The sequence below is a fragment of the Leuciscus leuciscus genome (genome assembly GCF_965113295.1).
Source record: "Leuciscus leuciscus genome assembly, chromosome: 24".
NCBI lineage: Eukaryota > Metazoa > Chordata > Actinopteri > Cypriniformes > Leuciscidae > Leuciscus > Leuciscus leuciscus.
This window is the reverse complement of record NC_138723.1, coordinates 27,044,321-27,116,409: the sequence shown is the minus strand read 5'-3', so window position 1 is coordinate 27,116,409 and position 72,089 is coordinate 27,044,321. Positions and strand designations below refer to the sequence as shown.

Below are 72,089 nucleotides of genomic sequence, written 5' to 3'. Positions count from 1 at the left end.
TGTCACTTTTGATCAATTTAATGCGTCCTCGCTGAATAAAGTATATATATATATATATATATAACTATTTTTTATTTTTTTAAATCTTACTGACCCCAAACTTTTGAAAGGTTGTGTACATGATACATTTCAATATATCTACTTGACAGTGCATCTCCATCTGATCCTAGATTGACTGCCCACATGGCTGTGTTTTAAGGGAAAATGTTTGTCTATATTCCCACTCAGATAAATCATTACTTTATTTGTAGTTGAGTCACCAAGTATGCTGATCGGAAATATTTCAACTTCTTCCTCCTTAATTGTTGTCCATGTCACAGTTGCAATCCAGATGATGCTTCATATCTCAGTGAATAACATATTCCATATACATGGTGTGTGTGTTGCTTTCTATGTAGAGGGTCAAGCCTAAAATAAGGATGAATTTGGAGGGCCTGACATGTTGCATTTGTGAGATTAAATGTGAGTGTAACACTATTATCTTTCAAATCTTACTGACCCCAAACTTTCAAAAGGTAGTGTACAGTAGAAAGATCTTAAAAGTGCATCTCCATCAAGTCCTAGATTGACTGGCCACGTATCAATTTGGTACGAATGTTTTAATGGGTAAATGTATTCCCACTTAGACCAAGCATTACTTCATTTGTAGTTTAGTCAACAAGCATGCAAAAAAAAAAAGAAAAAAGTTTTGTCTTTTAGTTGATTAATACTTTGAAATAGTCCTCATACTGTAAATACTTTATACATCCTTAATGATACTACTATTAATGTGGATTTGTTTCGCTTTGCAGTGCTTGTTTGTATTTGGTGGCCCACTGTCTTCTATAATAGGGACATCAAATGTGTGTTTCAACTCCAGTGAAGCAGAGAGCCGCCCACTTATACTTAATCTCTCTCTCTCTCTTCCATGCCCGGCCTCGTACCCATCCACTAATGTGTCTGGCTGTTTCTAAACCTGCTCAAGGTCAGATCCAATGTTGATTGTAAAACGCTGCATCTGATGATTACAGGGGGATTAAACGCAGGAGAAAATAGGCAGATGACGAGCGTTGCGATTGAGACGGGGGTAAAGCGGAGCGGGTGGGCAGCGCACAAGTTATATGCCTTTGGAGCTGGCACATGCTCAGCTGTTGGAGACTGAACTGGTTTTGCAGCCAACTTGTGAGTCATTCGGTAGAGATGCACCAGAAATAAACAGCCGCCCTGTTCTTCCTGGTTACAGGCCGGTCCCGCTCCCTCAAGTGGTTTCTCTTCGGGGTGCTGGTGGTCTGAAGGGGGAAGTCTTGATGCGAAAAACAGGAGCACTGCGACATTTTGGGGTTTGAAAGATGTCATATTTAGGCAGGGCAGCTGACCCATTTTAATATCATGCGTTTGGCCTGGTGAATTGAAAGTGTTTGCCGCCATTTTGAGGCCAAGAAATGAGTATTAAAGCCAGAAATAGTGCACACCAGAGTATGCTAAAAGTCAACATGAAACTGAAATTGACCTTGTTTACTGTCTTAATACACACTCCTGGTCTTGTTGTAAATGATTATGCATGTTTTTTCCAAAGAAAAAAGTTTATCTTCATAATCTTTCACTTGCTCCCCCTCTAAAAACAGCTTTCCTTGTTGGCTGACTCCATTTTGGTACGCCCGCCCACTTTTCTCTGTGAAATTTATGGTAAAAAAAGGCAGATGTTGTTGCCAGAACTTTATCATACTGTAGAAAATATGGTAGCAATGTTTAAGTTTTACAGATTTACCTTAAATTTACTGTAAAATGCTATATTAACTGAAATAATGTTAATATACCAAATTACTCAAATATATTACACACGGACAACCACTTTAAAAACACGGGGGGTAAAGAGAAAACCCAATTTTTCCACAAGCTGAAGTAAATACTAAAATAAAAAGGTGGAAGATGTCATACAAACACAAAACCATCAACACAATGAATATTTTTAGACATAAGATTCGTCGACAAAGAATGGCCTCTGATTAGCATGCTATTTGATTATATGCTAAGCTAACTAGCATAAGATAGCAAACAGGCACAGTTAACTCTGGAGAGGTAGCCTATATACTATATATATATATATATATATATATATATATATATATATATATATATATATATTATCTGATCCGATTTTTTACATTTACGTTTTGTTTTTGTTTTTTTGTTGTTGTTTTTTTTGCATAAATATGGAGTTATTAGCATAAAAAGATTGTAAAACCTGGATATAGTTTTATAAATTTTCTTGCCATGAAAATGTCCACAGAAGACCCAGGCATGGTGTAAAAAAACATAAAAAGAATAAAAAAAATCAATATGGCGGACAGGCACATTGATGGAAAATTACAAATGAGATATCGTCGAAATCGGCATAAAACAAGAAACATAGTGACAGAGAAAACAACTTTTGAACAGTTTTGCACATTTTTTTGCAAAAAACCTTATATATCTGGAACACTATGTGGCGATGTGTTCAAACCTCTCATGTTCCTTCAGCACATGCTGTCAATGAACCCTACCAAATTTTGGGATGATATGTCAAATCGTTTAAAAGATATTGCAATTTATGCCAATTTATTTCAAAATGGTGGTAGAATGACTGGCGGTTGGTCCAATCCTGGCAAAATCGGTATCCACGGATTCGGTTTAACCTAAGGAAGCCATAGACACCAAGATCATAATTCTGACAAACTGTTCAAAAGTTATAAGTAATTTATTTTTTACTTAATATCATTTTTAAGCCATTTTTCAGATCTCAAAAAAAGTTGGTCACTATTCATTACATCACTACAAGTGTGCCAATTTTCAGCATTTTTCTATATTCCGTTCATAGGGCTGCCATAGACTCCCACTGGGAGGAAGAATAATAAGAAAACTAACAATTACAATAGGGTGCAATTTTTATTTCTAATTATAAGATGACTTCCAAAATTTGTACATTTAACAATATTTTACTGTAAAATTACATGAAATGTCCCATTTGACCTATTACGGTTTTTCACCGTATAGAGTATGAGATCTGACCATTAACCGATTAACAGGTTTTTACCATAGGATCTTTAGTCTTTTATCATTATTTTTAGAAATACGTCAAATAATGTGCTCTGAACGTTTCATGTTGACTTTAAGAGACTGACCAGTCACGTACAAAAGATTCTCAACTTCTTCCTTCCCGTCACTTTTGAGGAACCAATAGTCCACCTTGAAATGTCACTTTGAGAAAGAAGAAATGATTTTGTAATAGATTATTGCTCAGGTTCACCATCCAGACACCCGTGGGCGCTGTTCTCGAGCGGCACAAGCGTGGAAGCTGTCCACGGGATTGTGGCGCCACTGCGTGACTGTGGTTAGACAGCCTGACCGCTCTGATTTCTCTGAGCCAGGATAACAATATTTCATATATATACTTACCATCGCGGTGGCACCCTTTAAAAAGCCGTATTGTCTTGAGAACAATCACCGCCCATTATAGACTGCTGTCTTGCTGTGAGGAACCAAAGGAGCGGGCACCGTTTCACAAACTTTTCAGCTACAGAAACTGCTCCCATCGGCTGAATAACAACTCTCCCACTGGGGCTTTTAGAGTGCATTAACTCATACCAACCCTGCCATGCTATTGTCTGCCAATTTAAAATGGCCAACATGGAATCTGTTCCATGATATCTAAGTTTTTTTTATGATGGAAATTTGGCTACTCCCAAATGGATCAGAACTATTTTGTTTTGCACTATAAGACTAGATGACCTGGTGAATTGAATGTGCACTCAATGACCCCTAAAGTGTTTAGACAAGTACATTATTGTTCAAGTTTGGAGTTGGTAAGATTTTAAAGATGGATTTGATTTGAGATTTCTAATGCAATGACATTTATATATTTTGTGGCTTAAGTGTCCAGATACTTCATGGGGTCACTGTGTATCACTCCAGTTGTGACCTTTGACCTTACATAGTTGGGTGATGTCAGTCATGTTTCTCTTTCAGTAGAGGTCAGACTTTATTCAGATCGTCCCTTTGCTCACGATCATGTGACCTGCAGAACAAGGCTTCCGCGATGTGAAGCTTTTTCACGTATGTGCCAGGGTTGTGGTTTGCGGCTACGTAAAGATTTACAGATAAGACTAGGAATGCAAAGATCAACTCACTGATGCAACACTGGGAAAAAAAATCACCATTGCCCGAGGCTGTACATAAATTTTACATTTGCTACACTGTTCTCACAACACTAGTCGCATTCAGTTATAAACAAAGGAGTAACTAACTTGCCCCATAAAATGGGTCATAATTCTCTTCACACTCATATAGCTGAACTGGTCATCTGGGGAGCAACGAAGTCTTAAGTGCTCTCTGTTTTGAGCTACATGAACTTTAAAAGGTCACAGACAGATTAAAAAGAGGCATACAGACCCATTAGTTACTTAGTTGGTGTATAATCTCAATTTTATGGATTCAATTGAAGAATCACATTTGTTTAGAGTGATTACAAACAGCACTTGTGAATGTTGTAATGTTGTTAAGGTATATTGGATGATAGCATGATATTTATATTAAATGTTAAACATTTAATAATTTGTGTGCATATATATAATACATAGATGTTATGCAGTTTTTTTTTCTCTAAATTTAAAAAAATAATAATTTTAATATAGAATTTTATGACATTTTATTGATGTGTACTTTTGAATTTATATATAAAGATATGTGTGTGTGTGTATATGTGTTTGTGTGTATATATATGTGTGTATATATGTGTGTGTATATGTGTATATATGTATATATATATGTATATGTTTCTGTGTGTGTGTGTGTGTGTGTGTGTGTGTATATATATATATATATATATATATATATAATATATGTATATGTGTGTGTGTCTATATATATATAAAAAAAATTTGGTTGTAATTGTAATATATTGTTATGTGTATATATATGTATGTGTACGTGTATATATATGTGTACGTGTATATGTGTACGTGTGTATATGTGTGTGTGTGTATATGTATGTATGTATGTATGTATGTATGTATGTGTGTGTGTGTGTGTGTGTGTGTGTGTGTATATATATATACTGTATATATATATATATGTATGTGTGTTTGTGTATGTATGTATGTATGTATGCGTATGTATGTATGTGTGTGTGTGTGTGTCTATATATATATAGACACACAGGGGTGGTAGTGGCGCAGTGGATAAGACACATGCCTTTGGTGTGAGAGACCCGGGTTCGAATCCACTGTGAGACACCAATGTGTCCCTGAGCAAGACACTTAACCCCTAGTTGCTCCAGAGGCGTGCGACCTCTGACATATATAGCAATTGTAAGTCGCCTTGGATAAAAGCGTCAGCTAAATGAATAAATGTAAAAATGTAAATGTAAATATATAAATTTGGTTGTAATTGTAATATATTGTACATTAACAACAGGTTAAATAAAGAAAATATAACCTTACACATATTGACATGTATGTATCAATACAATCTTTTATTTGATTACCAAAATTACAGCCATCATTCCTCCTTCATCTATATCAAGTGTTTGCAATTTGAAATCTTGAAAGACAAATACATTAATAAATATAAAATATATAAATAAATGTAATTTCTCTCAGTTGGATGATATCCCTCATTAAATTGTGCTCTCGGAGGGAACAAGACCTCTTCCCAAATTAACCAGCGCAGTCTGGAGCTGATGGGAAAACCCATTATGCGACACAAACGGCATATAAAATGGCAAGTTTCAATGTTCTTTGTAGCTCGGTAAAAAACATTACATTCCAAGAAATAATTATGTGAAATGGCTCAATTTAGAGGGTAATTACTTCTTCTTTGACTTCCAATTTTAGAGCGGAACATTCAAAACAAAAGAAAATACTGTATATCAGGCAAAATGAAAATGTTCCATCTCGGATGAAAGCCTTACTATGTCTTTCTCCCTTCATTTACGTATACTGTACAAATGCATTTGAATTATTCAAATCTTGCCCTTACCGTGACAGAGATTGAAATAGGTAACAGTTAAATAGAAAACAAATATTGCATGCTGATGACAAAAAACTAATTCAGGGCCAAGCTGACGATGATACAAGCTGATTATGAAATGGTCAGGCCTGGAACTCAAACCAAACAAAGCTGTTCCTATAGCGTATTCAAATAGTCTCATATGTCGAAAAATGTCCCTGCGATTGTACCGAATCTCTGTCGAGCTTATCTGTATGAAGCAGTCTATTTGTTAACAATCTCAAGATGTGTCCAGGCTTTCTATCAGAACACTATGAGCGTCTGATGGCTGTCACTGAAGGCAGGCTTTCCCCCAAACCTTATCTATCATAAACACTCAATACAGATAAGCTCCATTGTAAGCTGTCTGCTTCAAATCTGTGCGCTAACTTTCTCACACTGTCAGATCCGTGAAGGATTTCCCACAGGTTTGTTAGCTTTTGCTACAATTGAGATGATATGCCTCAGATAACAACACTGTAAAACAAAAAAAAAGCTGACCTAACTTTAAAAAAAGGAAACATTTTACAGTCACTCTGGCAAAGTCAAGGCAAATAATGATTGTTTAACCTTTCAGGTAAATATATTAAACCTTAGACTTGCGATTAGATACACCAATCTCTAAATTCAGTAAAAATATGAACAGCAGCATCATAAATGAAGACACTAAGATGTAAAGCAATGATCATTTTTAAATAATAGTTACCACATAAACATTTCAAGCTGCAATGCATGCTGGGAACTTGCAAACTTGAGGTTTAACTATTGAAACAGTCCCATGGTGCTTATTCAACTTTGATGTGCAACTCATCCTGTATGTTTGTGCTATATGGACATGAATGGTTTGTACACTTTAAAAAATGATTTCTCTGAAGTTGTAAATGTAAAATTAGCCATTTCTGAGTGAAAAGTGATCCAAAGTAAATCCTACACCAAACATTTTTTCAGTGTACAAGAGATTGGATTTATGTTTTCTTATTTAGATTATTGCAGACTTTCTGATTGCTTCGTTTAAATCTACAAGTTCTTCGGAATAAAGAAAAAACGGTTTATATTGTGGGTTGAGATATCAAATGTGAACCGAGGAGTAAGTAGGCCGTTGTGCAACATTAATGGCCTAATTGTATGTTTACAGGTTTCTGGATGCGTGTTTACAGAGCGCCGGCCCGTGCTTGTGTTGTCCTGGAGGCAGGGTCACTTTAATGCCCTTGCTGAGGCCTGTCAGCCATTAGTTCAGCTATGTGACCATATGTGAACACTTGGCCCTTTGACATGCCAATGACTGTCGTCTGCTCCCCAAAGATGTCCGGAGCGGTTTCCACTCTCAAGCTCCAGATTTTAAAGGCGCCAAACCATATCTGTGGAAATATCAGGTGCAATTGTTTGGGAACAGTGGTTTGCTAATACTTACGTCACTATAGTTATTGCTAATACACTGTAACAAATTTCTAACCCTCCCAAATCAAAAATTTCAAGTGACCGATAACATCTAAATTTTTCAATTGGCCCAAGTGAAATTCTTGTTGCAATAGTCTGTTAACATTGGCTCAATGAGAAATAATACGTCAGACTAATTGAAAAATTTAGATGTTATCGGTCACTTGAAATTTTTGACTTGGGGATGTAATTTTTTTTTACAGTGTACTTAGGGATTTTTCAAAACCTTTGACCCCACATATTTTATGTCACATTATAAACCAGGCCAACAACATAGTGGTGGTATATATATATATATATATAAATTCATTACTTTAAATAAAATAAACGTTAACTAATATAAAAAAAAAAAAAGTAAAAATACGTAATTTATATTAGTTGCAACATTTATTTAGTTTAATAAAATCATAAACCTGGGTACCCGGGTTCAGAATTGCATAATAATGATCGTCCTTTAATATTTAAAAGTCCTTATGGAACATTAACAGTCAAACTTGGTATTTAGATATGAGATAAAACTAGTTCACCTAATCATTTACTCACTGTCATGTCGTTCCAAACCTGTACGACTGACTTTCGTCTGTGGACAGATATTTTGAAGATCGTTGAGGTCCAAACACACATTGACTTTCATTGTGTTAAAAAAACAAAACAAAAAAAAACCAAACAGATATTTTAAAAATATTAATATTGAAAACTAAAATAAAAATTAATTAAAAATATGCAGAAAAAAAAAATGTAACACTTTTAAGTAAGGTTTCATTTGATAACATTAGTTAGCTACCCTGCCCCCAAAAAAGTGATTAAAGTGATTAATGTTTCAAGCATGTTATATGTTTGGCAGAAGTTCTTCTAACCCTCACTGATGGGGAGTGTGTAGCTTTTCATTTCTTAAACAACCATTTATGAGACACATCATGGCCATATTCCAGGATGACAATGTCAAGATTCATCAGACTCAGATTGTGAAAGAATGGTTGTGAGGATCATGAAGAATCATTTACACACATGAATCATCTCCTCTGAGTCCAGGGCTTAAATTCATTGAAAGTCTTTGGGATGTGCTGGAGGAGACTTTACACAGTGCTGGACTCTTGCATTGTCAATACAAGATCTTGACCAAAAATGGACGAATCTCTTGATGGAAATAAATGTTGTGATGTTATTAACATTAAAAGGTTCATCAATTTATCCCAATCCAATCATAGACTCTTAAGCATTTGCCTATTGAAATCCAAACAGCGACTTTATTTTTTGGCCGGGCAGTGTACATTAGTTAACATGAACTAACTAGTTAAAGGGGTGGTTCGGGATTTTTGACATCGGACCTCATTTTTAAGTCAGCCTGGTTGTTATTCATCAGTGGAGACATTTTTTTATTTTTATTATCCAGTCCTTATATTTGGATAGTTAGCCGATGCTAGGCTAGCGCGAGTCAATGGTATATGTTAGCCAGCCATTAAAAACCGTTTTACCCACTCCACAGTGCACCAAACGCAAATCAATTATAACACTAGACTATCGATGTATATGTCCGTTGAGAGAATAATGTTAGAAATCAAACTTACCTTTCATCACATTGCATTAGTTATAATTTGTTCCCTGTAATCATAAGCCTTGTGTACAGCAGCAGCGGAGTGATATTGATTACCTAGGCAACCGAGTGAGCCGGTACACACATGACACAAGTGTATTTACCTGCCGCTGGTACACTGATTACAGTGCGCTTCTGTTCTGTGTTTACTTTTTGCCGCATTACTAACCGGAGCAAAGTAAAATTCCGCAGCTGCTGAGAAACTAGTTCCTTTGGGATCATTGAGATGAAAGGTAAGTTTGATTTCTAACATTATTCTCTCAACGGACATTTGCATCGATAGTCTAGTGTTATAATTGATTTGCGTTTGGTGCACTGTGGAGTGGGTAAAACGTTTTTTAATGGCTGGCTAACATATACCATTGACTCGCGCTAGCCTAGCATCGGCTAACTATCCAAATATAAGGACTGGATAATTTTGAAAAAAAAATGTCTCCACTGATGAATAACAACCAGGCTGACTTAAAAATGAGGTCCGATGTCAAAAATCCCGAACCACCCCTTTAATGTCAATTCCTACATTTTCTAATTTTTTATGTTGTATCTGTTAGCATTAATGCACTGTGAACAAACAATGAATAATTGTTTACATTAACAAAGATTAATATATTGCTCATAGCTGGTTCATGTTAACTAAAGCATTAACTGAAAATATCCATCCAAAATATCCAGCAGATTAACATGCTTATGTTCTTTTTTTTTACTTCAGAAAATGTAAAAATCTGGTTTTAACTTTTCAACTTTGATTAACAGGTCAAAAGCTATCGATCACATCGATCCAGTCCTTGAGCGGAAACATTTCTTGCGGCCACCAGCACGTATTGGTTCACTCATGACCGGACCACCTGTTTCTGAGGTTTGTTACTGCGGTACCTGTTGTTTATGTTGACCCAGGCTGACACTTCAAAGTCCCGCTACACATTGCTGACATGCTAGCCTGTTCTTCCAAGCATTCTTACTTGAATGCATTGCAGACAGCTGAGGCCAGTATAAACTTCATAATGGATTGAGGTTGACATTAGCAAGTCTTACTGTGAATGAAGTTTGACAAATGCTAGCTGACAAAATACAATGGCAAATGTCTGTCATATGTTATCCTTTATTACATGGCACTCTGGAATACTTGATCGTGATTGGTCAATCGCGGGATTGTGTATTCAGAAAATGTTGTATAATAACAGCTAAACTCTAATATCAATCTCCACCCTTTTTCTTCTCACATAATAAATTTCAATTCAGATTTATATTTTATATCTATACTTGTGGTAGTTTCTTTTAAATAACACAAAATATTAAAAGTATTTTTCTCTTATGCTCAACAAAAGCTGCATTTATGTAATCAATAATACAATAAAAAACAGTAATATTGAGAAATATTGTCTATTTTCATATATTTTCAAAGCTAAATTTTCAGCATCATTACTCCAGTCTTCAGTGTCCTTCAGAAATCATTCAAAATTGATGATTTGATGCTCAAGAAACATTTCTTATTTATATCAACGTTGAAAACAGTTGTGCTGCCTAATATTTTTGTGGAAATTGTGATATTTTGTAATATTATAATCTTATTATCATCACTTTGAATCAATTTAATGCATCTTTGCTCAATACATTTATTAATTTCTTTTCAAAGAAAAAGTCTTACTGACCCCAAACTTTTTAATGTTCCTGCATTTGAATCTGATAAACATAACTAGTACAATATGTATATTCTATCCCACCACTATCGCATTAATATGTATTTTTAACGGTATTGATCATGCTAGTTTTCCCATTATTTCTTCTGTAGGACGAATCTAGTCTAGATCTCACGAAACGTCTGTGCTGAGAACTAAAGTGGAAACTGGCGAGCACAGAGCCGTTGAGGAAGCCATCTGTTCTCTGTAAGAGGAAATCAAGCCGTCTGATGATAAACAGTTGGAGCGTGTCGGGAGGCTTGTTCATCTGTACTATCAGAGAACGAGATGGGACAAAAAACCAGCACCTGTCACTCACTCTGATAGCGTCTATCTCACTGGAGAAGTGTCTGGAGCCCTGTGTGGTCTTCCTAATGGACCACATTGTCCTGTGTGACACTGACCAGTCTTTTCTGTGTCTCCGTCTCTTTGCCAACAGTTGGTCTGAACTGGAAGCAGAGGTTTGGTGGAAGCACCAAATGACAACTTCTTCTTGGACGATCTGAAAAAGCACAACTCTCTGGGGCTTGTAGATGTGTGATGTTGGTTATTGTGTGCTCAGTAGAGTTATTGATTCTAAAATATGAATGAAAGAAAGTAGGGATGCACAACATATCGGTACCATATCGGTTGTCAGATTTTGTAATTCATATCAGTAACCTATTGTTCGATATTAGATACTTGATTGTAAATTTATTTCTGGCATTTTTTATATTTATATTAACTTTAAGTGTGTGTTATATGGTACCCAAGGTAATCTTTAAAAACACTAATAATTTAATACACTGTTACATTTATTCTTTAGCAAATCTTAAAATGACTATTCATCCATATAATTCTGTAAATTTACTTGTAGCATTTAAACAATTGTTTTTTTTTGTGTTTAATTTTTAAATGTAAAAAACTAAAAAAAAAACATAAATTTTAATATTGACTATTTATCAACTATGAAAATAATTATCGGCTTATTCAGTGGCATAGTAATCCATTATATTATATATATATATATATATATATATATATATATATATATATATATATATATATATATATATATATATAATTTATTTATTTATATATATATTTATTTATATATATAAAATATTATATTAAATATAATGGATTACTATGCCATTGAAATAAAAATTCTTTATATATATGTATATATATATATGTATGTATGTATGTGTATATGTATATATATATGTATATATATATATTTATGTATATGTAATGTCAACAACAATCATTTTAATTATTGCAAATAATTGTTTTCAAACATGTTTCCAGGAACACTCTCCATGTTTATTGGTAAGTCTTTTAATTTAATGTGTTAATATTTAATATTAATAATATTATTATTATTTTTTTTATTTTTTTTTTAAATTAAAGTGTGCTAAAACAGATAGTTGAAAATGAAATTTCTGTTGTCATTTACTCATTTCTCATTATTGTTTTTGTCCATAGAGTGAAAGTCAGTGTGTGTTTGGACCTCAACAGTCTTCAAAATATCATCTTTTATGTTTCACAGAGGAAAAAAGTCACAGGTTTGGAACGACATGAGGCGAGTAAATGACTGGGTGAACTATCCCTTTAATATACCCTATTATTTTCGATTACTGAAAGTTTGCTGTCGAGATAGCACTAGCGCTCAGTATACTGTGGATGGTAGAATAGGAAATGTTCTGCACAGGCTTTGTCACCATTAGATTGCATCAGTCACACAGTTGGAAAATCCTGTCACCGTTCCCTGAGAAGTGTGAGTCGTTTTCATGTGCTCGACTGTCACATGACAGTCATGATGGAGATAAATAAGGCAAACTGTAATCTTAGAGTCTGTGGGAAAACCACTGTGCATTTGTTATAGATGTCTGGATTGCGACCTGTCCAGAGCCCAGGCGTTTCAATGTGAAAGTAGGGCAGATTGTGATTCAGTTCGGAGTGGTCTGCGGTGGGAGCCCTTCATTAGAGAGATTCAGCTGCTGCAAATATCCACGTCCATGACTTTGGCTGTGTGGTTTCTGAGTTTCGGATGATTCCAGTCTCAGGTGACACAGATCAGGCACTATTAAAGGATTCTTCCGACCACAGTTTTCTTTGGCGGAGGCCCTGACGTGAAGCATGAGGCTGGACATGCGTCTTTTCCACACCGTGGCACGGCTCCATTCGTTTGTGTGCTGTTTCTTTGGATTGTGGTGGAAAAAATCCTTCCTCTTTTGAAACTGAGACTCATACATATGAGGAGACGAGCCAGAGTTACCTTATGTGATGTGCTCCAGTATATAATGCCAGTGAAATGTGGGTTTCTTTGTTCTCTGAAGCAAATTTACACTTTACAATAAAGTTCCATTTGTTAACATTGTATTAGCTAACATGAGCTAACAATGAACAATACTTCTACTGCATTTATTAATATTAGTCAATGTTAATTTCTACATTTACTTATACATTTTGAAAATCAAAAGTTAACACATGATCAAACAATGAACAATTATATTTCTACACGACCACGATGTACTAAAAACGGAAACGTTTTTCCTTTTCGTTTTTCGCGCACAGACGACAACTTTGTCAAATCGATCCCAGTTTGCACGGATCTGAGAAAACTATTAAAAACGCCATATTCTGCCAGGCCAGTAGTTGGCGATGTTTGTAAAGAAACACTGGTCATCTATAGAGTGAACATGTAATACCCATAGACAGTATATAAACTGGACACAGCGACCCCATTGGATTCAACGGAGAAAAGTGAAGTCAATTAGAAGCTCTCACTTCCTGATGGCTGAGCGTACTGCGCAGACTCAAACTGAGCTTGACGACGTAGATGTGACGTGAGCAACCTGTCTGTCTTCTAGTAGCTGTGCCAAGAGAAATCTGAATCATTCCCTTGCGAAACTTGCAGAGACGGAGAGTGTGAGTAGGAGGTGTCTATGAGCTAGCAGCAGGAGCAACTTTTGCTAAGTATTCTGATTAATTATTTTGTCATTTTGCCTCCACGTCCCCCCGATTGCCAGCGAGCTTCTCCTCCTGTCTATACGGTAATCTCTCTACTGTGTGACAGAGAGTCGCGTGGTTATGACGCAATCGTTAGCCTATTTTTACAAAAACTGCTTCTACGGGTACATAACGTAAGATACAAGGTAATGGAGCCTTTTATACATTTTCGTGTTTCTTTAGAAATAAATAATGGACAAATGGACTCTTTAAACGCCTCAGATGTAAAGTTATTCGCTGTCAAAGAGAAGCCAAAATGAATGGGAGTCAATGGAATGCTAACAGCAGGTGATGGTCCGCTAATCAATGGCGGCGCCCGGGGAAGCTTCAATATTTTTTGAAGCACTGCCCCCCTGGTAATACGCATACGCATGACGTCACAGTTTTCACAAATTCGTTTTTTTTATAGTTTACACGGAGACAGTAACAGTGTCGTTTTCTGAGCATTCAGAAAACGGCATGATATGACGCGTCGTAATGATATGACGCAGCGCCTGAAAATACTCGACCCTATTAGTCTACCGAGCTGGGGACTATTTTCAGGCGCTGCGTCATATCATTACACCTGCTGGAGCCATGGCACGGCAGCAAAGTTTCTTGCTTATTACGCGGGAATGAGAGTATAGTTCCTAGCCATATCAACTTTTCATTTTCCATCGGTCTTAGTACACGATGTAACTACAGAAGAGTCAAGTTTTAAATAGGAAAAATATCGAAACTCTTTGGTCATTTTTTTGAGAGAGATGCTAATGGTCCTGTCCGATTCAATGATCTATGCAAAGCTATGCTAAAAGTGGTACCGCCAGACCCGGAGTTCGGCTGAATGGATTCGAAAACGGTAAAACTCAACTGTTTAACTCTGGGGGAGGTGTAAAATGAGCCTATTTCCAAAAAAAGTGGAGTATCCCTTTAAATCATCTTCCTGCACTCGCATTAAATTTACTAAAAGCTTACTGAGATGATACTAAGAGACCAGACATAATAAAATTCATACTTTTCTTCTGGCACGATCATTTTATTAGCTAAATATCTCACCAGTCACCACTCACTGGTGTGTCCAGGTCACCCTCAATAGCCATTTTAAGGTCAAAAGTGCAATAGCCCTCATGTTTTGCCAAAGGACAGCAATTTAGAGCTAAATTTTTTGTCTTTTTTCAAGAAATGTAATATTAAGATTGTACAAAGTAACAGCATTTTCAATTTACCCACTTGGGAGAGTCTTCAAATGACAAAATCGGCAACTCAGTGGGGACAAAAGACCAAAATGTAGAGGAAAAAGATGCGTTAGTTGCACTTTAGTTTACAGTACGTGCACTTACGTGTACTTACTGGTTAATATAAGGTAACTACATGGGTTAAGGTTAGGTTTAGGGGTAGGTACAGGATTAGTACCTAGTCATTACCCAGTTGCTGTAATTACTATAATAAGAACATGTGGAACCGGACTGTAAAATTAAGTGCTACCGATGCGTTTTCAAATGTATCTGGATTAGTGTACGTATGTAGACATTAACACATATTAACAAATGCTTTGAAAAATGAATTGCTCATTGTTAGTTCATGTTAGCTAATGCATTAACTTATGAGACCTTATTGTAAAGTGTTACCAAATCAACAGATGTTGTGGAGACATTTCAATTTACATTTCCAGCTTAAACATTCAGATCATTTGGACAGGATTTGTGGCGTTTTTTGGATGTGTATTTCATCGCATATCTACGATATGTAGAAAACTTTGTTGGATAGAGGCCGAATGTTGTCTGGGAAAAGCTGGCGAGCTGTGGTAAAGTCTCCAGGGCATCTTAGCGCAGCAGGTGAAGCCCCCTCACACCAGATAAGGAATCTCAGAAACATGCGACGGACTCCAGGCATGCGCGGCAGCTCCACAGCAGGAGATTACTTTACACTCCATCATGCCTTTCACAGTAACTCAATCCACTGAGCAGAACAGACAAGCTCCTAAGTGCACAGATATTAGTGCCTGCCAGTTCCCATCATGCACCATTATCACCGATTCTGTGCAGAGCTGCATGTTGGGAATTAGCACTCGTTGTAATTGTTGACCGAAATCAGCTTTTGACAATCAAATAAAAGATTATAAAAGATAAAACTAGTTTTTAACTTAAAAAAGCTGCTTGATCCGGGCTGGAGATCATGTTGAATACTTTATCTCAGTAATCCTCCACTGTCCTGATACTTTTGGTTGGCGAATAAATTGATATTTAAATTGATAATAAATTCTCATATGACTGTAAAAGTGATGGTATACTGTATAAACCTGTTAATTGGTTAATGGTCAGTTCTCTTTATATGGTGAAAAACTGCAATTGATTTTATGGGACATTTAATTTAAATGGAAGTGCTAAAGAACAAGGCATCTTATAATTTACAGTGAGAAACCGTAAATTGACATTCCCAGAATTCCCTGTCTGATAGCTCACATCTGATGTTTTTTTCCATTTGATTTCATTGAAATGATGTACATTAAGGTTTGTGTTACATCTTATGTTGTTAAATTAATGTTTATTGCATTATTTTAGTGTCATGTGTGTTACCATGATGGTGATGAACTTAGATTAATCATGTGGTTTTCTCTTTACCACCTGTGTTATTAAGGTAGTTGTCATTATATTATCATAAAGTCAAAAACTTTTCAGTATACTAATAATTTCAATGAATATGAAATATATGATGTTTTTTTGTAAGCATATTTTTTTCCAGTAAAGTCCCGACGACCACAGCGTTTTGGTTTTTTACCATAAATTTCAAAGATTTTTATTTTTTAAATAGTTTTGGATATTTCTACAACGCGTTTTGTTGCTGCATTCATGTGAAACATCAACTAAAAATGACGTTCACATCTAAACAGGTGGGAAAGCACAAGTACGGGACCCCTAAAGGGACATGGTGGTGGAAACAAAATCAAAACCTTTGCGTTCCCCCGAGAAACTTTGTGTTCGTTCGCAAAACCTTTTGAGCTCTTTGTGAGCGAACTCAAATTCTCGGGGGTATGCAAAAGCATTGACAATTTTTCCCTTTAAAAATGTCCCTTTAGGGGCTCCGTACACAAGTAAAAGTCCTTATTTTATGATTAATCTTCACGTTGTTAATAAACTGAATTTGCATTAGTTTATTAATTTGTTTGGTCAATCTGATTTATTTGTTAATATATGACTATTTATGTTCAATAACTCTATTTTCCTAATTTTTATGATTAAATCTCTTCTTTGAATCAGATTTTTGAAGGTTTGCAAGTGTAAAAACTATTTTATTTGTGTTTTAAAGGTAAATGTAATATAAGATTTGCTTTATGCTAAAATACAATCTCTTAACCCAGTTTATTTTTAACTTATTTTTCACATTTTTTACAGTCACTGATATTCTCAGTGCACACACATGTTTGGGCAAATTTCCTGCAGTCGCTTTTCATGCTAAAACTCAAGAATCTCCATGGTGGTCATGTTGGTTGATGGTATAGGTCAGGGAAACTTCTCATTTCAAGAGCGAGTTGTTTTCATTTATGTCTGATTGTCCACCATTACTTAAAGGAATGCTTTTTACTGAAAATTTTATTACTTTCTTTTTTTATTGGAACAGTGAATGGTGAAATTCTGAAGAAAATCCTGGCTGCTCATCTCTGTAAGTATGGACCACGTTTAGGATACTTTTATGGTTCTTTATGCCATTTTAGGGTGTGTTCACACTTGGCATGGTTTGTTCGATTAAAACGAACACTGGTGAGATTGCTCTGTTAGTGTGGTTTATATGTGAACGCTGCCATCCGAACCCTGGTGCGCACCAAACAAATGGTCTGACACCGCTGAAAAGATGGGTCTCGATCCGCTTCCAAACGAACTCTGGTGGGGTTTGACTGAATTATGAACGCAGCACGGACCAAGACATGAAAACGAACCAAAAACAGGACATGATGTCACAAGATGAGACCCTAAAACGGACTGAATGCTCAAGCATACCTGTTTTTTCTCGTCATAGTTGCGATGTTGCCCATCACAGTTCAGTACAGGATCAGAACCGCGTCTCGTCACAGATCTTCGTTTGTGTGTGACAGGGATTCCTGCCGCTGTTTTAACTCCTTTACACATTTATAAGCTCTTCACGAATTCTCAGCTGGTCAAAATACCATCATATGTTGGCTATGCACATACAACGAGCGCATTTAGCCCAGAACACAGCATTGTTTTGGATGTTCGACAAGTTCAGTCGCGAAAATATACGTCATAAAAGACGTTTTTCTTGTTTTGTATCTTTAGGTTCGGTGTAATGACAGTGTGAACACTAAGCGAACCAGGACTATGTATCATTTTCTTTTTTGGTTCAGACCAAAAGAACCAAGCAAACCGAACTTTTCATTTACTGTAATTTCCATGAAAATAAAGAAGTCATCATAAATTTGAAAATTCCCTTTTTTGTTGTTGTTGTTCTACGGTAGAAAGAATGTCATACCGGTTTGAAAGTGATGACAGAATTTTTATTTACCATGGCACTGTTCCTTTTACGCTTTTAGTCAGCGGTTCATTTCTTCCCGTCAGATAATTGAACCGTTAATTGTGGGCTGGAGATAAGGACTCTAATCAGAACCACATTAGCTAGTACTTCCTGCTGTCATGTGTCCTCATGGATGGAGTCCTGCCCATCATCCAAGGGTCATCAGGGGCCACGACCCCTAGCTGTGATCCCTCAGGCCCTAAATAATGGCTCCACTGCAGGATCTCCAGACATCATGTATGTCCCACACCCCCCGATTTCTCAGTGCAACGTCAATCCACACTGATTTCCCAAAACTTAAGACCAATAGAAAATTATTTTCCCTGTATTATATCTTAAAAACAATAAACAAATTTTTAAATTTGATTGAAAGTCAATTTTTTTTCCTTCGTTTCAATGTTTTCCACACTGGCCTCCATGAGGCGGAAAAGATAAGGCTCTGTTTGTTAAAGAAAATGGCGTATTTGCTTTGATTAACTGGTGGGCTCTGTCGGTGGACTTACTTGAGGCCAGTTAACTCCGCGTGGAAGAAAGAATTGTGTGTGTTTCATATGATGTACACTGTCCAGATGTTTAAGATCCTGTCAAAACCACTTGGTGGAAAAGTGACGGGAAAGAGCGCGTGTTTACTTTGCACTTTCTGGAGGATGCCATTAGAAAAATTTAATTCGAATCAAATTACGATCTGGCACGTATATTCTTTCAGCACGGTTGTATTTAGCATATTAGTAGAGAGCCGCTTTTATAAATGACACAGTAAATGTACCGTGAAAAACCCATGAAATCCAGGACATGTGATGCAATCGGAATACTCACAAAGTACCTCAGGAACGCACACATCCTGTTAGTGGCGGTTCCATAATTTCAGGCTGTGCAAACACATAGAAAGGAAAGAAAAGCACAAGTTGTCTGGGCTCTGAAAATGATGGTCCGAACTGACAGTGCATCATTTTATACCATGAATATGAGTATTCAGCTGATGTCTCCAAATGAACTGTGAACAAAAAGCTATTGAGAACCAGGAATGAGGCTCTTCTAGGTAAATGTAGACTCTCTCAGTGCTTGTGCCCTGGACTCCCTTTTATTTGTTGGAGTTTATTTGTTCACCACATTGGTTGCATCTTGCATGTCAGCAACAAGAAATGGATCATTGTATGAATCGGCCGTCTTGTCCAGTTTAGGGATTTGAAGCATTCTGTAATGTGCTGAATTGTAAAAATTTTAAAGCGAAATTATTACATTAATACGTGAAAGAGTTGATAGCTTTCCAGTTTGACGTGATAAAAACTATAAAAAGAGGAGACTTAACTTGAAAAGTTAACTTTTTGAAAAATTTATATATTATAGATTTTTTCCCCCATGTAATTGAAATAGGTTTGACACATTACCTGACAGAACTGAAATATTCTTTATTTTAATTTATATATTATTATTATTATTTTTTTATATATTTTTTTATAATAATTATATATGATATAATATGTATATATGAATATATATATATATATATATATGTATATATGTATGTATATATATATATACTGTATATATATGTATATATATATGTTATAATATGTATGTATGTATATATATATATATATATATTTATATGTATGTATGTATGTATGTATGTATAAAACTATGTATATATATCTCACATCTAACATAAGTTTGTAAATATATTTGTGTGTATATATACTGTACACACACACACTCTGTAAAAAGTGATCAGCTGACTTAAAAACTGTGAGAAAACATGTTGCCTTAAAATTAAGTAAATAAACTACATGCATAATTGTTGTCCAAAGTTATGTGGAATTTTCAAGTTCACATAACTTAATTTCCAATTACGCATGAAATTGATTTACTTAAAGGGATGGTTAATTATGATTTCACTTTTGTAACTTTAGTTAGTGTGTAATGTTAGTGACATCATGAACCCTAAAATTTACATAAACCCCACCCACGGGGACGCGCTTTATAGATTATCAAGACAGAATATGCTAATCTTTTTAAGATTTTAAGGCAACGGGTTTCCTGTCAACAGTCAATTGATCACTTTTTACACTGTAAATGTGTATACACCACTACCCAAGACAGGAGACCTCACTCTAATGAACAACTACAGAGGGATCAGCTTGATGCCGGTCGCCGCCAAAGTATACAACAAGGTCCTTCTTTACCGAATAAGAGACCCGATCGACAAGATTCTACGCGCCAATCAAGCTGGCTTTAGAAGAGGGAGAGGATGTACAGAACAAGTCCACATCCTGCGTAGAATAATCGAAGGCTTCCAAGACAAGAAACTAAATTATTACATCACCTTTGTAGATTTCAAGAAAGCATTCGATTCCATCAAGAGATCAACCACGTTCGACATACTAAGACATTATGGGATCCCAGACAGTAAGAGCGATCCGTACAATTAACAACAAGTCAAAGAGTCACGTACTAGTAAAAAGGAAGCTGTCAGACCACTTCGACATTACAACAGGCGTCCTACAAGGCGATACCCTAGCTCCCTTCCTATTCATAATCGTCATAGACTATGTATTAACTCGAGCTGAAGAAGAGCAAAGAACACATATTATCGCGCGGAATCGTAACACATTTAAAAGAATCCAGCAGAAATCCAGAAGCATCACTATTTGACCTGGATTTCGCCGACGACATCACCCTATTTGAAAACACCCTGGACAGAGCACAGGAACAACTCACAACAACAGCAAAGTGGGCCAGGAGAGTCAACATAGCTAAAACAGAAGCACTGAGTAAACAAGTATATACCGGTCTGGACATGGCAATAGACAATCATCAGCACACAGAGCTAGATGGACAGACCATTGAATGGACCAAGAACTTAAAATATCTGGGCTCCCACATCGCCTCTAGCGAATCCGACGTCAAAATACGAAAAGGCCAAGCATGGGGGGCCTTCTGGAAGATGAAGAACATATTTCAGTCAAGAAGTCTTCCAATTAGACTCAAGATCAACATATCGTCACCTTCCTAAAATAATTGGCTAAGTCATTTTTTGACAAAAAAAAAATCTCCTCATGATGCTGGTAAAATCACCCACATCCTCAGTTGAACAGTTCATGCAATTCTACCCCTGTAGTATAATGGCCTGTGTCAAGAGTGTGAGTTTGGCCATTTTATTTTGCTCAAGTCAAAAGACAATGAGACTTAGGCAATTTTACAAGCTTTTCAAGATGGAAGCTGCATCACAAAAAACGAAAATCTACTCAACCTCTGAAGTTATTTTTCAGTTTTTTGTGTTTTCTGAGAAACCTGAAAAAATGACTTGGGCAATTATTCTAGGAAGGTGACGATATTCGAAGCTGCGTGTGTCTAAATCCAGCTCTATGGTTGCGAGAGCTGGATTCTTAGCAGCAAACTCAGAGACCAACTCAACAGTTTTGCCACCAACTGCTACAGAATCATGCTTGGCATAAAGCGTCTGGACAAGAAAAGCAGTAAAGAGATTTATGGAAGAGTCGGCCGCAACCAACTCGTTCTTCAAGTACAACAGAGGCAGCTAAGATTTGTAGGACACTGCCTAAGAAGACATGAGAGCGACTTCATCAAGTATGTCTTGTACGCGCCACAAAGTCGAGGCAGAGCGCGAAAGCTATACTATTAATATATCGGCGAACTCATCAATAAGGACGTACCAGCAACAGCGAGCGAACTACGAGAAGTTGCCAGCAATCGCGAGGGATGGAGGAAATTAGTGGCCGACTGTCAACCTACCCTGTTCGCAGCCGATTGATGATATGCATGTGTAATATATATATCTATCTATCTATATATATATATATAGGCAGTAAATAAAATAGTAATATATATGTATATATAGCAACGTTTCAAAAAAAATCTATTTCAAATAAATGTTGCGTTAGAATGATTTTTTCAGCTTTAACATCACAGGAATAAATAACATTTTAAAATATTTTCGAACAGAAAACAGTTATTTTAAATTGTAATAATATTTTACAATATTAGTTTTTACTGTTTTTTATTTATTTATTTTTTATCAAATAAATGCAGCCTTGGTGAGCATAAGAGACTTCTTTAAATATCTTGCATTTTGTACATTTAATATTTTTTTATTGCCACCTGTTTTATAGAATGACTCAAATGTCAAAACCACTTTATTGACTCCAAACAGTAGAGGAAGCAGGTGAGCTCTTGAGACTAATATTTATATTGAATGAAGTTTCTGCATTTATGTCTCATTGATCTGCCCTCAGATATCATCACTTCATCCTCTAGAGGAAGGAGCTGAGAGGTCAGTCCTCAGAACACTTCCCAAGAGCCTGACTTGACTAAGTGTCGGGAACATTAGCATTTTCAGCCGGGCCGCTGGGATATGCTTGGAAGGGCACCGTAGGAGAGGTGCAGGGCGAAGAAAAATAAGCTATGGCACTACCAATAAGTCGCCCTTGAAAAGAACCAGATGTGTGCGCAAAGATCTTCTCAAAATATTATCTTTGGAGGAAGAACTTCTCAGAACGCTGTTTCTTCTCCCAACCCCCTGCAAACCGACACTTGTTCGCCGCACACTTTTCCTGCTCTATTCTTTTTGTTTCTTACCGTGTCTCATGGATTTTTTTTTATAGTTAACACTATATCTTCAATTGCATTTATATAATTTTTGAAGGCCACGGTGCTCATTGTTTCTGCTTTGCTTCACAGCATCTGGTCTTAAAACACACAGTGAGACCTTGTGTGGCGGCTCAGGGCCTGACAGGCTGAAGTCAGCTCACGCCACAGTGTGTTGGGGAAACGGCACGGTTGTTCTCCTACACAGAGGCACCTCTATGGAAAGCCAAAAACCTTGTAGCCACAAACCTCAGGGCTTTTTGAATAAAACTAGGCAGAGTCTCTTATACAACCTTTTTTTTCTGTGGCGACTAGAGCAGAAACACACATGCAAATCTGTCAGCCAACTCGTTAGGATAATAGCTCGAACATGTGGATTTTTTTTCCCCACATGCCGTAACAAAACAAAAAGCCTTTGAGCGATAAGTCGGCGGTGCATCAGACACACAGGGGTGAAATATCGACGGCCGACACCGCCGTTGAAGCTCGATTGCGCCGCCAACAACAAAAACAACAAAAGTTTTGTGTTGGGAACGGCTTCCCTATAAATGTGTCACAATGTTGGAGCCCCTCCTGGGTGTGCCGGACATGGTGTTCCCACAAGATCTCTCTGGCGCGGGTGCTCTGTCATTAGGCCTTGCCACCGGTGCCACACGCCACTCCTAGTGCTGAGCGGAGCACAAGGCCAACGAGACACAGGTTTTGTTGCCAGAGCGCATGCCCAACCCCCACACTGCAAAAAATGATTTTCTTACTCAGTATTTTCGTCTTGTTTATATCTAAACGTTCTTTTTTAGATAGAAGATTTTAGAAGGAGCTTTTTTACATTTTCAACTTTCTTTAGTGCGTGATGTTGCTGTTTGAGCATTTAAAAGGTCTGCAAAGTTACAAAGTCACTTCAAAAGGAGTTATTCTCTATATCATTGTCACTGTTTCTGAACTCCCTGAAACGCCTCCATCGTAGTCTTGAGTTTTCTTCAGGGAACAAATACATCACAATTTTCCTCATTTAAATAACTCCCGCCCAAGGCGTAGCCTACGCAAAACAATAGGGGGTGAGGCCTGGTTGAGTTGGGTTAGTAGTGTGTTAAAGGCCCTGTTTACACCTGGTATTAAAATGCGTTTTGGTCGATCGGATCACAAGTGGACGACTCTAAATACAGGTGTAAACAGGGTCTAAAATGTTTTGAGCTTGTCCATTTTTGACCACTTCCAGAGGTAGTCGAAAAAGCATTGCTTTCATAGTGTAAACGCTCATGTGGTCGAATGTGTTCAGACAGTTGCAAAAGACGCCTACTCTCCGTCTACTGACCTCACGTAAACAGGAAAGCACGCTAGCCGGGATTTAAACTTTGTCGGCTGAAGACCCAAGTTTGGTTTTTCTCTTGGTTTCCAAGAGGAAAAATGTACCAAGCACAATGTTCTCTCACCATTCCTGATTTCTAACACTCTAACAGTGTTCGTCTTGTCTTGCGGACTTGATGCGAGAGTGCGGGACTTGTTTTGTCTATCAGAAATTGATTGGATCATTGGATGGTTGTGGTTTGCTATTGGTGGATCTCATATGAGTGATTAAAGATTACGAGGGCACATTCATACTGCAATATTCCATTAAAAAAGAATTGTCAATTTTGATTTCATGGTGACTTTAAGCATAAACTTCATGGTCACACTTTAGTTTAGGATCCAGTTCTCACTATTAACTAACCATTTACTAGGGCTTTTGCCACAATAAGTTCCTAATTACTGCTTATTAATAGTTAGTAAGTTGTTGAGTTTAGGTATTGGGTGTGTTAAGGGATGTAGAATATGTTCATGCAGAATAAGGCATTAATATTGCTTTATAAGTATGAACAGCCAATATCCTAGTATATGCATGTTAATAAGAAACTAGTTAATTGTGAGAAATGGACCATAAACTAAAGTATTACCAAATTTGATAAATATTTCAGAAAACAAAACTTAATTCCTTAAGTAATTTGTGTCTCAAGTTGATGTTGATTTAAGAATGTTTTATTTGCACTGGAAAAAAAAGTAAAAAGAGTGGAAAAGTCCTTTTCAACCGCTTCAGACACATTTTACTGGAACTTCTGCTGTGGAGACAGATAATTGACTTTCTCTTTATTCCATGCAAGTTTGTTTAAATTGTCTCTCTGTAAACACAGGTTGTGAGCAGTCCAAATCCAATCCATCCTGAAATCAAGTCTTGGACAATTGTACGGCGCTTGCTGCTTGGGGTTTTCAGATTAGGATTGGCCTATCGTCGTCTTTGTCGAATTGGACAATTCCGGTAAAGTTTTATGCCACTGTCATTTCCCAAAAGTAAAGCCCAAAAGTTATACGTTTTCACCCATCCATGTTAAGACGGCCACTGCGTGGGCAAATGTTTGTTATCTTTGGTTTCTACTGGAGGTTCGGTGTCTCTCTGGGACTGGTCGACATGCATACCAGGACAGACCAGCAGGGCCCTCCCATTACCACATGGTGACCAGGGATATGTTCCAGAAGAGTCATGTGACCGCTAGTGTCCTCTTTCTCAGAGTATCCCATTGCAAAAGATGCATGTGAATGCAAACTTTACATTATGACTGTATGTTCAAAGCAATGCTACAGAAATAATGCATACTATTTTCAGTCATTCAACAGTACTGCATGAATCAGATAAATTAATGTTTATACTTTATTTTAAGGTGACGTATTACATTGTACTTACTCAAATAAGTACTGAGTAATATTAATCAACTACATGTACTTACTATAGAGTTACAGTTAGGGTTTGTTTTAGAGTTAGTTACTTGTAATTATGCATCATTTATTGTTATTACTATAGTAAGTACATGTAGGAACATGTAACTTTCACCCTAAAATAAAGTGTTACTATATATATATAATATATATAATATAATATATATATATATATATATATACTGTATATATATATAGTAACACTTTATTTTAGGGTGAAAGTTTATTATAGTTTTATTATAGTTTTAACTATAGTAAGTACATGTAGTAACGTGTAACTTTCACCCTAAAATAAAGTGTTACTATATATATATAGTATATATATATAATATATATATATATATATATATATATATATATATATATATATATATATATACTGTGTATATATATATAGTAACACTTTATTTTAGGGTGAAAGTTACACGTTACTACATGTACTTACTATATAGTTAAAACTATAATAGTTTTAAAATAGACCTCATTTTCTTTATGTAAAATATATATATATATATATATTTTTTTTTTTCTTTCTTTTACATTTGTACATGAAATTGGACAAGATTATTGTCATTAGCTGTAATTAAAACTAAAACCATAAATAACATTTTCATTAATTGAAATCAAATAAACATTAACTGAAATAAAATAAAATATAAAAAAACAACTTATTTCTAACTTATTTTATTTGATCAAGTTGCCAAGGCAACATTTCTGAAGTTGAAGAACTAAAATAACTCAGACTAAATATATAAAAGACAATATATAGAGTACATATAAAAAAAACTGAAAAACTTTAAAATGAGATTGAAAACAGATAGTAAAAATAAAATAGAATTCAAAATATTAACTTAAACTACGATAGTAATGATACTAATATAATGTTGCTTTCCAAAGAACAGCATGCTCTTGTCCTGTCAAATACAAATTGAATGTAATCTATATTAAATGAATCTGCATGAAAAGCTGCAATATCTTCTTGAAGGGGCAATAATCCTGGGCACTTGTGCCAAGGCCAACAGAGGCCTGCATGTCAGTGATACTTTCATCTAAATATACATCAGACTGACGGGAGCAGGTGAGAGAGGCCCTGCCAGACACTGAACCATCACGCATACATGTGCTTATGTGTGTGTGTGTGTGTGTGTGAGTGTGTATGTCCTTGTTGGGTGCGGTTGGGGTGAGGATGCCATCTCCCCTTCACTGTGGATCGAGATCTGAACTAAACACAACCCAATTTTGGGTTTCTCTTCAAAGCCAGCTGGTCTGGCTTTATTACTTTTTCCTTAGCCTTTTTGTTTTTTGACACATAAACAATCTTTTTACTTTTACTTTTCTACAAAGACTGACCCACAGCAGGTGCTGGAGGGTTGACCTTCCTGGAGAAGAACCTTATCGGACTGGTAAGTGACCAAAAAGTATCCAAATTGTTTGATGTTGGCGAAAAAATGACGTGTCTGTGGTGAACGTAAGTCAATAAAGTGCGTGTGCTAGTGTGACACGGTGTTTCAACACGTCTCGTTTGGGGAATGCGGACCTGAGAATAGAAATAGAGAGATACAAATTTAGAGAGGTCGGCTTTTTTTCTGGACATGGTTTGCCTTCGTAAATAGATATGTTTGTCTAGGAGATGAATGCAGGGAACGGGCCACCGTTTACTAATATTGAGTCAAGCTTATTTATGGCTCATTTTATGACAAAAGGAGCTTTGACGTCGACCGTGGCTTTCTTTGTCGGACAGTTTGAGGACTTAATCAAGCCAGTGATTTTGTTTGGTGCCAGTGTATATAATATTGAAATAAAAAGATGAATATGTGTTGGAATTAGGATTAAATAAGTGTGCACAGGTTCTGAGGATAAAGGCCCGTTCACATGAAGGACAATAACTATGATAACGATAAAGATATAAAAATCTAAATGCAAAAGAAAAAGTCCACACTACAACTTTTGGGGGGTTTTGCACCGGAAGAACCTTGTCATAGTTCCTATAGAACTAATGGTGGAATTACCCACTTTTTGGCACGTTCGCACCACAGGAACTGGGAACGAATTTAGTTCTAGTAACGCCTCTTGGGGGAGCTAAATTAGCTCCTACTTCAGAGTAGGGTTTAACCATATAGACTGTAAAAAAATATGGATGTAGTGTCCGTGACATCACCCGTAGATTTCTGAAGAGCATTTTTGAAGCCCAAAGTGGGCGGAGCCGGCCGTCGCCATCTTGGCAGCGCGTCACTCACGGATAACCGAAAATGGACAAAAAGGCGGGATTAGCTGAGGTGACATGACGGCTAACAGTCAGCAAACAAACGGCTAGTAGTGACAGCAGCCGCAATCCACCTGTCACTCAAGTGGCCACGCCCTTAATTATGCAGAACTTTAAAGCTTGATATAATTTAAACGGATGAGTTATAAAAAAAAATCCCCTCCCCCGAAAATGTAGCTATATAGACCAAAACCACTTTTTGTACCAGGCTGTGAACATGTTTTTTTCTGCTGTAAAGTTGGGCATTTTAACTTGGGGAGTCGATGAATTGCAGTTTAAGTCAGAGAGAGAGACCGGAAGGTTGGCGTTTGGGTTTAACCCAGCACAATAGGAACTACCAGTGACGTAAGAGTACGTTGATTGGTCGAAAGCATTGCTATACGAAACATCACCCACCATTTAAAAAAAGACGCTAAATGCACATAGTTTACTCCACAAACAAACTTCACGATGGAAAATATATAGATGGACCGACTCCGAAGTCCAGGCACTGCTTAACCTTTACGCCACAGAGAAAAGCCAATGTGATTTTGAAGGGACCAAGCCCTTCTTTTTGCTCTTTCCATCGTATAACTTCCATCTCCGTGATCACGAATCCCTCGAAACAACAACAACAAAAAAAACCAGCAAAAACACACCTCCTATCACGGCGTCCTCCATTCTCCAGTTGCTGACGTTGGTTAATGCCATGCTTAAATGACATCGCTGTCGGCTGTGTTGCATCACTTCAAAGTTTCTAGTGGCGATACGAATGCAACCAGGAAAATGGCCCTATAGGGGAACAATACTTTTTTCTGGGAACCTGGTGGCTAGTTCCTATAACTGAGTTCCTATAACTACCCAGTGCGAAAGCCCCTTATAAAGATAACGGTACAGAGAATCGATATTGTAGGAATCACTTTCAGAACAATTTTTTTTTTTTTTACAGTTTATGAACAATAAAAACATTAACCAGCCAATCAGAATCCATCCTGCTACAAAGCACAAAACTGCGCCGCTACAAAACTGCGCCGCGCTTAGAATAAACGTAACGATATCGTCTGCTGGTGTGGACGCTAATATGCAATAGTTTGTTATAGTTATCTTTATAGATATTGTTTTTGGTGTGAACGGGTTAAAGATAACGATAAAGATATAGTTTTAAAAATCGAGTCCGCACCACAACTGTAACGATAACAGCACCAAGAAACGATATCATTGGAAGCTAACTGACAGCCAATCAGAATCCATTCTGCTTTTATGTCGTCTGCTGCTTTAAATGCGCGAACACTTTAAAGCAGGATTGATTCTGATTGGCTGTCAATGTTTTTATCGTTCATCAGCTGGAAAAAATTTTTTCTGAAAGTGTTTCCAACGATATCGTTTCTCTGTGCCGTAATAGTGTGAACTCTGCTTTTCTTTTATATTTAGAATGATTTTAGAACTACATCTTTATCGTTATAGTTATCGTCCTTGGTGTGAACGGGCATTAATGCTCATCATTGGTGCTTGATCCCCTAGGGATTTCTTTCACTAGGCCACAGCTGTAGGGAATCCATCAAGAGTGTTTGAGATAATGAAAGGCACATCAAGGGCATTTGAGGTGCCCACAAAACCACCAATTCCTGCCCACAACCACTGCAGCCTTCTCTTCTTACGGCTTCAGTTTCAAAACAAGACGCCGTGATAATGCTATCCTTATGTAGCGAGTGTGAGCGTTTGTGCCATTGTTTATACAGTTTAGACTCTCTGGCTGTCCTAATGCTCTAAAAAAGCTGAATGTTTTGGAGAAGGAAGCGCAAACTGACCCACTTTGGATGTTGAATGTCAATGCAGCAAGATTTGCATGTTCAGCTGCACCATGCTCAGTTTTTGCCACATAAGTTTGTATTTTGAGTATATAGTAGAGCATTTATCCAGCTTGGTTGTTTAATATTGTGTTCTGGTAGAAGGCGCATTTCCATATTTGTTGAAACACTTTGGATAAAAGTGTCTGCTAAATTAATAATTATAAAGATGATAATAAAAAATTTTTTTTATAAATGCATCATGGGTTTTTAATGGCCAAAGCAGATGACAGATTACATTTTCTGATATATATAAGGATATTTATATATTTATTTAAGGATACATTAAACACTTATTTTACAGAAAATCCACTTTAAATATTTGAAAAAAATGATATATATGTGTGCGTGTGTGTGTGTGTATGTGTGTGTGTTATAATGTTATATTTATTATATTATATTTAATATATAAATTATATTTCTTTAGAAAAAGTCATGTTTGTAATATTACTTTTTCTAAATAATATGATAAGCATGAAAAAATGCTCTATTGCTTGCGATTCTTCAAATAGTGTTTTTCTTTAATATAAATGTGATTAGGTAGGTAAAGTTGTAAATTAGATTTTTATAAATGCTTCTTTTTTGTTTGATGCTGTATTTGTACTTCTGCACATGGGTTTTCATGCAACATCATAATGTAATTTTTTTTGGCATAATGTAGCGTAATATGAGATATATTTATCAAAAGCATACCTGTAAGCATAGGTATCAGGTTATGTAACACTCAGAGATGACATGCCTTAAAGGCAGCTTTAGAGACATCAGTGCCTGAGAACTTGTCAGGTGAGCCACATAATGCGGCATGATTTGAAGCGAGTTTTGCACGCTATGACTTCCCCAGTGAAACCAGAGTATGAGCTATAACAATAGAAAGCATGTTTTCTGTAATCAGGCTTATATGTTGAGGATTACAGGTGTCTAGTTGGGAGCTCAGCCACAAATGCAAACTACTAAAAAGCCCTCTGTGTCAGTCACGAATAGCCTGCGGATTCTTACTAACAAGTCCTGTGTAATTGTGTTTAATAATTTTGCAGGACAGTTGCTGTAACATGTAGATTCTGTCACTATTTACTCCAAACCTGTCTGAGTTTTTCCTTTATTCTGCTATTGCACTGTTATATTTTAACCAATTAACACAGAAAGACACCCTCAAAAATATCCGCCTTGTCCAAAAAGGTTTAAAATAAAGATAAAAAAAGACCTGTAATTTGCTTCTGAAAGAAAAGCTGTGCTTGATGACAGACTGTTCATTTTATCTTTTGACTAACTCTAACTGCTTTCAGAGAGAGAGAGAGAGAGAGAGAGAGAGAGAGAGATATGGCATGAAATGGAAGTTGCGATAGTCTTTTCTTCCCTATCGTGGAATATATCTCGTTTCTGGAACCAGATAAAATGTAGAATGGGACTTGATTTTATCCATGGGGATTTGATTGGATGGTTGTGGTTTGCTATTGGTGGATCTCTTGTGAGTGACAGGTTGCCCCGCCCTCGCGCCAGTAAACACATCATCAGAGAAGAGATATGAGTGGGAAGATATTCTGATTAAAGATTACTCACATGAATAATAAAAAAAAAAGATGTGCACAGATGAATAATTTATAATAAACACTGTAATATTCCATAAAAAAACAAGAACTGTCAATTTTGATTTCATGGTGGCTTTAAAATGTGTGCTGCATCTCTGTTCTATTACTGATTTTCATCTTGATATAAATTTATCAAGCATATAATGGAAATACACGGATCTTAGAAAACACAAACAGTTGCAAAATCCAAATAATGACCACCAAAGCCTCACAGACACTTAAGATTAAGCTCAAAGTATTGCTAAACTTCACATGGAGGTTTTACCCTTACCCGCACTTGGCAGCTCTGGGGGAAATTGTTCAATGAAAAACATGGCCCCTGAGAGCGCCCATGTTCCTCTGTGAGTGTCAGCATTAGTGCCCTGCTGCCAGGAAAAGTGTTGGAAAGGTAAAGGGTTGTCAGTGTTCTGTGTCTATTAAAACACGCACATAGCTTTTCTTGGACAAGAGTGGATGAACTCTGTTTCCGCTCTCTCCCTAATGCTCAGTTATCGAGATAAACTAAACTTAAAAATCTTTAACAGACTCGGTCTCAGCTGAATGAACAAATACATAAGCCCTCTGATCGGGGTGTTATGGTTATTGAAGGATATGTGGTAAGTGTGTATTGAGGTGTAATGCACAAAGCAGCCACTAGTGTGCGGTAATGAGTCACGTGTGTTTCTGCCGCCAGTCTCTAAACTTCACTGATGAGTTTTAATGTGCGTTTCTGATGTTCACTGATTGTCCCCCAGACTAATAACTAATTCATACAATTTGATTAATATTTCATTTTTCTAGGTGCCAAACGAAGTGACTGAAAGCCTCAAAACCCCATTTGATGGAGACACAAAAGCAGTGAAGATTCAGAGGGAGAAGAAAGTGAAGTTGAAACTAAAGGTTATGAGCAAGTGATTGGTAAGAATGATATTCCCTTATTGTCTTTAAACAAATTTAAGTTACTTTTTTACAGTTTAAATTTTCATATTTATTTTATTTTAGAGAAAAAATAAAGATAAAGTCACAGAGAAATAAGTCATTTCTGTACACTATTATGCCTTCAAATAGACAAAATGAAAACCGATTTCCACTTAAGTGGAATAATTGAAAACGTTTATCCGCTTGAGCTCTCACGTCTGTAGCCTACACTCGACGCGTGGTGATTAAAATAAGAGCGTTCTAGTAGGACGCGTCGCGTCACGCGCTTGCACTGTAGACTGGTGTGAGTTACTGTACGCGTTAGTCCCGCCCTCTTTACAGAGAGAGAGAGAGAGAGAGAGAGAGAGAGAGAGAGAATGATTCTCTCTCCTGTGTGAGGAACAGACGCTCGTGAGGATCTTGTCAGTAAACTAGAGGAGATCTCAAACACCACTGATCTATCCAGGATAACTCTGGACATCTTCAGTTGTTGTTTTTTCCTGCTATTGAAAAGACGTTTTCCATCGCTGCATGTGTCAAAGCCAATGAGAGACGCGGAGTTCTGTGATCATTCTCACATTGACGCGCACATGAAGCGCTTTGACGCGGTTCTGGATTTGGAGAGCGCGTGAGGAGTTCTGGACCGGTGCGTGTCTGACCATTAACACCAGCGCGCGCACGTTCTCTGGACCTGACACACTCATGCATTACAAAGTAAGTTGAACTGTCACAACTAGATGCTTTTGTTTACTATTATTATTGTGGTTGTTTTTAAATGATGTTTGATTAGTAAAATAGAATAGTACAATTAGTTATAGTATTGAATAGAATAGTATAGTTTAATAAGCAGTATGCAGAACTAGTGCAATATAGTATGAGTAATGCAATAGTATACATCAGTATAGAATAGAATAGTTTTACTAATGAAGTGCAGAATGGTCTATGTAATGTTAGAATAGTTAGAAAAGTAATAGAATATAAATAATACACTCTTAAAAAAGAGGTTCCAAAAGTTTTTTTCTTCCACAACAACGCCATAGAAAAAACATTTTGGGTTCTCCAAAGAACCTTTCAGTGAACAGTTCTAAAAAAAAATTATTTTTTTTTTTCTCAGTGTGAAGAATGTAATAATCTAAAGAACCATTTTCCACTATAAAGAATCTTTTGTGGAATGCAAATATTCCATGGATGTTAAAGGTTCTTCATGGAACCATAAAGAACCTTTGTTTTTAAGAGTGTACAATATACTGGAATAGTATAACAAGTAATAAAACAGAATAAACATGTCTAAGCGATTTTAAATATTCCTTATAATTCGGAGTTGTGCATTGGATGTACTATTGATGTTTTTTTAATGCACAATTTAAAATGATGTCTGGAGTGGTTTAGGTAACACTAAACAAACATCTTTTCCCAAAATGGTGTAATTATGTGAATAGCATCTCTATTTATACCCCGCTGTGGTAATTGGAGAACTGTAAACAAGTTATTTTATATGGCAGCGCTTACTGAAACGAATGGCTTTACAGTTAACCCGGAATATCCAGGACGGGGTTCCCTGGGTGAAACGCAGCAGTTTAGATGAGAGAGAAGTGCTTTCCACTGGTGCTTGTACAATAATAATGGCCAAAGGGCAAAATGTGATCCAGGAAAGCCTAATGCTCCTCCCTGTACTTATCTTTTTTGTGAAAGTGTTTAAGCATGTTGTTAGTGTGGGAAGTGCTGCAAGAATGAGCAAACGCACATGATTCTTGATGCTTTAGAAAAGAGGTGAAATGCTTATAGACAAACAGGAAACGTGTGCCATGCACTGAGACTCTGCAATGTGCCTCTCAAAGAATGGCACACACTTCAACTGTTTATTGCCATCAGGAAACTATAAACCTGACGTGCGATCGCATTAGTTACTGCTGAGGGATGACAACTTAACAGCAATAAATTATGACAACAGCCGATGTGTTTCATTAACATAAGCTGTGTGAGGAATCACCTGATGGTGAGAAGGCAATTAATAAATATTGTAACGGTGATGTATTTTAAAAAGGTAACCATCCAAAAACCTCCATTAGAGGCCTGTAGGAACTTCGGCGGTTTGTCATGTTGAGGAATAACCAGCAGTTTCATAAAGGGCTTGATGGGATGAAGTTGTAATTGTGGTATTAACAGCTAGTAGCAGCACATATGGGGACGAGCGCACCCATATATATGAGTTGTGTAGGTTATCCTGCTGGGTGGTCTGGGTGCTGGTCAGACCTCCATGGCACTTTCCTTGGTTTTCTTCATTAGCCACTGAGAGAAATGCAGCAAAACCCCAAAAGTATCTCACCATCATCGTTCCTGAAAAACAGCTGGGCTGATTATAAGTGCTGAATGAAGACATTTGAAAAAAAATTCTGTGTCATTATATAAAAGACAGGTTCTTTTATGCCGACTCGTAAATATTTTCACGATAAATTTTTACTGATTTCTTATACATGCATACATACAAAAAATTCTACTAAAAATACATATATTTATATTATATACACTACTGTTCAAAAGTTCGTGGTCAGCAAGATCTTTTTTAAGTGAAATTAATACTTTTATTTCAGCAAGGATTTAATTTTTTTTAACTAAATACTGATTTTAAGTACTGTGAATGCTAATCTTTTAAACTTTCAATTCATCAAAAAAAAAAATCCAGATTTTTTTTAAATCATGGTTTCAAATCAGCATATTAGAATGATTTCTGAAGGATCATGTGACACTGAAGACTGGAGTAATGATGCTGAAAATTCAGTTTGCATCACAGGAGTAAATGACATTTTAAAACATATTCAAATAGAAAAAAGTTATATTTAATTGCAATAATATTGAATAATATTGCTGTTTTCTACTGTATGTGTTTTTAATCAAATAAATGCAGCCTTGGTATGCAGAAGAGACTTCTTTTAAAAACCTTAAAAATCTTTCCGCCCCCCAAATTCTAAATGGTAGTGTGTTTTATATAAAATATATTTGTGCATATCTAATATATATATTTTATGGATTCATGAAGGTAAATGAAGGATAAATGATGAATGTTCATTAATTTGCACTATGCATACCTTGTTTTACTACTATAGACAAATTTTAAATGTATAAATGAAATCTAAGCTCTCCTGGGTCTGTGGTTTTGCTGATCTTGCTCTCAAAGCAGTTTTTTGGCACAACTTGATTTTGCCCCACAAAAAAAAAAAAAAAAAAAAAAAAAAAAATGTTTCCCCTGTCACGTAATCTATCTTTGTCACTGGTGTAAAATGCTCAATTCACTGTTGCATCCTCCAGTGAGTAGGTTTCGCACAGAGAACTCTTTGTACGGTGGGCCGTATATAGCGTTAATCAGCGAGCCCCCACTCGACGCGTGCGTTGGGGGATATTTTTAGTGGATCATGTGTTCATAGTTTAGAGTGAGGTTAGTTAAAGTATTTAAAATGTGACTTGTCGGCTCTTGAGGTAACAGATACTGCATCCACTGTAACACGCCACTGGAATCCTGTCCAGTTATTCCCATTAACAGGATAGTCAGCAGGTTTCTTGAGCTCCTGCTTCATCTGTTCAGCTTTTGTACTTAGTTGTTATGACATCTGTACACAGACAGGTTTCAAACGGTGTCTCCAGCGAGAATCCCAAGCCAGGTGTCTTCCAAAGGACAAATGGACATTCTTGACCTCCTGAGGTCTTACAGAAGCCCAGCTGATCAAGGACAGTTACCGACAAGCCTTGACAGCGGAAGTTTAAGCCATTCTTTGTAGGTCTATAAACTGCATAGTTTCATTTCGGGAGGCCGATTGGTCTATACAGCGTTCAAGTCATGTTAAAATACAATATTGCACCAGCTATGAAGTGAAACACCTGTTTACCAGCTATTATAGCATGCAAGTATTAACCTTAGTTTATAAGATTACCCATTGTCTAGCAGAAGAGTGCTAATTACTAAATTGGCTTAATAAAATACTAATTTATAGTAACTGTTAAAAAACAATGGATAGTCCAAACTTGTATGTCTTTCTTTATTCTGTGGAACACAACATACAATGAAGGTCAATGGTGTCATGTTGTTTGGAACTCATTGTGTTCCTCAAAAGAATAAGTCTGACAGGTTATGACCAACATGAGGGTGAGTAAATGCTGACTTTTTTTGGTGAACTATCCCTTTAAGACACTCAAGGATGTGCAAAACGGTGAATATCTCATGCTATCTTGCTTAAATATAGCACAGAGTGTAGCCGAAACCCTCACATTTTCTCCATCCTCAAAATTACAGAGGTGCAATCCATTTCGGTTGTCGCAAACTTGCATGTTTGTGGCCTTTTTTAGGCCTTACCATGTTGCTCGACTCATGTCAGTTTGTTCTTTGATTATGTGTCAGATTTTTTTTTTCGCCAATTCACACAGGTTTGAGGTTGAGGTTTACTTTCAAAATGAGCGTCTAAAGACGAGATGACTGGCGTCTCTATTCTGCATTTGAAGTCACAGAACGCGATCTGCGTATAGAGCTGTAAATTAAATTAAATATTGTTATTTTTGAAGTCGCAAATCCCACAACACCCCCAGATTCGTCTCTCGTAATGTAAACAACGTTTGATTCAGTTGTGATGCGCTATCACGCTTTGTTTGAGGTAAAAAGTTCATAATTTTATTTTTGGTTCTGCTGCATTTACACGTGCAGTATATTTGGAAGAGGAAGTCTGTGTGGGGGGGTTTGAGGTGGCTGCTGTCATCCTGGTTTGGTTTACAATGCTCCCGAGCTTCCACGTCACTTCCTCCCCGTGAGATGGTTCCCATGCGGCTGTAAACACCCACACCCAGACCTCCAGCCCGCCACTGCCAGATCAAATACAGTTCTTATGACGCAGACTCTGTGTGAGATAAACACATCTAGTGAAGCACATTTAGCTTTCTCAAGAATTCTAACTTTCCTAAAGAATTTCTTTAGAACATTATTAAGTGATGTTTTGGGAATACAAAATATTCTTAACTTTATTCTTACATTAGAAAAAAATTATAAGAAAAAAAGCAGTTACTAAGAATTTTATTCTTAAAGGAACCGTATGTAAGAAATGTATTTCAATTAATCATAAAATGGCCCTGATATGTCACTAGACATTAAGAAATCATGTTCATTAACTTAATTTCAAATACTTATATCACTGACAACAGTAGTCCGGCCAGGATATCGTCATTTAAAAGTGAAGTTGCAGCCCTCAACTGATGTTGATGTTGTCATGTTGTGTTTTGGCCTGATGCTCCACCCTCCACCTATCTACCAATCACGAAGTCAGTAGTGTTTCGGCATCCGGGTTGCCAGCTCTGCTCTAGTTACCACAGCTGCAGCTACAAACGTGTCGGATAAAAAATGTCTAACGTTACGAAACCTAAAAGACCTCGTTATGAATCCGAAATACGTCGTGACAAAGTCCGAACTAAAACTTACTGTGTAGGACTCGTCACTTGCCATTGGAAGCTCCTTGTAGCAGCCGACGTTCCTGCTGGACCCTGCAGCCTAACTGGCAACCTCGAGTCAGAGGGGAGGGGGAGGGGATACACCGCTCTACAGTAATTTGAAAGTGATTGCAGTACCAATTTTGGCCACAATCTTACATACGGTTCCTTTAAAGGCCCACTGAAGTGCCTTGGATTTTTGTATGATGCGTTGACGTAATTTCCACTGAAACAGGAAGCTAAGGCGGGACATATTGAATGGCTCCTCCCCCTTTTCAAATAGCTAATAGCCAATTAGTTTACCTCACAGACTGCAAGTCGTGCTTGACTGCGCAGTGGAAGCGAATCCGAGCGCTGATGATACGTTGGATTTAATAGTAGAGGTGAGAATAAATTCTAGACATTTCATTCGTTTGAATAAAACGGAATAAAACTCGAGCGTTTGAGCAACCGAACTCACATCTCCGACCCATATTGCCCCGTGACGTGTCAACGGTCGCTTTGGCCAGGTGGTATAGCATAGGGGGCGGGACGCTTAAGATTCTAGAGAGCATTTGATTGGACAGAAGATGTGATGAGAAGCTGAAGTCCGCGGTGATGTCATAAAAATCCGTGATCCATTTTAGCGGAAGTGAGAGATTGTATGTTTTGAATGCTTATATCTCCTAAATGTGAATCTTGTCATTGTTTTGGAACACGCAGCTTATTCATAACCTTAAGGCTAACATATTCATATTAAAAGCTAAAAAACTTAATTTTGGATTTCAGGGGGGCTTTAAGAATCTTTATGTCTTATTAACCTCCCTTTCAACATACAACATCTCAATCCATTAGAAAAACCTCTTATTAGAGTCTTGCGTGATTACTGTTGCTTATACTTAAGGTTAAGGATTTGGACAAACCACCAAAATCAAGTATTAAACTTCAGGGTGTAGTTGAAAGTATCAGCGGTAGAAATGGCCACCTGCTTTCTTCAGGTCAGTCACCTGCTGCGTGAGAGCTCGGTCCCGCACACACACTGCCAGAGGCTCAGAGTGCCAAGAGCGGACAGATCCTGAGACTTACTCTGATGTCAGAGCCAACCGGCTGGCAAGATCTCTTCTCCACGTCGGGCAGCCTGACAAAAACTCTTAAGGATATCGATCACAGGTCCGTGTCTAAGCCATGAACCGCTAACTGCAGGGCAAGAGTGCAATTACTCTTGGCAAACAATATCTGCTTTGGCGTCATATCATGTTTCCTAATGTTGTAAGTGTTAGATTTTACTGCATAAAATTTGGGGATTTAAAGATTTTTTTTAAAGTCTTTGAAAGAAGTCACTTATGCTCACCAAATATTGTGAAATATTATTACAATTTAAAATTACAGTTTTATTATTTACTCGCATTAAATTCCATTGCATTGCTCACATCCTTCAGAAATCATTCTAATATGCTGATTTGATGCTCAAGAAATAGTTATTTATTATTATTATTATTATGATTAATGTTAAAAAAAAGTTGTGCTTCTTAATATTATGTGAAAACCATGATTTTTTGTTTCAAGATTCTTTGATAAATAGAAAGAACAACATTTATTTGAAATAAAAATCATTTGTAACATTATGAATTATTTACTGTGCCTTTTGATAAGTAGTACATCATTTGATAACATCTAAATTAGCTTTCTAGAATACTTGATTCTGATTGGTTAGATACATATTTCCTACATATCTGTAGCAGTTTTGTGCTTCATATCATTCCTCACTCTTTTTATTCTTACAAAGTAAAATTATTTAAACTCGTCAATATTTCATATTTATTTATGCGACAACTAGTAAAGTCTTGTTCAAATCAAAGAAAGTATGTAATGTTATTAAATAAATCTTTCCTTAGTTACACTTATGAAAATAAATGTATGGGTCAGGTAAATGTGCTTGTTATGCTAACAACTGCACGATTTCATTTTTAACTGTATATTGTGGTGTAAAAAAGTATAGATCAAAAATGTATTTTAGCTAAGGTGTAGATTTAAATGAGCATGTATCTACACCACAGTCTTTAATGTCATGAATTTAGAGCATTTCAAATAATGTAACAGAAAAGAGAAGTGATATCTTAGCATGTGGCTACGAATGGCCACAGAGTTTCAGTTGGCAGTGGGTATCGGTTAGCGGTGAAGCGCAAATGCGACGCACACACACAGAGAACACAGCTGTGTGACACACATCTCCACAGCAAAAGGAAGCCATGCAAATGCGCGCACAACTATGAGCACTGCAGTGCTAAAATGCCTTGTGCTCTCGCTGTCATAGTTTTGAGAGTTATTTGCCGTAATATTAACCGGATTGTTGCTAATAGCTTGATTGTAGCTGCTAGCTTAGCTTTTGTAATTAGGTCGCTTAAAAGTCCTGCAAAAAACTGGGACATAATTTGAGATTTTCCATTGATTTAGTATAAGGAAGTGTAGCATACCAGGCTAAACTTGTTTTTAGAGAAAACATCTTGAATTAGATTATTTTACCAAATTTTTTCCTGTTTTAAGCATAAATGTAATCTAATTGTGTGAGATTTATGCTTAAAACACTTTAGAACAACAAATTTTGCAGGAAAACCCATTGTTTTTTCGGGCACTGGAATTTTTTTTGATTATTTATATATATATATGCTAACATACATATATAAACAAACTTTTTTGTTAGATGCGATTAATCGCATTTAATGACAATTAATCGATTTGACAGCAATGTATTTAACATTTTATATATTTATATATTTCACATTTTATTCCTAAAAACATGCTGGCTGTTGACCATATTTTCTGATTTATGGAGTGATAAAAAGAGATATCCAAAATACTCTCTTTAAAAAAAACTTTAAATGTCAAAAGAATGAACCCTGCTCCAATGTTCAGATTTCTGTAGTGGACGTTTATGCAAATGTGTGCATATTTAATTAGATCATTCCTAAGTTGCGTATTTAAACACAGAATTTCTGCAAACTTGTAATAGAAGACCATTGCAATGTGAGCCAAAGCCAGATCTCTCTAATCTGGCGCTAAGCGGACAGCATCATCCTGGACTCACATGGCCCACGGCTGTTCACGCACTGTGCTCCGTGAGGAACCACGGGTTCAGGATATGGGAATGTAGCGGGGCGTCTGGGAGCTGGTCTCGTTCCGTGGTACGACTAACCTCCACAGCTCGTGTGCTCTCATTGAGAAAGACAGACGCTGTCTCCTCTTTGTCCTTGGGAAGTTTTGAGGCGAGCCGTAAGGGTGGGGTGGAGAGTGACTTGTCCCCATTCCGGCACTGATTGATACAGTCTCTTGGCGGCCACTGCTCTGAGCCACAAGTTCCCTTGATAGACACCAAAGAGATGCAGGAGTCCTTTCCATGAGATACAGCTGGGGGGAAAGCTGGCAGAACGTATGTTCTTGAACATTTTGAGCATGTTTTGAAGGCCACTGGGGATGAGGTTAGTTGATTGGCAGTGTTTGCTAAAGCAAATATCACTATTACTATTGCTCATACTTGAATAAACCCCTAACCTTAAATGGTTAGTTCACCCAAAAATGAAAATTCTGTCAATAATTACTCACCCTTATGTCTCTCCAAACCCTTAAGACTTTCATTCATCTTCAGAACACAAATTAAGATCTTTTAGATTAAATCTGAGAGCTTTCTGAACCACCCATTGATACGCAACTGACTTTGACGCTTCAAAAAGTTCATAAAGAGTGGTTTAGTCAAAATTTTCTGAAGAGTCTCAATTGCTTTATATGATGAACAGATTTAATTTAGTCTTTTATTCAAGATCTTGACCAAAAATGTTTGCATCTCTTGAAGTAAACATCACAACATCACAATTTTTGGTCAAGATCTTGAATTGTCAATGCAAGAGTCCAGCACTGTGTAAAGTGTCCTCCAGCACATCCCAAAGACTTTCAATGAATTTAAGCTCTGGACTCAGAGGAGATGATTCATGTGTGAAAATGATTCTTCATGCTCCTCACAACCATTCTTTCACAATCTGAGCCTGATGAATCTTGACATTGTCATCCTGGAATATGGCCATGATGTGTCTCGTACATGGTTGTTTAAGAAATGAAAAGCTACACACTCCATCAATTAGGGTTAGAAGAACTTCTGCCAAACATATAACATGCTAGAAAGATAATAATCACTGCAATAATGATCCAATCATTGACTCTTAAGCATTTGCCTATTGAAATCCAAACAGCAACTTTGTTTTAGTTTTCTTTGGCCGGGTGGTGTATTATGCTTTTGTGATATATATAAGATAGCAAGTTGTGGCTTGCTATCAAACCCTGATAGTAATGGTATAACTTGCATTTTATCACAGCAAACCTACTCTGCCACTTCAGAATGTTGATATTTGTTGGTACTTCCCATTTTCATTGCATTGTGAAGCCGTTTATGGGAAGAGGCATCTTTTATTGTTTCTACTCAGTGATGTCACTTCCTTATGAGGCAGTCTGCAAAGTTTTCCTGTCATTATGTCCATTTGTGCGAGCTGCTGGGGGTTGTTTGCGAAGAGCCTCTTCCTTCTTCGAGTCAGAGTCAGCTGTCTGACACTTCTGGTCTGCCAAGAGCTCGGAGGATGTGCTTCGACGTGCTCCAACAAGTTCTTCTGCTGCCTGGCACATCTTCAGGCTTTCAGATGCCCTGAAAGATGGTGATAATGAAGTTGTACTGGCTCCAATCTCAATCGTGTTAACTGACATTAGTCAAGATACGCCAGAGGCTGCATTATAAATGCTAGTTTGAGGATTTTCTTTTGTTTATTTCTGCCTTTTTAATTTCTTTATTAGTGGCGCTTGCTAAGGCAAGCTTCACTATTACAATTGCTCATACTTTTGAGATCCCCTAACAACTTTAAGTACAATACTTTAAGCTCAATATCACATTGCTGCACCTCAAATCATGCAACTTCATTAGAAAAGGTGTGCAATTGCTTTTCGGATGAAAACTCATATGAGCTGTATTTAAGGCCTGATCACACCAAGAACGATATCTATAAAGATAACTATATGCATAAACACCACCAAACAATATTGTTCTGTTTATTAGAAGCACACACTGCAGTTTTGTCGTCTTCTGCTTTAAATGCTCAAGCTCTTTAAATCAAGATGGATTCTGATTGGCTGTCAATGTTTTTAGCATTCATCAGCTGGAAAAAACCCCATCGTGATTCCAATGATTGTTCCTCTCTGTCGTTCTCATTGTAGTTGTGGACTTCCCTATTCTCATTCATTGTAGTTATTGATTTAGTTTTTGAACTTGGTTTGAACCGGCCTTAAGGGATCAAAATATCATGAAAACTTTTTAAAACTACCAAAGAGAGTAAAGTATGATCTAGAACACTCTAATAACCACTTAGCAACATGCTAAAAAAAGTAAAAACACATTAGCATTGTGAAAGTGAGTTATGAATGTGCAAGCACCAGTCACTTTTTCTTCAGATAATGTGAAAATCTTCTGTTCTAGTGATGGAATTAATGTAAAATGTGATTTGAGTCTGCGAGGTTTGCGATGCATTGTGGTGAGCGCGTGCGCTAACCGCTAATCTGCTGCTCTGAGGCCTTTTTTAAAAACACATTTTCATTGACTGTACAGTTACATACAGGATTGGTTGCCCTTTTACCACAGCTAATTTGCAAAGGGTTTGCTAGGAGGCCTTTCTGCCCTTCTCTGGAAGTTGTCCTGGGTCTAATGGCCCCTCAGGAGACTGTCTCAGTCATATCTAGGCGTTATCTCAGCGCTGTTTTATTTCGGTGGCACCATGCCGCTCTTCACAGGGTGAGGAGATATCTGTCCTCCCCTGCTACCCTCAGGAGAAGCAGAGAGCAGATTAACAAAGTGACTTAATGTTGCACATTACTCTCTGGAGATCCCTGCTCTTGGTTTCGTGGCACTGGGCCGCCCCCCCCCTCCTACTCAAGTAACACAGCAGCTCCTCCTACGCCTGTCTCTCTCTCTCTCTGTCTTTATCTTTCCGTCACATGGGTAAACACACTAGCATCTCTGACCTCTAAGCCATTTTGCCTCGACATGTCCAGTTCCTGTGGGGTTTTTTCCCAGTGCGTGTTCACAATTTCACCATGTTTACCTGGCAATTACCTCTTTAAAAAATCATCTTTCAGCTTTAGTCCGATATTGGAATCAGAATATGTTATGTTATGTTTTTTTTTTTTCATTATTTCATTTCCTTTCATTATTTCATTTTATTTCACTTGACATTTTCTTTAAAAAATTTAAGATTTTTCAATATTGATATCCATCTGTTTAATTATTGCCATTGGTCTGATACTGGAAGCAGATTATGTTAGGAATATTTATTATTTAAATTTTTTATATATTTTTTTTATATTATATATACATTATATGTAATACAACTATTTTAAATACACTTATTTTGTTCATTAGATTTATTTATGTAGTCAACTCCATTTTTTAAATAATTGTAGAATTTTATTTGTAGTTTACAAATCTGGTTATTGGCCATAATTTAAAAATAACTTGGATACTTGATTGTGATTGATTCTTTGCTCAAATATGGCTGCTTAACTGCATAAAAGACTTCAAACAAGTCAAACAAGACACAATGTATAATGTATAAGACGCTGATCTTGAAATGAAAGCGCTACGCATAAGCAGACCTGATCAGTTAGTTGGACATCAGCGGCCCAGTGGCTAAAGGGAAATCTTTGAGTCCGGATTTAATGGATTACATGTCCTGAAAAGCTTAGTTACGTAAGGTGTTGCTCACTGAGTGGCCGTCCATCATGCTGTAAGCTAAATTGGATAAGGTAGATGTAGATCTTGAGTACAATGGTGTTTTTGCACAAATAACAGGATCCATAAAAGTCCAAATGAAATAGTGTTTTATTGGACTTTGAATGCAGTTTTTACCTCTGCCAAAAGACACTCAGTATTTGATCTCGCTGTCTTGAATTTACTGTTAGTTTCCATTTTTGTTGGCGTCCTCTCTTGTCTGAGCGGAGCTTGCCGAGGCTTTTATCGTTTGGTATGCTTTTCAAATTCAAATGAAAAGCTGTCACAACATTCCTGTAACTTCCTCTTCTGATGTATCATCTGATTTTTCCATCTCTCCTCCACAAATCCTTCACATCTCTCTGGCTTTTATCAGTCGACTTGAAGTATAATCAAAAGGTCACCATATTGAAGCATGCATTGCCAAGTTGTTGACCATGTTTAAGTCATGAGAAGCAGATCTCTGCTTCTGATTTTCAGTTTCTATGCCGGCCACGTGTTTTTCCGTCCCTCTTGTTGTGAGTGTGTTTTCCGTCCCTCTCCCTCCCCAAAGCTCACTGCTTTATCTCATTTGCATTGTGGGTTGCCCTTGAGTTTTATTTCCTCTTGTACAAGTTGCTCTGGTCTTCAACCAGGTACTTGTGCTCTCTGAGGTCAGAGGACATTGCAGGGCTCATGCCAATCTGTATCAGTGATGAAAACCTGTGCTATTTATAAGTAATGGTGCTTCCTAAACTACTTACTATTGCACATACACTTTTCTAAGAGACCATAATACTTTTATCAAGTAAACCACCTAGAAACAACCCAGAACACCCCAGAAACCACATGGCAACACCATGGCAACTACCTACTTTCTGTCATTATGGCAGCGAGTTTTGCACATGCGAACATCACTTAAATTTATAATGTAGTTACTTAAAAAAAAATCAACTAATTGTGAAAATCCTCTCAAATTATGTTTAAGCAATATTTAATATTTTAATGTATATCTGAGCAAAGACATCACTAAATTGTTTAAAACAATATGAAAAAGTATATGCCAATGGAATGAACAAAACTCAAGATGTATTCTCTGAAACCAAATCTTATTATTCAAAAAAATATTAGTTCCTAAGTACATTTGCTTAAAATATAATAACATGTGATCAATTTAAAATATTTCATATTTTATTATTTAAATATGGCAGCAAGTTTTGGACACTCACATTTGCTCAATTTTGTTCAGACCATATCAAATCAGCTATTTATTATTATTTAATTTACATGAAAGCAAAACATCATTACATTTTTCCTTAAAACAGTATGGCATGCCAACGGTGTAAGAATCTTAATTGAAAAAAAACATATTTTCTGAAGTACATTAATTTCTACAGTCAAAAGTTTGGAAACATTACAATTTTTTATGTTTTTGAAAGAAAACATTCTTTGCTCATCAAGCCTGCATTTATTTGATTAAAAATACAGAAAAAAACCCAGTAATATCATTTTGAAATAATGGTTTTCTATTTCAATATACTTTAAAATATCATTAATTTCTGTGATGCAAAGCCATTACTTCAGTCTTCAGTGTGACATGATGTGTATATATACTGTATTTATACCAACAATTTGTTTCGTTTCTTCCCCCATGTGAGCACTGAATGATATCAACGCCTGTCTGATCAAATCTGTATCTCTTACTCTGTCTTGTCTGTTCAGGAACGGATGCCGGAGTCTTTGAAATAAGAGGAACAAGCGAAGAGGAAAGACTGCGTTGAGGATCGGACAGAGACAGCGAGAGAGGAAGGAAGACAAGTGTGTACAATAATTTTGGAATAGGAAGGAATACCAGGCCGAAATAATGGGGAGGAAAAAGATTCAGATTGCACGGATAATGGACGAACGCAACAGACAGGTAAAAGAGATGTTATCTGGAAGGAAAGAATGGAGATGTGACGCTCATTTCACAGAAATGCAATAAATCTTTAGTTCATACTCTCACACACACACACACACACACACACACACACACACACACACACTTAAGGAAGTGCCAGCAGCTTCTGACGACAGTGTCACAAGACACTCACAAACTGGATTCTCACTTCGGACTGCATGGCTGCTGTAGTTTTGCCCATGTGTGTTGCGTGTTTGTGTGTGAATGTGAAATATAATTATCCTAAATCATCATAATTGCCGTTTTTAATGCTTCTTTAATTGGCGTTTTAAATGCATTGCTCTTGCATTAGATGATAAGATGTGTAGAGTGTGAATAATTGAGGTTTGTAATGGAGTGGAGGAAACCGTGCCTCCACCACGGGTGTATCATTCACCACAACGAGAGTTTCCAGCTTATTACTCACCCGGGCAATTAGACAGGATCTGTAGCCACATCTGACAACACTTATGAAGCACACCAACCTCTTACCTTCCTGATTCAACCAGTATGTCTTGTCCTGATGGAAAAGGGGTTTTGACTTTGGGTTCACGTGCTTTATTTCATTCAGAACTTCATAAATAAGGTTTTTAGTATTACTTTTTTTCCTAACCGCATAAAAGCTGGGCATGTGTTGTGGATGAACTCTAGCGCAGGGCCAACCGTGAGATCATGATTTGGAGCGGGAACTATTCAATTTCATGGCTAACACTGATAGCTGCAGGTCATACCAGCAGAGCGCCAGCTCTTAATGAGCTAATAACCGTCACGTAGCCCTCAGAATTGAAGTGTGAACTTAGTTAAACTCAAGTTGGAATTTGAATGGGAACGGCAGGAAGATTCAATACAGAAATTCAATACAGGTTCAAGTTCTTGAATCTTTCTAAACTTTTATCCTCACAAACAAGGCTTTGTCTAGCCAGCATTCAGAGTTTGTCTTGAAGATTTGCTTTTTGAGTTAAAAATATACATTTTCTGCATCCTGTTTGCTACCTCAATCCAGACTTTAATTTAATTTAAAAGGCAATCTCAATTTAATACAGAATAGCTATATTAGGTAAAAGCTTTGAACTGATCAACTCAGATCTACACACACTACCGATCAAAAGCTTGGGGTTGGTAAGATTATAAAAAGATTTTGAAAGTCTTTTATGCTCACCAAAGCTGCATTTATTTGATAAAAAATAATGTTATAGTGATGCAAAAGATTTCTATATCAAATAAATGCTGTTCTTTTGAATGTTTTATTCATAAAAAAAAACAATCCTGGAAAAAATAGATCAGTTTCCTCAAAAATATTGAGCAGCACAACTGTTTTCAACATTGATAATAATCAGAAATGTTTCTTGATCAGGAATTTTTCAGGATTTTTTAGGAAACTGTGATAATTTTTTTTCTTTTGTAGATAAAAAGAAAAAAAAGAAAAAAAGAAACCAAAATTCTGATCTGAAGGACCTATAATGTAACGTCAAAAAACTTTAGCCAACTCAGAAACTCAAACAAACAAAAAAAAAAGGACAGAACCGTTATTTTTAAGTGTCCATGACTGAATAAATTGTGTATTTTTCTCAGAGGTTTTATCAGAAGAGCGCTTTAATAATAATAATAATAAAAGGTTACGTGTTCAGCCTGTTGCTTTACTTATTGTCCTTCTGAACAATGCTTTAGTGTTAAAGTGGACAACAGCTCAGGGCTCAGGATAAATGGCTGTCATCTATATCCCCCCCTCCCCCTCCCCCCCCACCTGTCTCCACCCCCTTCAGTGACCAGCATAAGGCCGGAAACCGAGGCAAAGCCATTGTGCAGGGGAAGCCATTGGACCCTTCCTGTTATGACAGGAAATGCACTCAAATGTGCTTCCTGACCCCAGTGCAGTGGCACGATTAGCCCCCCTCCACGCCCACCCTTTCCCGTGTGGTGGAGCTCAGAGGGGATGTTCTGTGTGAGACGTCTTACCCCGCAGCAGATTCTACGAAATAAACGTGAATGATTCTTTTACCAGGGCAGCATGTTCATATAAGGTTAGCTTCTGCCTCAAAGTGCACTTTACCAACAGTAAGCATGTAGGAAAATGTCTTTGTGACTCAGACATCTAAGGTAAATCAAGACAGGCTGAACATGGCGCTGAATGCATGCAGCACGTGAAAGGCGAGCGTATGTGTGTGTGGGGGCGTCTCAGTGAGCATGTGTAAGACATCTGTCGCTCCCGGTGCATGTGCATGTGTGTGTGAGAGAGCGTAATCTAAATCATGTGGAGGTGAGAGCATCAGCGTGCTGAGCTGTAGGAGTGAGAAGATCACCCTGCTGGAGTTTGTTTGTGACAGGGCGCATGACGTCCGAACTCACGCACAGGGATCAGGAACACACAAACACCACCATCACCATGTGGATTAGGGCCTTCTCTCTTTGACAGAAATTAGATTAAATGGAGAACAAATAGTCTCCTGCTTCTCAGATTTGTTAGAAAAAGACCTCAGCAATCTCACATATGTCTCCTCTAGAGTTTAGGCAAAGCTATTTAATCATTGTGGATTTTTTTTGTATCTATACTTTGTGTCTATTTGGTATTTTTATTTGTGTTGAGGAATTTTAAAAGAAACATTTTAGAAAAATAGCTCTGGCTCAACCTGGTGCTAGCAACACCAAATTCATGGGTTTGATTCCCGGGGAATGCATGAACTGATAAAGTGTATTCCTATGCAATGTAAGTGGTAATTTGGATAAAAGGCATATGCCAAAAAAATGCATCTAAATGAGACAAGGTTGATACCTAAATGAGACATAATTGCATAATTGGGAATTCCAATGAGCCATTTGAGTTATGAAAGAGAAACCTCTGAGAAATGCATTTATTTGTGTCCTATTTAATTTTAAGAGAAGAAAATTGATACTTTCTTAAGACATAATTGAGAACCTCTTGAGATATTAAAAAGAGCAGTCTCTGAGCAGTACACTATTACTGTATGTCAGCAATTGTCTAATTTGGTTCTTCATTCATTCTTCCTCTGAATCTGCTACTTATATGAGACATAAATGAGAACTCCATTAAGGTTCCTAAGCTTTCAAAGAGCCAACTCTTAGCAATAACATTTCCTTTCTATCTTGTTTTGATGCCAGAATTGAATAATCCAGAGTTTGAATATTTCAGTCAGATGCCCAAGAGAGTTCTTTTGAGTTTTGTGCGGCTGTTTCGCACTGAATTTCATTCTCATCACAGATGGAGAGTTTGTTCTGTGAGGGTTTAAATGGTGTCTTTGGGAAATTGTCCTTTCCAAATGGAATGTGTGCAACGCTGCCGGCGTGCCTAGGTGATGCTGGGTCATCATTAGCCAAAGCAATCCTATGAACCCTGCCACCCAGGGGCTGTCAATTTGTGAAGCGTGCTGGGCAGAATTTCACCTTGAACTCCCCAGTCTAAATTTAGCATGGCACGTAGAGCTCTGATAGCTCTCTAACCAGAGTACCCTGTCAAACAGTTTGGTTTTGGATGGATGGGACCCTGTACACTCAAGCAATAAGTTTCACTTTGATGGGGCCTTTTACGCAAGTCATGCAAATGTTAGTGAAATGAATTGCAAATACAAGTCAATGAAGTTCATATTTTATTCAGGGCTTTCGATTTAGCTCATTAATTAAATTAATTAGTCAAGGGGGAAAATAACGCGTTAAAATTATTAACGCATTTATATCCTCCCCTCTCCGGACATATGTAGTTCATCTTACATTTCATACAGTTTATTGGTGATGAGTTGAAGCAGGGCAACAACTCACTGTATGATGGAGCCTATAGAATGAATGCCCCTAAAATTCAAGATATCAGGGCAAAAATGCCCCTGTACTAGTTTTTGTCTCATATTTATCATGATATATTTAAGCATCACACGGGTGCTGTTTTTGTCCCGAATAGAAAATATTACCTATGTCTCCGAGCAACACAGAAAGGTGTTTGATTTCTGAATGAATCCGCGTTTTGAGCGAATCAATTGGTTGAACTAATGATTCAATGGCCCATTCATAAAGAGAGCCATTTACTTCAAATGATTCAATGACTTACTCATTTAGAAATTTACCGCCACCTACTGCCAGTTTTAGTTTCTTATTTAAAGTGTATTTTCATTTGAAAATTTTAAACGCTTGACAGCCCTAATTTTATTGTATCGGTTCACAAGTTGTGGGGAAGTAAGTGTTTGAAAGTTATGAGCATTGCTTGGACGGAAATGCTAATTACTTTGCTGCTGAAAAGATCTGCTGTCTGGTGAATCTGATGAAGGATAAGCTATAGTTAAGAAATCTGTTGAGGACTTCACATGCTGGTAACAATCTCTGTTGGTTGACATCAAACTGTCTATCAAGGTTGTAAACCATTTTGCAATCATTGCCAAACAAGTAGACTAATACGTTATGTCTATGTCATTGAACGAGAAGGTATCAAATCTATCCCAGTGTAACCCTCTCCTTGTTCTTTTGTTTATCAGGTTACGTTTACAAAGAGGAAGTTTGGACTAATGAAGAAGGCCTACGAGCTGAGCGTTCTGTGCGACTGTGAGATCGCCCTCATCATCTTCAACAGCACTAATAAACTGTTCCAGTACGCCAGCACCGACATGGACAAAGTTCTGCTTAAATACACTGAGTACAATGAGCCCCATGAGAGTCGGACGAATTCGGACATCGTGGAGGTGAGTTCCCCTTGGCAGTATGCACAATTTAGACATCCCAATCAAAGTGTTTGCCAAATAAATTCAGTATTATTCAAGCATTATTTGAATCATCAAGCATCAAGAAAGTTTGCTCTGTTTTTGACCGGCAGTTATTTTCTGAAGAGTGAGCAAGTGATAGGATTTGACACCTGGCCCGTGTTTTGCTGGTGATTTGTTAGGGAACATGTTGTAATAGTCCTTGCAAAAGATGTTTGGCACATGCCGTTGCAGTCTGTAAGAACAGATCAGGCTGAGCTAAAGGACAGGGACGAGGACTTTACTGTATCTCGTCAGGACCGCGTTACGCAACAGGTTTAGGAGGACACGGCAGGTGCCACTGGCCAAACCAGGTGCCCTACGCGGAGACTTAAGATCTTGCTTGCTCATCGCCGCCACTTTTTGCGACACGTGAGCTCCTGAAAAGGTCACGGGGCACACGTGGGGTTGCTTTAGGTAAGGGTTTCCTTGTCCACCAATATAAGACTTCAGCGTCTTCTGCTGAAATCGTGACTGAAAGACCAAAGAGCAACTGTGAAACTGTTCTCAGCTCTTCCAAACCACCTGTCAAGCCTGAGTTTGGGAAGAGAGAACTTGAAGGTTCCCACCCCACATGCATGAAAGGCCATGGCGCTCCCAGTGGGAGCAGTGGGAAAAATATTTCCCCTGGAAAAGTCCCTTTTCCAGTAAAAACACCCGATTGATTTGCGTAGAGCCCTGGTGGTGCCACACAAACAAACTCTTCTCTTACTAAGTACGGGATGAAGAAAAACACGCTGTAAGGATGAGGAATAACAGTATAGATGCTGAAAGGGGCGTTTATAAGAGCTCAGTTGCGGTGAAGGATCTCTTTATCTCTGTGCGTTCGAGCATGAGCCGGTTATTGTTTCACAACTCACTTCACTTGCACATAACAAGCTGCAAATTCAAACTCTATTATTATACTTTGACTGTTCAGTCTAGTGTACCACCGTTCGACAGGCCATTTGCAACGTTGACACATGCATTACAAGCAAGGCCCTGGGGTCAGACTTAGCTGGGATTCTGCTGGTTTTTTATGAGGCTGAGAGGGAAAACAGCATGGCTTGCCTCATGAGAGGAGACACATCACGTCTCCACGAGGCAAATCTCATGGACACCCTGCCAAGCCAGTAAGGAGCCAGGGTAATCCCATTTCCTCGATTAGTGTAATCTGAAAATGCTCCTTTTAATCCTAAAAACTGACAGCGTGCACTATAACCCCATGCCGTCCCCCGTGAACCGCATGTTTTCCAGACCCCACACCTTAGAGTTCGCGCTCTGCTGAGAATTGTCAATGAGACCGTTGGCGCAAGGAAGGAAAATGTTAATTATTTCCAAAGGTCGTGCTGTTAATGGCTACATGGCCGGCTAATGAGATTGAGCAAAGCTCTGTGCGTATGGTAGTTGACCTCTTGTGTTTGGTCTTGTGCTAGAAGGCACTGGAGGTGACAACCTTCCCCTCCTCCAATTTCACCCACACAAACCTCTGAGAAAACATGCCTCCAGCGTTTGGCACATCAATATGACTTTAAATGTAACGAAGAAAACATAGTCAACCTACTTTTATAAGCTGGCTCCATTTCAGGCACATTTGCCTCAAACATTTTTCTTCTCTCCTAATTTAGATAATTTGTCTTCATGTAGTTGCATGCCAATGCATTCTTAAGCACTGCTTTTTTGCATGCTCGGTTCACTCACTGTTCTCCAGGTGAAAAGGTTTGTCTAAAGTCATTGCTGCACAATCGAGTGTGCAATCTTTGATCAAATAATGATTAGAAGTGTTTTTATGTGATTGCTTGCTGCAGCAATGGTTCTCTGGTGTATTTAGAGTTGTTGGTTGCATGCACGCATGATGGCACTTGATCTTCGGTTGAACCTTGATGACGATTGACAGATTAAATCCGTGAATCAGATTTGAAAGGCTTATACTACTCTGTATTAACACTGTCACATTGCAGTCACAACATCAAGAGGATGCCAGGAACTAGAGCTTACTGCCATTACAGCCCATTTGTGATCAACAATTTGATTAAATATGCATGTGTATATATTTATAGAATTATTTAATTATTATAAATATGAATAGTATTAAAAATAAAAGTAATGATACAAATGTGTATCCCCCCCCCCCCCCAAAATAAATCTGTGCCACACTCTTTAGGAATTTTACCAAAAGAGAGACATCTTTGTTTTGCATTCCTTCACCCCTCCTTTTTCACAAACGGTTTAACATGAGTATACTGCTTCACTTAGTAACAGCGTGTTGTATTTTGCGCTTTTGGCCTGAGACTCGTGGTTATTTATAAGATGGAGGACTTTCACATTCTTTACCCCGCTGCCCCTTTTCCGTCCTCTGTCCTGGGCAGAAAGAGGCTAAAGTTCTCATAGCGTTGGAAATAAGGAGCAGACGCCCAACTTGTGTGCCAGACCTCCTCCCCATTCCAACCCTTTGTGTTTTTACATGGTCCTTCCCCATTAAATGCCTGAAAACCGGTAGTTACCTAAAAATAGAAAGCAGCACAGCTAAAAATAGCTCCGGCCCGGCAGTCGTGCCAAGGAAAATGGAGAAGAATAGGAGTGTAGTGCCGGAGAGAGAGAGAACAACCACGCTTGTTTGTCCCCCCACTCGATTTTCTCTCTGAGAGAAAAACTGACCACAGACAGCTGCGTACTTCACTAACGCTTACATCAAACTTGTTAGGGTGGGATTTTCACACTTTTAAGAGAGGAAACGGAGAGTTCATTTGATTACGTGACTTCTTGTGGCATGCTCCTCTACACTTCCCAGACGCTTTCTGTCGGCTCATATCTGCCATCTGTTCAGCTATGTAAACTTGAAAACACGGTGTGAAATTCGAGCGTGCAGTGAACTCAGCCCACATTTGGGTCATTGTTCTGATCCGCTCATGCTTAGAGTTTGAAACGCAGTATTTACTGCCCTGTTTTCTTCATCCTCGATTGAACGACATCAGAGGGCGGTTTTACATTCCACGATTAATCTGAACCTTGTTGCGTGAGTCAGGTTTTCCAAGACCCAACGGCGAGCCAGCGCAGCACTAAACAGTTCGCTTTTACCAGGACTCTATTCTTTCTGAGAGTGCTAATTGTTAGCCGGCAACAATAATGTTTTTGAAGACTATTTCCAGATTTGCTGCCCTTGATAAGGAGTTCATAAAGACAAAAGCTGTTAATTGATGGTGAGAGAGGAATGCTTTATTTCTTTATGGTGTTGCAACCGATTGTAGATGCCGTGGCAAGTCGAGTCAGGCCATTATCGTGGCGTGCTACATGTCAAATACAGTTCAGTTTGGTGACTATGAATGATTGGGGCCCACAAGAGCCCATTATTGGGCTACAGTAAAGGGCTTTGTGTTCTAAAGGGCTTGATCAGCCATAATTTAACATGAATAACCATACTGTCCTCTATAGATGCGGCAATGGAAAAAGCTTGCTGAGTGGTCACATGACAAGGAATGTAAAGTGATGACATGCATGTGTGTGATTATTTACAGAAAGGCCAAAGAGGGAATTGTTTAAAATTCATAAATGTGGGCCTGCTTTGGCCCGGTTCTCCCAGGAATGATCCTGGTGAGGAATTCTTGCCCCGCGTCAGCTGCAAAGCATGAGAAGTCGGGAGGTGTCGTTTCCAAAGCCACCCAAGAACACCAGGGAGAATAGGACGTTCCCTTTTTTTTCGAGCCCAACTCGGTTTCGGGACACTCTTCCGCTTCCTTGCGGTTGGATTGGATATCCATTGGGTCGGTCACTGTCGTAATTATGCTCTCGAGTGCGTTTAATACCAAACACACGGCGCTCAACTCGTGGCAGTGAAAGAGAGGGCCTTTGATTCGTTATTATAGGGTACTGAGAGCATCAAAGGAGGTAAATTACCCAGAAGTCCCCAGTGTGGCATTTTCCAAACGTTGCCCAGCTGCTGTGGTCAGAGCAGCTGGTGGAAAGAGCGCTGGAGGAGGGCCAGACAGTGCCACGCATTGGCCATGCGACCTGCCGCAGGAACGGGGGCGTCCCTTCTGGCAAACTCGTACGTCTCTAATAGGATTCCGCTTCTTTTACGGTCGGAATCAGTACGGCTTTCGTTTTTCCACACAGATCCATCTGCTTTTAATAAATCAAGCTTGATCTACCAGTGTTTCGGCAACACAAATCCAGTCTTATTTGGATACTTTCTGTGCCTTTCGTACTGACAATTTGCCATTTCCTTTCGCTTCAACATGCTTTTGTGTTACAATAACTGCGGCTGCACTTGTCTGTGCGAAGTGTTGTGCTGCCAGTTTGTGAGTCACTGAGTAAATCAACAACTTTCCACACAGGCAAACATGACACACACACACATGCTCATCTGAAGATGTGGAATAAGTTCTTAGGTGAATATCCCTACTGACACACGAGACAATAAGACGACGTTTCCTTGAACCGAGCTGCCTTTTTGTGGTCACATGCTCTCAGTTTGATTGCTTTTTTCTGGGCGTCTTGGATGTGGTCTGTGTTTATGTAGACGGGCAAAATGCAGTGCCACCTTGGTGTGTGTGCATGTTCCTTAAAGGGAAGTCAAGTCACACATGAGGTCTCTTCAATGTTTCGATTGTTTCTCCTAGACAGCAACGTGGCTAGAGATTTTCCTACTTCTCATGTCGTTCAGCTCTATACTCTTACTGTTTTTTAACGAATCTCACTTGTTTAAATTTGTAATACTCCTAAAGAAACATCTGATACTTAAATGAGACCTGACAACTTATGAGCAATACACTCTTGACAGTTCAACTTGTCAAGAATTCTCTCATTTGTCTCTACACAGTAAAACATTATATATGATCAATAGGTTATAACATATTGTTTTACATTGCTTTAACTCATCAAAATTATTTAAGCAATTTTCATGTTATACATTTTTAAAAGTCAGTTTAATGTAATTTCATTTGAATTTTTTTAAACATCCAATTTGATTGTACTCAAAAATGTAAGCCATTAATTTTGTTTTACGGTGTAAAAGGATTTTTATTTCTCTTTTTTCTCATTTTAGGAGAAATATCTGATTCTTAAATGAGACATAAGAACTCCTGAACTAAGAAACAATATCCTACAGTATGAGTGATACACTCTGACTTTGCCAAGAATCATTTCATTTGTAAAAAATATTTTTTTTTTAATATTTTAAATACTTTTATATTTTTATGTATATTTTATATACATTTTATTTGTACAAATATACATTATATTTGAATATATCATATCAAATTTTATAAGAAACATCTGAGACAATGTTAATAAAAAAGTACACATACTGGGCTTATTAACGTTAGATTAAACTGGGAAGGGTCATGGCACTTGCATATTGTTGTCCTATTGTTAGTTTAACTGCTTCTATTGTTCTCATTTGTAAGTCGCTTTGGATAAAAGCGTCTGCTAAATTAATAAATGTAAATTTGTTTCTTTTATATTTATCTTTGAGGAGATACATCTGAGATGAAGTTGATGCTTAAATGAAACATAATTGAGAAATCCATAGTCTCCTGAGTTATGAAGGAGCAACCTCTGAACAAAACACTCTTAAGTTGTTTCATTTGTTTCTATTTTAATATATATCCTATAAAATGTTATATGAAACATCTGAGACAATGTTAATAACATAATTAAGAACTCCATTAAGGCTCTTGAGCTATAAAAGAGCAACCGATGAGAAATATGTCAACAATATGTCAACAATTTTTATTTCTCGTGCATTCGAGGAGAAACATCAGCAGCAAAGCTGAGAGGAAATATGAATGAGAACCCCATAAAGTCTCCCGAGCAATGATTGAGCAACCTATGAGTAATATAATTGTCCTCTGGGTTGGTGTGTGTGCCGTTCGACTCCCGTTTCTCAGACTTTGCCCTTGTTTAACGAGTCTCCTGACACAGTGGATTGTAATGAGCCTGGTTTGAGGTGAAGGGAGACCACCCATGTGGACCTCAGAAGAGGGTACGCGGTGACGTGACACACTCAGTCAGTCAGTCGGTTCGTCAGCTGCTGGCCAACAAACGGCATTGGTCAGCTGTCTCCACACGTTACCACCTGCTAGTGCACGCACAACATCATTTCTCCGCTGAAGGTTACCGGATCGCTCGCTATATAGGACGCCGTGTCTACGTGCGGACGGACTGGGGCTGTGGATGCCGTGTGGGAGAGGGATGCAGCGCTGGTTTAATTAGGAGCAAGTCTCCATAGAGTTGAGAGGACTAGGAGCAGAAGGAGGCGCTGATGGCTGTGTCTCTCCTTTCTTCTCCTCTCTGCCCTCATGACAGCACGCTTCAACTTAAGGCATAGCTGAATTCATTTTTTTCTTTACTTTACTTGAAGCGAATTAATCAACAAACATTTATAAAGGCAGGAGACATCAATCTGGCTGTTTGCTTTCATAGCTCAGGAGGTTTTTCAGGAGAAGTTTTATTTACATTGCATTGAAATGCAACAAAATGCCAGCATTTACATTCAGATACAGACTCATTTTGGGTCTAAGAATCAATCAACTCTGAGATGTTTTTCCTTATAAGTACTTTGGAAAAATTAACATGGATATAAATTAGACTCTTTTTTTTTATGGCAATGGAATGCTGCTGTAATTCTGTTATGAGTCTCACTTGGGGCATTTCGTAACACAACTAAATGCAAAAGTATATGGGTTTATATGTTCACTTAAGCCATGTTTTGGGCAACTTTGTCTCAGATGTTTAGAGAAGTTAAATTATGCATAAATGAGTGAAGAGTTTGCATACACTAAAATATAGAGATATAAAATTAATCTGGATGGTATATGCCAGATAATATGGTCTTGGGAGAAATTGATGACAAATTCATATTGAGTTCATATTGAAACTTGACTTATTTTGACAAAGCACCATTTGAGTCGTTGCGGAGATCTTTTTGAGGAAACAGATGTGGTATTTTTCTAAGGTGCAAAATCTGACTTAAAGGCATAGTTCACCAAAAAATGATAATTCTGTCATCGTTTACTCTGCCTCATGTCGTTCCAAACTTGACTGACTTGCTTCTGCAGAACACAAAATAAGATATTTAGAAAAACGCTTCTGTGGTTTTTTGTCCATACCAGCTTATTATCATTAAAGTCCCCCTGTAGTCAATCATTTTATCCCTTAAAACTCACCTTTGATCACCAAAATGACATATTTAAAAGTTTTTTCCTTGAAAAAAAATCTTCATGCCTTAAAATAGCTTGAATGTAACTCTACACCCTTGCCTCATTTAGTATATGCGGTTCTATGAATATGCAAATTAGCCCCGCCTCCACTCACTCACTCACTCCAGCTCACACGTTGACGTGATTGGTTACAAAGTAGTTTGTGACGTCAGAAACACCAGTGATTTCAAACCGCATCTTTGGTTCACTGCAGTTTTAAGGAGAAAATACTCATCAATGGTGTTGATTTATGAATTTGCACATGGTTTGTCTAAAAGCACATTAAAAACACCACATATAGACATATAAAAAACATTAAAAGCTTGATTTTCACCACAGGGGGAGTTTTAACTAAAAAGAAAAAAAAAAAGAAAAAGAAAAAGAAAGAATGTTAATTGAAATAAAGCTGAAATAATATAAAATATAAATATTAGATGAAAAACTTAAACTAAATGAAAATGGCAACTTGGCAATTAACTGATAAGTTTGTTTATCCACTAACTTATATTACTTAATAAAAACTAAAACTGAACTAAAAAATAAATTAAACTTAATAGTATATTTATACTAAATACTAATAGAAACCGTATTAGTATATTAATAATACCAAAAAAAAAAACCTGTTTGGTTTTCAATGTTCTTCAAAATATCTTTTGTGACATAAAATGTGTGTACATTTTCTTTTGTTGGGTGAACAACTATTTTAAGCAAACATCTTCACTTGTTCGCCATTCAATCTATAAAAACTCGAGACATTAAAGTTCTGTCCCGCTCTCGTCGTTGTCCTGTCTTTGGTGTGTAATGAACTAAACAGGAATGCTCGGCTGAACACGACCCTCCCCCTGTTGGTCTGGAGCGGTTCGTGCCAGTCTGAATGTTTAGTCTGCTGATGTCAGGCTTTGGGATCCAGCCGTGCTTCTAAAAGCACTGAGCTGGGTCGGACTGTGAGCTGGAGGTGTCAGCGACCCGCAGACGGCTGGTGTAGGGTTTCTGGGATGCTGCTGCTGGGTGGTACTAGGGCAAAAAATAGCCTTCTACGGCCATCCCCGGGGTTTGAGGCCGTGATTGGCTGCGGCCCCGGACCCTCCCCCGCCCCTTGAGCTGAGGAGATTTGTTGGACAGGTGCAAAGGCCCTGACAGGTGGAGATGTCTTGAATGAGTGGAATTGTTGTGGTCCAGCGATGTGGCCGCTTGCCGCTGAGACCCAGCAGAAAGATTAGCCAAGCCACTCTATGTCACTTTAGATCAGTTTTTACCCTGATTCTAATTTACAAAAACACAGACGAAACACTCTGGAGGCGTCTTATTCTGACATGGGAAACATTTAAACCTAAAATCAAACATTCAGCTTCTGGCATGGGTAATAATAATAGAGTTGTTTTGCGTAACAAGCACCGCTAATGACAGCAAAGTGATTACTGTAAAGTTTCATTCCATTTTAAGTCAAAGTTTGCTCAAACTAGACTCTCAGAGGCTTCAGATAAAAGGATCAGGCTCTTCAGAGGAATCAAAGGCTCGTGTTTCACAAGCAGGAAAAGCTTGATTTGTTTTCAAATGTAGCCCTCGTGTGGTCAAACAGGAAAATGCTCCATGGTCATAAAGTGATATTCAGGATTGAATACAAGTTAAGCTCATTTAACAGCATCTGTGGAATGGTTACGTTTATTTATATATATATTAGGGGTGTAACGATACCCACGATTCGATACATATCACGATACTGAACTCACGATGTGATATTATCGCAATACTCAGTCATATGGTAAAAGGTTAACAAAAATGTACTGTTGATTCAATTTGGTTACATTGTGGGTGTAAATGAATAGGCTTGGACTTGGTGCTGGTAACCCAATGCACAGGACAATAAAGACACCAGAATAAAAATATTCATGATTCTGAAGCTGAAAATACAGAATTATTTTAGATGAATATGCTTGCACTCGGTCGCTGACTATATACAGTATATTTAAAATAATGTAGGCCACTTTTTACTGGTAACATAAGACATTTGGCATTATCAGGACTCACAAATATTCCCCCATTGCATTATTATACTTTATATTCAACATTATATATAGCAGTTTAATGTAGTACTGACACTAAAACACTAAAACCTGAATTTTTTTCTCACACCGTAATTTTTATTCATATTGTCACCATCCACGATGCATTATATTGCATTTTTGTATTGCGATATATTGTGACACGATATATTGTTACACCCCTAATATATATATATAGTAATTTTCTGTACACAGTATGCTTAATTTTCACACGTTGAATACTAGCGTTTAAGTATTTTTGTGTATTTGTTTCAGACTCTGAGGAAGAAGGGTCTAAACGGCTGTGACAGTCCTGATATTGATGCTGAAGATTCAGGCCACAGTCCAGAATCTGAAGACAAATATCGCAAAATCAACGAGGACATTGACCTGATGATCAGCAGGCAGAGACTGTGTGTAAGTGCAGTAAATGTTTCAGATGTCCCATTTGGAATCTCAAAACAGCCAAACATTGGCAGATTAATCAACCTGGCTGATAATTCACTTCATCCCCCCAAAAAATATCAAATTTTTCATCTTTGTGGATGTAAACATTTTACAAAATTGAATGATTTCCATGCATTTTGGTTTATAGGCCATCCCCCAGTCTAATTACGACATGCCCGTCTCAATCCCGGTGAGCAACCACAACAGCCTGATCTACAGCCACCCAGGAGCGTCCCTGAACCCCAACCTGCTGCCGCTGGCCCACCCCTCCCTCCAGAGGAACAGCATGTCCCCTGGAGTGACCCACCGGCCCCCGAGTGCAGGCAACACAGGTACTGACCCCGCACCGGGCTCTCCACTTTGCCAGGGACTCCGGACCGGAGTACAGTTTCAAATAATGTTCATTTACACATCATTAGAAAGCAGCTTGAGGACCACCAACAGCTCCACTGAGGCTATGAAAACACACCTCGCATGTATTCAAAAACCGCATACAGATCATTACATACGCTCAAATATTTCTTTCAGCCATACTCAGCTGTGCCGGGCCGGGCCTATAATATAAACACTGTGTACTCAGCAGAACTCCTGAGGTTGTCCCAGTGCCCCCCAAAAAAAAGAAAGTGTATGTCTCTATGGGAGTTTTGGCTGCTTATATAAAGGAACTCCCGGTTTTCAAGGGGCAAATAAAGATGACCATATTTTCCTTTTAACTCCCGTTCTTCCTTTTGAAAAGTTTGCGTTTGTGGCCTGGGTTTCATCAAGAGGAAGCTTGGTCAGTTTAGGATTTATCAAAACACATTATCCGTACTCGGAGCACATGTGTATGGGTGTTTCTTCAACTGTCGCAGGGATTGATTATTAAAAAAACATACTGATTTTAGATCTGAGGTAAATTTAGATCTTTACATGAAAGACAATTATTTGTTTTACCAGACCCAGACTATTAATCTGAAAATGTGAAAATCCATACATTTTTTGTATTAAATTAAAATATAATGAAAAAGTTTTGAAATGAGAAAAATATATTGTATTGGTCATATTTATATATATATTTGTAACACATATTAGTTCATGTATATTAAATGTATTAATCGCGATTAATCGTATCTTACATAAAAGTTTGTAAATATATACTGTATATGTATATGTATGTATGTATTTATGTGTGTGTATACACACACACATACATACACACACACACACACACACACACACACACACACACACACACACACACACACACACACACACACACACACACACACACACACAGACTAGTATATATGCATGCGATTAAAATAGATGCAATTAATCAATTTGACAGCACTGATGTATAATGTATATACCGGTATTTGTATATTTATGTAGTTTTAAATATATTTTCAAATCGTTTTTTTTTTTTTTTTACTTAAAAATGAGTAAACTATAAAACTATTAAAATGTAATAAAAAATATAATTTATTAAGTTAGTTCAATTATTTGAAACTTATATGTCTATAATAACTTAAACAAAAAGTGTAATAAAAAAAAAAAAAAAAAAATTTATATTGATTTTTATACAAATATATATTGCATGTGTGTGTATGTATACACATATATATATATATATATATATATATATATAATTTTTGTTTTGTTTTTTTGTATTCCAAAAATGTTTAATTTCTACCACCACGGACTGATTTAATATGTGGTGAAAATTATATTTGCTTTAGACACAAAAAATTCTGAATCCTCCTGTGATGCACATTATGTGCCATTGGATATTGTTAGTAGACAAGTGCGACAGTGTGAAAAGTCTTAAAGGAGTTTAATTTCTAAAGGTCCACAGCGCCAAAAGAAACATCCAGATCTGTGCGTTCAGAATGCATATAGAAAGACAGAGAGGAAGCAATGAGAAGAAAAATGAACAAAGTGGTGGAGAAAGACAGTCTGTGGTGGCATACGTGTGGGAAGTGTAATCCTTCTGTGGGCTTGTTATTATTGTCTAAAAGATCTATTTTGTGCTCTGGTCAGAGTCCTTTAGACCGCAGCGTCTGTCCTGTCATTATCCTTGGCTCTCCTGGAACAATTTGCTTCGTATTACAGGAGCAAAACTAAATATGAGTCTTGGCATGGATCGCGACGTCTGAAACCGCGCAGGCTTTTCAAAGGTTTTTCTTGGACGGTGACATCTTCTCCATAGGGCCGAACAGGGGTTTGTGGGTTCGGATAGACTTACAGACGGGAGGTTTTTTTTTTCATGCTGGCTTTCATGCATGTATCTTAATGAACGCTGGAATGTGTAGCGGTCCGTCTGGAGGAGGCGGCAGTCAGGCGTGTTTGGAGTGTCAGTCTTGTTTAATGTCTTCTCTGTCCTATCCTCAGGTGGCCTTATGGGTCCAGACCTCAGCAGCGGAGTGGGCACCAGTGCAGGTAAGAGTGATGTACAGTATATTTACCATACGTGTATGTTTGCTGTCTCAATAGACAGACGGAGCCACTCGGTTTGATTCAAAGCTTCCTTGTGCTTGGCTAGTTCCTCCCCGGATATTTACCCAGCGCACCGCTGTAGGATGTTGCGGCGAAGCGCCTTAAATAGTATATTTAAAGAACCGTTTCATTAAAAAAAACAGTCAACACCTCCGTTTGGAAACATAACGTGTTATATTCATAGAATGTCAAGATTTGAGGCTGCGATTCCACCACAAAAGGTCTAAAAAAGCCTAAATTATGTACCGTTTGTAGTTTCAAAGTCTGTGAACGCAGTTCATTCATGAGAAAGATTACAAGCGTTAACGTTTGAGCCAATGCATGCATGAAAGAGTGTTAGTGAAGCTCAAAGAAAATGGACTTTGCACATTGTCACGGTAGCGGGTTTAAACTCACTGGCTGTCAACACCATCACTGCTTTGGTGCAGAAGACTCAAACGGGAGCATAATGAAATGCAAATGTTGAAAGTGTGGATGACAGGAGGACAACATGATGAGTAGAAGCCTAAATTGACTTTTGAAGGTGGTTAACACCTCCAAATGTTCCTGGAAATAGGTCTTTAGGAGGAAAGAACAAAACATCTAAGATGTGATTATAAAACATCGGAGAAAACGTCAAAAAAAGTAAACTTTTGGAAAGATGGCGATGCTCTGCGTTTGACGACGTTTGCAATTTCTTTCTTCCATATATTCCATTTTTCCCATAGTTCTGTGGCGTTATTGTGACAGATGGCAACAATTTAGTGACAGCGTCTTCAAAAAGACCACAGAACTAATATTGTAGCTGACTTCTTAGAGAGCATGTGGAAACATAAAATATCCATGAAAAGACTTTATTTTATTTTAGACAGATTTATCAAAAACTGTGACAGCCGTCAGATTCACCAATTTATTTTAAGGTTTAGCTGACCTCTTCAAACAAGTAGCTCATAAGTTTTTTCAGACTATTTTTAAAGATTTTTTTTATCTTTTTTTTCCCCAAGTAGGGAAACTTGGATATAGAAAGGATAATCCACAGCTAGCTGTGCATTAAACTAATGTAATGCATGACGTGGAGGCAAAGAACCACCCGACGAGAAGCGTTAAAGCCGTCACTGATGTTTGCAGTGCTAAATTTGATTGGAAGTGTTAAAATTATGTTAGATCTAGCATTCTGCCCACTTTGAATCAGACAGAGAGATAAAGTAGTGCAGTAAGGTTACATTTATTTGATTGAATTATAACATTTTAATGAATTAGCCTATAGAGAGAGAGAGAGAGAGAGAGAGAGAGAGAGAGAGAGAGAGATGTGCATGTGAATTACCTGTGTCTCTCTGTCTTTCTACTCGCATTGAAGCTGTGAGTTAAATTTACTTTAAAAAAACAGCGACAATGATGAGTGATATAATGCAGCGTTTCAGTAGTGAAGCGAGTTTATTAATAAAAGTCGCGGGCCAGCGTTGACAGCAACTCTCTGTGTGCGCAGTCCCGCAGTGCAATCTCCGATCTCTTTGTGCGTGTGTGTGTGTGTGTGTGTGTGTGTGTGTGTGTGTGTGAGTGAGTGTGTTGCCTGAATTAAAGCAGCCCATTAATAAAGAACGGTGATTAAACTGACTTGGAACTACCTGTGCTAAAACGGTTTTAATGCACTCCTTCCAACCAATCAGAATCGAGTATTCAGACAGACCATGGTATATCTCGTCACTGCAGGCGAATGATCATGCACAAAGTAATATAAACGAAAATCTGTATAAAAGAAACAATAGGTCATTTTTAGAGATACATTTTATTAGATTTAAAGAAATTGTTTCTGCCATGGAATAAAAAATTTAACAGATAATTGTGACTTTTTTTCTGACAATTGAGTGTTATAAAGTCGCAATTATGAGTAGTGATATCCAATTGAGAAAAGAAGTCAGAATTGTCAGATAAGTCGCAATTACATTTATGTTTTAATAAAGCTTCCATAAACATCACAAAAATGGCACCTTCAAAAATAAAATGTTTTACATTTATATTGTATAATTATTTTTGTAAAATTATTATTATTATTAAATAATACAGAAAATGTATAAACAATGCAGAAAAAGGTGTAACTGTTATAATAATAATAATAATTATTATTAGTAGTAGTAGTAGTAGTAATTATTACTATAAGTATTGTTGATGTTATTATAAATTAAATTGATTACAAATTATTTAGACAAAACGTGCTTTGAAATGTACATTTATGTGATTAAATGATCAATTATGCAAATGTTGGGACACAGTCATAATTTCTTGACATTTAAAGCTTTATTTCTTATAATATTTATTTCTATGGTATAATTGATGAAAAAGAAATCCAGGGCATCTCCATCAGTGTTTTGATAATACTTCTATATTGTATTTGTGACGTGAAATTGCTCTAGCATGTTTTGCAGTTGCTGTCTATCATATTATTGTGAAAGTGTGTGTATGGTCATTGGTGTTAGACTGACTCGTCCTCTTTCACTGTCCCATAGGAAACGGGTATGGAAACCACCGCAACTCCCCTGGTCTGCTGGTCTCTCCGGGGAACATGAGTAAGAACATGCAGGCCAAGTCTCCTCCGTCCATGAGCATGAGCATGAGCAACCGCAAGCCGGACCTGCGTGTCCTGATCCCCCCCGGATCCAAGAACACCATGCCCTCCATCGTAAGTTCACATCACCAGTGCCACACGCCATAATATGATCACTGGCCGTCAAGATCAGTTGCAATGAGGATTTAATGCTAAACACACCAGCACTGCACATATAAAACCAGTTCAGACCATCAAATATATGCCATAAAGACGTTTCTTCAGTTTTACTAGAACTAATTAGAGCTGTATTCTTTTAACTGCTCACCAGTCGGAGGATGTTGACATGTTGCTGGTAAGTAGCATCATTGCACACCTTCAGTGAAACACGATTAACCATCAAACGGAGCACAGAAACAGACAAACAAACAGAAAGTTTGGTCAAATTCACACTGAAACAAAACAGTCTCATTCCTCTGTTGCCAAGGGGACTGCAGCGTTAGTGGTTCCCATAGCAACAGTGAAACTCCGGCAGTGATGGCTGGATGTGAGATGATTGCAGGGTGATTACCTGTTATTGGTCACATGTATCTATAAATATCAATATATCTTATATCTATTAAGCAGTTAGACAGAGCAGATATGATGCCACCTGCACATTTACTGTTCGTCCTGCGCACGTGAATTCTGTCGCTGTTGTTTTAAATGTCATATTTCTTTCCCACAGAACCAGAGAATAAACAACTCTCAGTCCGCCCAGTCCCTGAGCACACCAGTGGTGTCTGTAGCCACACCCACTCTACCAGGACAGGGAATGGGCGGTTACCCATCAGCCCTCTCTACCTCATACGGTACAGGTGAGTGCTGCTCAAATAATATAATATCATCGAATTTAATATAATATAATATAATATAATATAATATAATATAATGAAATATAATGTAATATAAACAACATTATATTATTATATTATTGTTTATATTAAATTATATTACAAAACATTATTATATATTATTTTATCATTTATTATATTATATTGATTGTTTTATAATATAATGTTGATGACATTACTTTATTATATTATATATTATATTATGTATTATATAATTTATCGTATTATATATATATATATATACTGTATTATACACTACCATTAAAAAGTTTGAGTTCAGTAAGATTTTTAAATATTTTTGAAAGAAGTCTCTCGTGATCACCAAATCTGCGTTTATTTGATTTTAATAAAGTAATATTGTGAAATATTATTACAATTTATAATAACTTTTGTTTGCATTTATTTGAAATAGAAATCTTTTGTAACACTATAAATGTCTTTAATGTCACTTTTGATCAATGTAATTCATCCTTGCTGAATACAATTAATTTCTTTTAAAAAATCTTACTGACCCCATATTTTTGAACTATAGTGTATATTCAAATTATTTTAAATGTGCACACTATGCACATTTAAAGTTTACTCAGTAAATCTGAACTGTTTGAAGAGTCTTAATTACACCACCAGATGGCGTCATTGACTCAATGTTCTTTCAGCCTCTTCCTGTTGCAGTAAGCAGGAGATTCAGTCCAGTCTATATGCAGTGTGTTGAACAGAGATCTTTCTCTTCCCTTCTAGAATATTCTCTCAGCAGTGCAGACCTGTCCTCTCTGACCGGTTTTAACAGCTCAACTTCTCTTCATCTGGGTTCGATGACCGGCTGGCAGCAAAACATGCAGCATTCTGGCCTAGGACATCTCGGGTGAGCATCTTCACCCCTGACCTGTGCACCCAAACACACTGAAGATCAGCTGTAATACTCACTATAACGACAGACAAATCACTGTGGGCATGTGCAGTGTTATATCATGATGTAAGGGCTAGAAATACAGAGGGATCCAAAAAGTTTTGATTTTCTTTTAATTAAAATTCAACACAAATGTGAATATAATATAATATAATATAATATAATATAATATAATATAATATAATATAATATAATATAATATAATAATACATTGTCGAATTCATGGTATTTCATTTTAACTTTTCATTTAAATTGTTTTGCTGGTGATCTGCAATTTTAAATGTAATTAAAAATGTCAAACTAATAATATAATATAATATAATATAAAATAATATATAATATACTTATTGTATAATAATATACTTTTTACTTGTTTTCCTAGGAATCGGATTTTTTTTCATTTATTGGAATTAATTTTTTTTAAATTAAAATATCAAAATGCATTATAATATAATATAATACATTTTGAAATTCACGATTTTTTTTGTTCAGTTACATTTTTCACTTAAATTATTTTATTGGAAATCTGGGATTTTATATTAAATATAATATTTTATTAATATAATAAATAAATAAATAAAATATACATTCTAAAATTTAACAAATTTTAGAATGTATATTATATTTTATTATATTATATTAAGAAGTACTATATATAACTAATTTTAACTTAAATTGTTTTGCTGATAGTATAGTGTTATAAAAATGTAACTAGCTATCTCAGATTTTTGGACAATTTTAAAAGTGCCGAAGATGCATAAAAACATCAGTCTTAGAAAAGTGATAGTCTGCATTAATCTCTCAAAAATTTTGGGAAATTCATCATTTTCACCATTTATATCCTCATACGGTCATAACCTGTTTTGTGACTATCTATTTCCCAGCACTGTAACATCAGTGAGTCGTCACGTTGTTCCTCGGCCTATAACCGTGTCTCCTCTCTCTCCCCACAGGAACTGCGGCAGCACACAGTTATGTCAGAGCTCCACCCTCTCGCTGCCGTCCAATCAGAGCCTGCACATCAAGTCGGAACCCGTGTCTCCTCCCCGGGACCGCGCGGGAGGCACCCCGGGGGGCTACGCTCAGCCCCTGCCCCCTCCCCTGGCCCAGCAGGCGTCCCAGCAGGGTCACCTGCGGCAGGACTCGGGACGCTCCCCGGTGGACAGCCTGAGCAGCTGCGGCAGCTCGTACGACGGCAGCGACCGCGAGGAACACCGCTCCGACTTCCACTCGCCCATGGGACTGCTGAGACCCTCTCAGGACGAGCGGCAGAGCCCCTCCGTCAAGCGCATGCGTCTGTCCGAGGGCTGGGCCTCGTGATCCCGCTTCTCAATCTGGAGATTTCACTTTAGTATTATTATATTTGTTTCTGCGGAGTGTGAGTGCTACATCAAGTATTAAAATTGATATATATATAAGATAAACAGGGGAGGGAGGGAGGGCGTGTTTGTGATTTGGGGTTGGGGGCAAGGGACATGCATCGCTTGTGCCACGTGTGGGGAAAACGACAAAAAAAATATATACATGTAATTTTACATACGTGTGTATGTATGTATACAAGCATACAGGATTAAAAAGAGAAGTCTGGTACTCTTGTTTGGTAAAGCTACTTTTTAGTTTCAGTAATATATTATGCATAATTAAACTATTAAAGGAGGCATTGACGTGTCTCAGGGCTTGTACAAGTAATATTCGGGGCCTTTACGCTCACGTCAATGCGCACTAACTTGCAAATGTATGTTATCACAGACGTTGTTGTGTTGCAGGTTCAACGTATTTATGTAAATAGAGAACGATGAGGCTTTTGGGTAAACGGACCTGCCAGGATTTGCAGGTTTATTTGCGATTAACGGAGTGATAGAGAAAGCCATCACGCACCATTTTAAGACTACACGGGCCCAGGGCTGAGGAATGGACGCGATTTTTACAATTCTAAACGGAATCGGGAAGTGTTCCAAATACACAAATTCTCTTGTAAATGTTGTTGATATTTCAGAGCCGTGTTAACAACGTTAAAGTTCTCTGGGCCATGTATTGCCTGTCCCCGGTGGAAGAGATGTACAATACATTTTGCTTATATTTTCATAAAAATGCAGAGCATTTGTTGCTACCTGTTGACCACATGAGTCAGAATGTGATTTCAAGCTTTGCCGATGTTGAACAGAGAGGTAAAGCTGTGTGAGCTCCAAAAATAAAGCCATATAAACAATTTCACTTTTTTTTTGCTTGCTTGTTTCTTCAGGATTTGCTTGCTTGAAATCTTCATTGCTTGCATGGATTTTGATCAGTATGAATCAAATGTTTCTTTAGAGATGGATGTTTTTGCATATTATGATGCAAAACTAGACCAGAATTTGTATTTTTTTTGGTAGGTTGTATATTTAAAATTCTTAAACTGATGCATTACTCATCAAAACACTGGTGTACGACATTTTACAGACATTTCTCACTGTAAAAAAGTCGCTGCCTTAAATTAAGTACAATCAACTTGAATGTTTAAGTTAACTAAAAAAAAGTGTTGAATCTTGTATAACTTAAAAAAAAATGCTTAACTTATTTTGATGAGTTAAAGCAATGTAAAAACATATGTTGTCATCATTTATTAATCAAATTATTATTTTTTTACATAGTACACTGTAAAAAATATTGTTGGTTTAACTTAAAAAGGCAAGTCAACTGGTTGCCTTAAAAATTGTGTTCATTGAAATAAAAAATTTGAGTTAATACAATGAAGGAGATTGGTTTAATCAACAGAAACTCAAAATATTGTGCTATCTGAACTTGATTTGACAAAATAAAATAGAAAATTGATAAATTAAGAAATTTTCTGGAGTTCCAGTGCCAAAACTAAAAGGCATAAACCGTGATTTAAACCATCATGACTCAAATATGATTCCTCAGACCACTGAGAGTTCATTCTCATTTCACAGCCTAAACTGAGATCTTCAACTTCATATTTAAAACATAAGTCTACAGTAAACCGCTTATGAAATATTTACAGAAAACACACTTAGGAAATTAGTGTAAGGTTCTGGTAAGCTGCATGTGATTCTCCTTGTTTGTCTTTTAGGGATTGTTTGATGGAACAATTCATGCCTTTATTTATAGCAAAATATGTATACTTTAAAATCATTTTGCAAGGTCATTGTCTGTCTAGTATATGCTCACGTTTTACTAGACTGGACTGATAATCATCTTTATAGTTGTAAGGCTGGAAATGACATCCAACACCTTTAATGATTTAATGTGTCGTGATAAGCAATTCATCATAAGAGCAGAAAATATGAAAAGAGCAGGGCAGAATTTCTGCTTAAATCTATTAGAAATCTCACAGGAATGTTTGATTCTAAATAGTTGTGACTTGTCAAATGAAGAGATGTTTGTTGCATTTGAAGCAGTAAAATATCGCGTTTTTTTTTTATTATAATAGCTGCTGAATCCTACTCTTTCCTTATGTTACACATTTCAGTCGCGTTTAGAAATATATCGGCATCTCAGTTCATAAGCAGAATACACCCAGACAAATCTTCCGTGAAATTAAAGTCGACGAAATTAGTTATCACACACACACACTGTAGCCTACGTGTGAGCTGAAATATTGAAAACCATATCGACAGGACGAGGATATCATTTTAATTAGGCTATTAGTATTAATTAAGCGGAAACACGTTCGTGCCTTTAAAGATCATTGTTTATTCCATTACAATCGTCATCAAAAACAACAAACCAAACTATAATTCATTAAACACGCGGTAAAACATATTTCTGATCATACGCAAATTTACAGTCAGTAATTGCTTCTATAATCTTATTTTGAGAATTTCAGATACGTATAAAGTACAGTATAAAACCATAAATTAGATTTAAAGCGTTAAAAAGCGATCGATAGATAGATAGATAGATAGATAGATAGATAGATAGATAGATAGATAGATAGATAGATAGATAGATAGATAGATAGATAGATTTGTTTTTCAGCTGGTGCAAAATCTTCAGTTTATTTATGTCTAAAGAACTGAAGCTTAAAATATTATTCAACTGCTCTTTAATTTATGGTGAAAATTAAGCTTTTATCTGTCTGAAAACTGTGCTAAATGAAAGAACTGCACCATTGTATAGGACCGATCATATAGATGGAATAAATGTTTCAGGTTCCTGATTCTGAAGTCCCCTGATGTTAAGCTGCTGTTGGACTGTCGCCAGGTGGCGCTGTAGTGCAATAACACACGCGTTCATGGACAACTGTCGAAATATACAAGCTCAAGTCTGGGATGATGTATAATAACATATTGTGAAATGCAAGAACTAGTAATAAATACATTTGAAAAATATATGCTACTATATTTAAAATAAATAAAAGCTAATAAGCACACTGAGATTTCACATCCACAATTATTCCATTGTGATTTCTTCGAGTATAAATGACTACAAATATATTTATCACGGGAAATAGAAGATATAATCACGGTCTACGTTTTAAAGAGGACATTTGCTCTGTAATTACTGGTTTTAATATGAACAAAGCCATTGTGAGTGTGTGTGTGTGTGTGTGTGAGAGAGAGAGAGAGAGGGTGTGTTGTTCTGCTATTTCCTTCCCTTTTA

The 72,089-nt window shown here is 37.3% G+C and overlaps 1 protein-coding gene across 1 annotated transcript; it reads left to right on the top strand.

The window, feature by feature from the left end:
- Positions 1 to 32,504: 32,504 nt before the first annotated feature.
- mef2ca (myocyte enhancer factor 2ca) lies at positions 32,505 to 69,701 on the top strand. Its single transcript, XM_082157022.1, has 10 exons — positions 32,505 to 32,846; positions 46,072 to 46,267; positions 50,764 to 50,967; positions 60,521 to 60,661; positions 60,840 to 61,023; positions 63,062 to 63,109; positions 65,650 to 65,822; positions 66,415 to 66,544; positions 67,319 to 67,442; positions 68,441 to 69,701. The coding sequence occupies exons 2-10, from the start codon at positions 46,214 to 46,216 to the stop codon at positions 68,805 to 68,807; spliced, it is 1,425 nt and encodes a 474-aa protein (XP_082013148.1). The 5' UTR covers positions 32,505 to 32,846; positions 46,072 to 46,213; the 3' UTR covers positions 68,808 to 69,701.
- The last annotated feature ends 2,388 nt before the right edge of the window (positions 69,702 to 72,089 follow it).

Bases quoted from the DNA above. Each gene is read 5' to 3' on its own strand.
- mef2ca (XM_082157022.1), top strand. From the start codon at position 46,214: ATGGGGAGGAAAAAGATTCAGATTGCACGGATAATGGACGAACGCAAC. The intron at 66,545-67,318 runs GTGAGTGCTGCT...CTTCCCTTCTAG, and splicing joins CTCTACCTCATACGGTACAG to AATATTCTCTCAGCAGTGCA. The intron at 67,443-68,440 runs GTGAGCATCTTC...CTCTCCCCACAG, and splicing joins TCTGGCCTAGGACATCTCGG to GAACTGCGGCAGCACACAGT.